The sequence below is a fragment of the Cyclopterus lumpus genome, chromosome 15 (assembly GCF_009769545.1).
Source record: "Cyclopterus lumpus isolate fCycLum1 chromosome 15, fCycLum1.pri, whole genome shotgun sequence".
In the NCBI taxonomy this organism is placed as follows: domain Eukaryota; kingdom Metazoa; phylum Chordata; class Actinopteri; order Perciformes; family Cyclopteridae; genus Cyclopterus; species Cyclopterus lumpus.
Genome location: NC_046980.1, coordinates 14,685,827 through 14,757,915, shown reverse-complemented (window position 1 = coordinate 14,757,915; position 72,089 = coordinate 14,685,827). Strand labels below are relative to the sequence as shown.

The 72,089-nt window shown below is 41.0% G+C and overlaps 3 protein-coding genes across 5 annotated transcripts; 1 reads left to right on the top strand and 2 right to left on the bottom strand.

Moving 5' to 3' along the window:
- Positions 1-23,394: 23,394 nt before the first annotated feature.
- erlec1 (endoplasmic reticulum lectin 1) lies at positions 23,395-28,161 on the top strand. The gene is made up of 14 exons (XM_034552376.1): positions 23,395-23,688; positions 23,836-23,940; positions 24,374-24,454; positions 24,638-24,715; positions 24,799-24,862; positions 24,975-25,021; positions 25,118-25,341; positions 25,471-25,612; positions 25,690-25,851; positions 25,933-25,992; positions 26,304-26,428; positions 26,524-26,601; positions 26,738-26,813; positions 27,414-28,161. The coding sequence occupies exons 1-14, from the start codon at positions 23,551-23,553 to the stop codon at positions 27,483-27,485; spliced, it is 1,452 nt and encodes a 483-aa protein (XP_034408267.1). The 5' UTR covers positions 23,395-23,550; the 3' UTR covers positions 27,486-28,161.
- Positions 28,162-29,694: 1,533 nt separating this feature from the next.
- On the bottom strand, positions 29,695-31,584 carry gpr75 (G protein-coupled receptor 75). Its single transcript, XM_034552375.1, has one exon. The coding sequence runs from the start codon at positions 31,340-31,342 to the stop codon at positions 29,699-29,701; it is 1,644 nt and encodes a 547-aa protein (XP_034408266.1). The 5' UTR covers positions 31,343-31,584; the 3' UTR covers positions 29,695-29,698.
- A 1,680-nt stretch (positions 31,585-33,264) lies between these two features.
- psme4a (proteasome activator subunit 4a) lies at positions 33,265-57,500 on the bottom strand. 3 transcript variants are annotated; one of them, XM_034551793.1, is made up of 48 exons: positions 56,791-57,500; positions 55,748-55,888; positions 55,388-55,504; positions 54,032-54,088; positions 52,503-52,547; positions 51,447-51,596; positions 50,706-50,769; positions 50,544-50,618; positions 50,066-50,188; positions 49,882-49,974; positions 48,324-48,589; positions 47,976-48,162; positions 47,771-47,860; positions 47,613-47,677; positions 47,071-47,221; positions 46,889-46,987; positions 46,722-46,791; positions 46,537-46,604; positions 46,215-46,430; positions 45,005-45,162; positions 44,824-44,919; positions 44,557-44,612; positions 44,387-44,443; positions 44,217-44,272; positions 43,736-43,834; positions 43,495-43,557; positions 43,320-43,415; positions 42,980-43,111; positions 42,652-42,861; positions 41,550-41,686; positions 41,179-41,232; positions 40,965-41,094; positions 40,762-40,843; positions 40,514-40,667; positions 39,573-39,642; positions 39,335-39,460; positions 39,102-39,254; positions 38,797-38,901; positions 38,608-38,699; positions 37,525-37,656; positions 37,198-37,406; positions 36,990-37,075; positions 36,761-36,889; positions 36,033-36,188; positions 34,612-34,774; positions 34,393-34,526; positions 34,115-34,255; positions 33,265-33,924 (listed from the first exon to the last, which is right to left on the bottom strand). In XM_034551793.1, the coding sequence occupies exons 1-47, from the start codon at positions 56,985-56,987 to the stop codon at positions 34,121-34,123; spliced, it is 5,544 nt and encodes a 1,847-aa protein (XP_034407684.1). In that variant the 5' UTR covers positions 56,988-57,500; the 3' UTR covers positions 33,265-33,924; positions 34,115-34,120. The 3 variants fall into 3 exon arrangements, with proteins under 3 accessions (XP_034407684.1, XP_034407685.1, XP_034407686.1); XM_034551794.1 differs by lacking the exon at positions 54,032-54,088; XM_034551795.1 differs by lacking the exons at positions 50,066-50,188; positions 50,544-50,618; positions 50,706-50,769; ... (4 more) ...; positions 55,748-55,888; positions 56,791-57,500 and having other exon boundaries at positions 48,324-48,688; positions 49,882-49,967.
- Between the last annotated feature and the right edge of the window lie 14,589 nt (positions 57,501-72,089).

Below are 72,089 nucleotides of genomic sequence, written 5' to 3'. Positions count from 1 at the left end.
TGTAACACTTTCTCCAATATTAATCCTCAACCTGCCCAAGAACATTGACTGATGAAGCCTGTCTTAGGAAAGTTAAATAGTCATTCTGTATATTTTGCATATCAGCAGCCCTGCGGCAACAACAAGTAAACATTTATTTCAGATTAAAATCCTTCCTTGCTGCTTGTTACATAGACATACATATTGTATCACTGATGTTCACCCATAAGAGGATATGAATTCAACTATTTATCAGTTCAATATTTCCAAACCCCTCTAAGCCAATTAATGAACTACTCTTTCTTTGTTTAGATAAACAATTATCTGTCTTTATTCATATATCCACGTATTTGTGATTTAGATGGATAAAATTGTTTTTTAATCATCACTCATTCTTTAAGACAGTTCACAGTTTGGGATATGGTTTGTTGGAGTTTGAGGAGAAGATTGATACCATTAAATATGAAGGTAAAGCCAGCAGCCTGTTAGCTTAGCATTAAGACTAGAAATAGGGAGAAGCAGTTCCCCGGACCTCATAAAATATAAGAAAATGTATATTGTGTTAATTGTTGAGCTTAAGAGGGACTGATGGGCATATTTTGTAAACTTTGGACTGAGCCAAGCTTGTTGTTTCCTTTTTTGTCAATCTGGAAATTATTTTACTATATCTAGCAAAATGGTTTATTTGACACAAGACAGCCATTTTTCTTCCTAAAAACTATGTCCTGTGCTTCTGCGAATGAATCAAACAGTGATCTCATGTGTTCCATCTAAACTTCACGAATTTGCAGCAAACAAATCACTGAAACTTTGAGTTGGGAGGTTTTCAAAGAAGTGACCTCAAAGCTCCTCTCAGTGATACATCTTTGTAGGGATTTGTTTTCATGTATTTTGTCAACTGTAATGTTAATCCTACAATCTGATTTATATCTTCCTCATTCTATGGCATTGTATTAGCATTGATAGACATATGCTGTAGCTAGTGATAAGACATGATTTTGGTCAGCGCTTTGTCTGTTGCATAAAGATGAAATGGGAGAAAGCTGCAGTGTGACAAGAAAAAGGGTGTCTCTCATCCTGTGTAGTTCACTCCACATCACATGGATATATATATTATGCAAAGAAGAAGGTCATGAGAATTTGGACAGGGATTTAAATTCCATGTCTTACGGACTAAGAGGGCTTGTTTTGCCCCTATGAACACATATTCATTCTTTCAGTCTAGCTCTATTTATATTAAAGGTCAAATTGGAAATAGATGGAGTTAACATGTATTGTATATGTTAACAGGGGGAAATTTCTTTGTAGTAGCAGCAAAAAAGGTTTGAATATATACAATACAGTAAAATAAAATAAAATAGCAGAGCAGGACATAAATTAAAGAAAATTAAATAATTAAATAATAAGGAAAATAAAAAAAATGCAAAGTATATACAGTATATATAAGTGAGTATAAAGTATATAAAGTGAAGCGGTGCATGGGTTATTGATGTTGATTCAATTTGAGGAGGGTCTGGCCAGAGGTGATTTATTATAAAGTCTAATAGCAGTGGGCAGGAATGTTCTCCTGTATCTGTCCTTGTGATCGCTGTCCCTGCAGTAGGTGGTGGAGAGGGTGGTCCGGGTTATCCAATATGGACAATGATCTCTTCAGTGTCTTCCTCTTTGGGGTCGGCTGTAGCTCATGGGGATGAGTGGTCGTCCTCAAGGTACTCGGTTCGATCCCCGCTCTCCCCATAGTTAGATGTCAAAGTGTCCTTGAGCAAGACACTGAACCCCCAGTTGCTCCCCGGGTGCTTTACTGCAGCCCACTGCTCCTTAATAACTGAGGATGGGTCAAATACAGAGAAGAATTTCCCCACAGGGATAAATAAAAGTGTACATGTCTTTCTTTCTCTCCACCACCTGTTGAGGATAGTCCTGTTTGCAGCCAATGATGGAGCCAGCCTTCCTCACCAGTTTAGTGACGTGCTTTTCTCAAAAGCCATAAACTGGACGTGCTAGTTGAGGAACCTTGGAACCGAGCCTTAGACAAGAATAGAGTACCATCCAATTAATATACCTCCAAATAATGATATTATTAATGTAATTGAAGTCATGAAACAAGCTTCATGGGGAATGAAAAGGAAGGTGGTGAAGGGGGTGCAACAGGTGGCAGTAAGATGATGTTGATATACTGTATCTGAAGTCTCAGCACTTATATAAATGAAGTTAGATTAAGAGTTCAGTTACAGCCTGTGGTGATATTACTATTATCTTAATTTAAAATGCACACACAAAACCAAAACTCCGTCGCCATGTTTGCTTTTGCAGTTAAACTGAGTACATTTAATATCATGTTTCTCTTATTAATTTCTAAGAATCAGTCTTCAGTGTATCTTTATTCGCTTTCTTTTGAAAACATCTTAATTGAAATATCTTTCTTCATATGTACTCCAAATGTTTGGCTGCTCAAATAGATAATGTTCTTCTCTCTGTTAGCTGTCAGTGACTATGAAGTGTTAGGGCTGTCAAAATTCCCCACGCATCAGATATGATAGAAGTGCAATTTGACAGTGAGTTCAAATGTCAAAAGGAATTATTACCCTTCGGATAATGCACCCTACTGATTTACAAGAGACTTGTAGCTTTTGGGGACATCTCAGGATGATACTGAATCACTACCAGGTCCCTTAACCTTCGCATTATTAGAAGGAAATTAGAACTCATTGTACTTTAAATTAACTGATTGCCTCATTCAATACAAAGGGGCACCACCCCGAAGGAACATATCAAAGTCTTGCGTTTTGTATGCTATTTAATTTCTTCATACTAATGGAGACATTTGTCGCAATGATTCCTCTCCTGATGATACAGATGTTGACTCCCTCCATAATAGTGAGACTGAAGTCACGACACATCTTTCATCTCATGTTGCAGAGTTACAATGTTAAAATGCAATGTTACAATTAAGAACAGGGAGAATTTCAAGGACGCTATAGTAGATGAGCCGCGATTAAAGCCTGTATCACAAAGCAAGTTAAGTGGGTAAGCAGGACATTATCATACTGCCAATAATAATGTGATCATTTTGGCAGATCATAAAACAGTCATATAAGGAAATTATGGAAAGCACTTTGTTGTTTTAGGTACAAAAACTTGTCACCTGGTATAAAATGTTGACGTCAGTAAATACTCCCTATATATTGTGACAGGGCTTTGTGCTTGTGTGTGTATTGTATTGATGTTTTTTATGATAATGTTGAAAACAGACTATAAAGAAGGTACAAGGAGAGAGAATTCCTTAGTGCTCAGCCACAAATAGAGGGATTTTCCAGTGAGAGGGGGTGTTAGGGGCATATTGTGTCATTCTGGTAGAATTTACACTACAGTTCAAATAAGATTTATTATGTATTCTCCTTTTAAAGTCAGAGCCCAATCCAATATAAAAAAGGGGCCCATTTTTGACCGGTGTGACTACACTGGCATATCTTATTCATTAAAGTTGTATTGTTTTGTTTTTTAGGCAGCTCTTCTTCATCGAGAACTGAGCTTTGTTTGTCCTGGTGGGTCGCCGGAGGTTTTCCTTCATAAAGCCTTTTGTAAAGCACAGGGCTTAAGGGAATTACAGTGTGTGTCTGAAAGCAGTGCACAGCGTGTGCTCATATATCAAGCAGTCTGGAACTGTCCACACACGGGCGTTAGGAGGCGGCTCGCTGATGTTATACAACAATGCATTCATTCAGTGTTTATAACACCTGAGTACCACAGTGAAAGTAAACCACATGCAGTTATTTTTAAAATATCCTTTATAAATCTACATGTATAGTATATGTCTTGTTTGCATTTAAATCACTATTAACACAATTGATGTACCTTTTATGCAGTATAAAGATAGATGTCCTACTGTAGAAAACCATGACGTGCAGCTCCCATACCTAGATCATCTTTGCTACATTTGCAATGTATGTGCTCACAGATGTTGTGCACATCCTCATGTCCTTAGAGAAGCAAATGAGCAATGTTCCAAGTTGCGAGCCACAGCATGTGTAGGATTTCCCCCGACAGTTGCTTTCATGTTGCTGACAGTTGTTTAGGCGCCATACAACTGTGATATAATTAGCAGTTTAGTTCTTGGAAAGCTCGATACACTGTTCCTGGGTGTATTTAACAATTCTGTGCTTGATTCTTTGACTTGCAGATCTTTCTAAAGAGATAACTACTCCTATCATATCAACCATCCTTTAGATCCTAATCTAAATAATTGTTGTGTGGTTTAACTGGGGTGCAGCTGTCATTTATTATCCACTGCTTCCTATATGCATATTCATACTAAACACCTGAAGATATGCATTAATGCCTGTCTTTATTGTACATCTGAGTAAATTATCTCTGTATTAAAATACCAGCAGGTATACAATCAACACTTTATTAGGTAGGCTTCCAGGAAGTCAAAGGAAAACACACAGTTGTTTTGGATTTAAGAATGGATATTTGTGAAACCTAAAATGATGATACACGATGACAGTACTGTACTGGTTATCTGTATACATATGGTTAATTGTAACATAAGGAATTTATAAATTATGTGCTAGATTTTGCAAGCAAAATAAATGCTGGAGTCTTTCTTATTTGACACAAATGGGAATTTATCCTGCTCACAATTATGAAATAGAATATTCTGAACTTCATAATCATTATTTATAATAATTGTATGCAGCGATTCATCTCAGACAAGCCTGCATTCATCCCAAGGTCAACTCTCTTAGCTTCTTATACATCTAATTGTCCTAAACTGTCTGTTGTGTGTCCTTTTATGTTTTATTTGGAGTGGAGGCTTTAGTATTATTACTTTGCTTCCTCGTAGTACAAGCAGCAGACTATTGTAAAGAGATTACATTCCTGGGTCCCTCCAGCCAGCTGCTGGACTGACAGCTCAAGCCAAAAATGGATCCTTTCATCACCTTTTTGGCTTCACATTAATGGCAGCCATTAAAGTAGACATGAAGGCATCTTCTTCCTCCAAAGCTGCCAACTGTGAACTAACGCTATTTAGCCAACCTCGAGACATGTGGCATTGTGCCTTACCCATCTTCTCAGCCAACGATTGTCCCGTCTACTTGGTAAGAAAGTTACAACTAGTGTGTCTTTGTTGTATTTCCGTGAACACCATATCAGTGGTTTCACTGTGGCCATGCTTGGCTGTAAAAACATAGCATGAATACCTGTCTGATATAAGCAGTCAAGTTGATTTCCCCTGCATGTTTGTGAAGCCTATAATGTTATTTTTTGTTGACACTTTGTCAGAGAAATCCACAATTTAATGTAATGCCACAAAAACTGTGCACCTGCAAGGGGGCAGGACACCGTTTTATATGCAAGACAACAAACCCATAAGTGTGTTCCGCTCACCACAGTATTAGCAGTTTTAAGACGCAATTTGCATCCCTTTCACCAACTGTGAAGGATCCTTGTGCATTGGCGGAGGAGACGAGAGAGGCACAGTGCCACATGGCTTGCAGTTGGCTAAGTGAAGAGTGTCAGGCCACTGTCGGCAGCCTTGGAGGAGGCAGCTGTCTTCCAGTTACTCCGGGAACAAAAGTTCCTTCCAGATGTTCGGATGTTCGGAGCTCATGATTTCTCAATGAATTGGAAAATGGACTGTAATTGTTGGAAAGCTGTTTAATTTCACTAATTGTCACATTCAATTTCAAGTATTTGCTTTCAATTTTAAATTGCTGTATTCAAGACATTTTAATTCAGCTGCTCAGTGTAGCTTGATGAATTTATATTTATGAAATTCAAATTCAATCTGCGCACACACTAATCTCTGTTCATATAAGACTGTGTATTATTTAAGGTTATGGCTGCTGAACTGAGCAGAGATGCATATACATACAGTACACAGGACCAGAGAGGATACCAGCAGTGCAACTGTGAGAAAACTATGTTTAATAGTACTCCTAGCGATTACGGGTGTGTATCATAATGAGTTTACATGTTGGAGGGTCAAGAAAAATAAATAACTCTGTATGGATTATGCAATATCAAATCAATGACACGGTATGTATTGTGAAAATGTATCAATTAGAATGATGGGATGTATTAGGTGATTGTGGAAGGAATCCAGAAAACATCAAGCCCCCATCAAATAGGTTAATGTATGTGGGTAATTCAAGGACACAGCCTGAAGAATGGAGCAGTTAAGAGGACGTGCTCAGGAATGTGTAGAGGGTAGCTTGGCCTGAGGCCTGAGGTCTGTTGTTTATGCAGACAGGAGTTGGTTTGACCAACACCTAACATGGAGAGAGTGATAAGGAAGAAGAGAACAAGGTCTTGTCCAATCGATGGACTGGAAGAGGATGAACTTTAAGTTTACAATGCTGAGACCAAATCACCAAATGTTGTGCCGGGCAGGTAATCGATCTACGCTGGTACTGGATCACTCTCCAAAGGGATATATGTCGTGTAGTTCTTAGTGTGATTCAGTTTGTAATTGTGTTTGCTTTACTTTTTATATAAATAATTGTATTGTAACTGGGACCATCGATTTCGGCTCTATTTTGTTGACGGACCTCATGGCTGAGGGAGCTTTCCTGAGGGATGCCGAACACGACACAACATACTCGAGAATTGTAATTAGTTAAGTGTTAAGTGGAAGATGTGTAAAGATGTGATGCAATTAAATTACAATGTTAGATTCACTCTGTTTTCATAGAGAGTTTGAATACTTTGAACAAAGGTGTTATTAGGAGAAATTATGAAAGTGTAAGGTCTATGAAGAATAGTTATGGGTTGTGGCAAAAAGTGAATGTCAATATGTAATCAGTCTGCAGTCTGCAGTGTGCACAACACATTTCAATACATTGTTCTTAACTCTGAAACACATCCTGACTTGTGGCTACATTATGAATTATGTTTGTGGCTAGTGTCTGAATTGTAAGTGGGCACTTTTGATTCTCTTTCGTTCAGGTTTTCAGACATGACATTCACCATTAATGTAAAAGAAATAAAAAATATATATTTGAAATGAGATTTAGTACATTGTACATTATACAGTATGTTTTTATAATGATGGATGAATCATGAGCTAAAAGTATCCGCTCAGCAGGTCTTCAGTCAGGGCTGCTGACAGTACCAGCTGGCCCATTCTGGTTGCCAGGGGTACAGGCAGGTGAGAGGATGGGCCTCCCACAATCATGGTTGTCCTTTATATACCAGGAGCTAGAAACACAGCCAAGCCTCAAATTGTGGTGTGCTGTCCTCCAGAAACAACAGCATAATTGATCCAAAGAAACAACACAACAGAAGGGAAGGGGGAGCAGATTGCCCACGCAGCCATTCATGTCCAGCATATTACTGCAGGTCCCAAGTTCAAAGTGGGTCAAGGATGAAATATCAGAATTACTGAGGCTACAAGATCAAAGGTGTGTGTGTGTGTGTGTGTGTGTGTGTGTGTGTGTGTGTGTGTGTGTGTGTGTGCGTGTGTGTGTGTGTGTGTATTAGCGAGTAAAGGTATTTTGTGGTCAGTGAAAATGATGAAAGTACAGAGATAATAAAAAATTGAAAGCCTCCTGGACATTACTTATTAAGACAGACCTTTAGCTGGTTGTTATCTGTAAATATGTCCTAAAATAGTCTCTGCTATCAGCATGTTTGACACCAACAGCAGTATGTAAAATAAAGGAGTGCATGACCGACACAGAGTTAACTGTTTAAGGAAGAAACAGGTCAAAGAGAAAAATAACTTTTACAAGATGAAGATATGGCACAAACCAAAGTAATGTTGCCAGCAGGTGACCTGCACAGTTGTAATGTGAAAAGAAAGATTTAACAGCGGACATTTTAATCTAACAAAAATGAAGCTTGGAGGCCGCTAGTTTAGCATAGCATAAAAAAAGCTAGTCAGCCTCTCTCCAAAGGAAATACATACAAATCAAAGCATCTATAAAGCTCCTAATTTACATGTTGCATCTTGTTTGTTCAAAACCGTATGTGAAAAAAATTAGAAGTAAATCTTATCATTTGAGGGTTTAGGACGTACTGCATGCTATAATATCTTGACAGAACACTCAGTGAGCACCAATCGGGATTTTAACGTTGATTTCTCGTTGAAAACTGGGTGATATTCGGTCTGAACATCTAAGACCTATTTTCGCCATCTTTTCACCGGCTTAAATGAGGTTACAGTCATGTAAAATAAAATTGTTCTTACTGCTGGAACACGCATCGGCAGGTACTTTGGCTCAGACTGCTTTTACTACTTTGAAGTTGCACTGGTCTGAAATATGGTCTAGATGTGAACATTAAATCAATGTCTTCAAATAGTCGGTGAAGAGAAATTCTCTTTTCACTGGTGACCATAGTCTTCTTTTGAATTGAAACAATCTGTGCAGTTTATCCTTCTGCGTCTCAGTCTACAACAAAGCTCATAAGTTAAAGCATACAACCTTACCTAAAACTCACAATTGTTGTTTTTACATTTCAGTTTCTATGGAGATTGTCTGCCTGTTTCCCCTTGTCTTCAGTCTTGCTAAGCGACTGCTCTTGGAAATATATTTTCCACCTTCACATCACATTTAACCAACTATGTTATCACAGTATGTTCATCTGTTTGACAGGCAAAAAATGAAGAAAAACAAATGTCTCAGTGATATGCAAAAAGATTCCTCACTTCAGAAATTAAGCCTCATTGAAATGAGCTGAGGACGTTAACCAACCTAAAACCCTTTCAAGTCAAAATGACATCTTAAAAGCAGAAGTCACTGCCAAAACCAACACCTTGAAGAAGGGCAAGATTAAGTGTATCTAAAAGAAATGCTCAAATCTTTCAAGATCTCACCCGGCGTGAGACAATTTCTGGAAGGTTTAAGGACTGACAATTTACTTTCTAATGTAATGACTCCCTTCATTTGCTTTAGTATCTGAAGATTCTCTCAATAGATACTTTTTACAAATAGAATAATCGTGTCAAGTACTTATAGTTAAAACCACCGGCAAGTATAATCGGTGAGATGATTGGGGAGGCTGGAGTTTATTTTGGCAGCGTACCTCTGCATCCCAGCAGCGCTGAGGGTGAGAAGTCAGCTGTGAGGGGAGCCCAGATAAAAGCTGCAGATGCATCATTAATTTATCTCAGTTTACATTGTGGCAGAGAGTTCAAAGCTTGCTTTTTTGTTTATCTGTGTGTGTCCTCAGTTTTCTCATTGGTCCTGATCAGCCTGGCCTTTTGGATACTGGAGGCAGGTAGAGTATCAGCATGGATCCTGCCAGTCACACGGGGCCCAGAAGACAGAGTGGCCAGGCCCTGCAGGACTAACTGGCAGATGGCTGCCTCAGGATAATGACCAGGTGCCATCTGCAGAGTGAACAAGCCATCAGGCTAACATACTCACCTTGACCCACCAGGGAAGCCAAGCTGCCCATTCTCAACTTCCTCCTCCCGCTATTCCCTCCGGTTACACCCACAAACCAAGAAGTGTAACAGAAGTTTATTGATTTACTAAGTTTCTCAACTTCCTGAAAAAAGAGGTGTGAGAAAGTCTTTAAAAAAACATTAACAGATTGTATGTGGGTGTTTGAATTGAGTTTTCTTTTATTCACTCGGGATTCAGTTGCTGCCTCTATCAATGCCAAAGATCTGGGAGTACGTTTTTCTCTGAACCATTCTTCTTCTTTTTTCTATTTAAACCAAAACTCATTAACTCCAAAATATTTTCAGAAAAACCAGACTCTGAATAACTTGCAGTATATGGTCAAAATAACCAAAATAAAATTGCTGTTTTTTTTATTTTTATTATGATTGTTTCGCTCACACTGTTGCTTCAGACAAGTGATTATGAAGAGGCGAGGTGTGTGCCGTTGTCTAGAGACTAACTCGTACACATTGACTACGTGATGCTGTGCACAAAGGTCATCTTTTGACAGCGCTGAGATCAGGGAAAGGTCAGACACATTGTGCCATTTGGAAAAGAGGCAGTGTGATACCAACCTGCCAATATAATTTCAGCATGTCTTTTTCATCTGAGTGTTAAGACCATACATTGTTTACAAAATAGTTTACTGTGAGTGAACAAAAGCTGGCAAACAGGGATGCAGTTAGGAACACTTTGGAAACTAAAGAGAAAAAGGTGCAATGTTGAATGAAACTGAATAGAAGATATCATTGCAGCTGCAACACTACATGAAAATGAAGTATACAAAGTATAACAGAAGGGAATGCCCTGCATACTAAGCACAATGATTACTGATTACCTACACAATTATGTGACATGCATACAAATACAGCAAACTCAAAAGCAAGGACACTCTGTCTGTTTGTCTGACGTGAGCTTTTCCAGCCAATCATGCTTGGTGTGGGCTATGATGTTGATGAATTTAATTTGCAAACATGGCGGCTTGACGCTCATTTGAAGAACGGACTCACAGACACATGTTCCCTTTAAAAAAAACACTTAAAGGTTATATTTGTAAATGTGTCAAACGTTGTTTACATACGGGTTCTGTTCAATATATTTACAACCTATTTGTTCTCGTGGTTATGACTCACGTACGATCATTTTAAACCTCTAGTACATGAGTTTAACATGTCCCCTTGTGTATGAATGAATACTAATGAATACTAATTTATAACTCTGATAACGTTGCCAGCAAAATACCTCTGCTAATTAAATCCATGCTCTACTTTATAACTGCAGAGGTGCGAGTAAACACAACGTGTGTATTTTGTTGTGTATTCTGGGGCGCTTTGGTGATTTAAGAGCCACAGGCAAACGCCGTCTTGCTTTCCTTTGCATGCTTTCTCTAACTAGGAATGTCAGTATGTGCAATGGTAGAAGTAATAATAATAATAATGCATCATATTTTATATGTTATATTTTGGGATTTTCTGAATCTGCAACCAGTAGCATTTCTCTGGCAGCTAAATGTAGTGCTACTATGTGTTCCTCTAAAGTAAAAGTACACAGTCGTAGAAGTACACAGTAAGTAAAAGACAATGCAGGTGAGTTTAATATGTTGTGCTTTGGGGCCTTTTGTACATTGTGTTATACAATGAGTTAGAATGGTAGCAATGCAATACTTTTCATATTTAAACACCATGATAAATGTACAGCTGTTTGTGGCCCTATTAGTTGGGCCTATAGGCCATGTTGCCTACCTTGCCTTACAGTAAAGTCGGCCCCTGGTGCTTTTTCCTGTGAACCAGAATGTTGGCTTGGGTGTGTGACGTGACACCAATAGGTCATGGCAGCTGCATTACTCAGGACCTGCAAGCTGCAAGTAGCAACACCACAGGCCAAACATTGGGCCGTTCTGAACTGGCATGTTTTCAACGGGCACTGCACTTTTACAGTTCATCAATTGTGAAACCATCCGAAAGAGCAAATACTATCCACAGGGTATTGTTACGCTGTATTAGCGTGAGGTTCGGCTGGTTTAATCATCTATGTTCAATCAAGTGTAATTTTTATATGAATATCTATTTTGTTGCTGCTTTTTTCATGATCGTTCAATATTTTAAAAGTGTCCATATCTTGAAGAACATACATTCAACTATTATCTTTACTTGTTTTCTCTCAGTTGTCATCCATAAGTCTTCTGTAGTTAACGCTTTACCAGTTAAGTGCTAGACAGTGTTCTCATACATAAAATGGAAGAAACCATCAACTCATACATATCTCAGCCAATTCGACCCGTCTATGGTCCAAATTGGTGCCAAAGAGATCTTGTGACGGCATTCAAATGATGATGGATTGTGTTGTGTTTCTTTGCATCAATAACACTAAAGCAGCCAGTCGAATATAAATGACTCAGCAAATGCAATACATACTGTACTTCTCATGAGCAGGATAAATAACTGTTACGCAAGGAATGTATCTGGTACCAGCCATGACAGCGAGTGGCTAGTATTGTTGTCATCATGGCAAAATGTGTTCCCGGAAACAACTTGAGTAGGAAGTTTCCTTTCTTCGTCCAGTCCATCAAGAGCTCTGTTTACCTTGCATTGTTTGTGCCATTTACTTTCAAACTGTGAAGAACTACAAAATGACTTTCAATCTCAAAGTGTCCCTAGCTCCGTAAGCTCTTCTAGCTTATACACTCTGCTTAGGATGCATTTTCAAGTAGTTAACCCACTTGCTGTTCTTGTTTATAGACAAAACATACTTCTGGGGATAAAATGTTGTATCCAAGCGTATAGCGCCTTACAGACTCTGTGAAATTGCTCAAAGTCTCAGACAATGCAAAAAGCATTTACATAAACATCCATGGTCACCTTTGAGAACGGTCATGCTCGGATGGGATACTTTCGTTATGATGAAACTGTAACTGGAGCTTTCTGGAAGAAAAAACTGACAATAAACACAACTGGTCAGATCCATATAATCAAGCGTGTATTCTTGTAAACGTTTGCCTTTGCTTAATACTGTATAAATGTAATTGTGGGCTCTGTACCATTATGATGCATTCAGGGACTCCGGCACATTGTGTCTCCACTGACCCCTCTTTGATACTCTTATATAGGAATATGGGGAGCTAAGCCTCAATCAAAAGAAAATATAGTGGGACTAGCGCTGTGAATATCTGGAGTCCATCCAGATCCATGGAAATAAAAATACTCTCTCATTAACATCTCTGCAAGGATGCAGAGAGCAGCACTCTGATCCACCATTGCATAGTTTAACTCCATTTCGCTCATGTTTCACCGACTTGTTGTTTCGCTTCCTGGCATCATTTGTTAATCTAGAAGCTTCTTACAGGATTTGTTTTATTTTGACTAAAAGACAACAGGCGCATGAGTGACAACTGTGTACATGCAGAGCAGACAGGAGTAAAAGAGTTCTGTCAAATGGGCTTTAAAATGAATGTGGGGAAGCAAACCACATGTTCTGACAGTCCTGAAGCTGGTAAACACACTCGCCAGTTTGTTGAAGATTATTCAAAACGGCAGTCAGTTTGGGCCTTTTGGGGTTTCCATCACGTTAACAAAATGTAGTTAGAAAAAGGGGCATAATGTAATGTTAATAGTTTTAACAAGTGTGCAGCGTTAATGCGAACAGTACAATGAACCATAACTGATTAATTAGACATGCTGTATGGACTTCAAGTAAAAACGGATATGTTACGGAAGAAAGTATGGGAAACCTAGGATGACAAAAGAAATACAGCATGTACAAATGTTTCACTTAAATCAATATTGATTGTCATTAAGGAAATCCAGCACAAGTGGCATTATTGATCTGACGTCTGACACACTTCCGATGTACTTACTCAGAAATACATATGTGCATTTTTGGGTGACAGTTTAGGAGATATCTTAATTTCCCTCCAGTCATTCAAATGCCAACATTAATTTCTCTCAGCTCCCTTTGGAATTATGTTATCATGGTTGGGGAGATGACAGTTGTATCAATTATGCATAAGGTGAGGGCGTGTGGAAGGCATCTATGCAAATCATGTTCACCCCATCGATGGCAGTGAAATAAATGAAAATGCTCAAGTGGTGAGTTCAGGTTAAGCGCCAGTGGCTCCAGAGAAGTCTGTGAACAACCACAGAGGAAGAAACACTAGTGTTGACCAATTTCAGCTGGTTCTGTCTCAACTAGCAAGTATTTTAAAATCTCAGGACACTCTAATTTAATTCATAAAAACAGACCAAAAACTTTACTGTGCTCTGATGTGCTTCGGAAAATAGATACTTATTTTATTATCTATATATTCTTATGAGATGTAGCTATATGTCATTGTGTAGAGCGTCTTGGATGGCCAGGTAAGTGACACAGGCAACAGAGCCTGTTCCCCAGACAGTGAGTGAGGGCAGAGTGAGAGCCTTCTTTACATAGTGTTCCATATTATGGAACACGGTGTCTCGTTAAATCCCTCAACTTTTTGAAGCCTGTTGTTGGAACGTGTTTTTTTGTTGTCTTGAGCATAACTCTGCTCTTCAAGACAACTTGCAGCAACATCAAAAGCTCGGTTCAGTCTAAGCCAATACCCATATGGATCCTCCTGTTCTCTTGGCATGGTGGAATAAAAGGCAGCCAGAGGCACAGAGAAGCAATGGCTCGTACGGAAATGTCTGCGCAGAAGTCCATAGATGGCCTGTGGGTTATAAAATTTCGTCAGCCCCAGTTGAACGCCACTCTTTCTGATGTAATGTTTTGCCCTATCTACTGCACAATAGTGCTCATTTGGTCTCACCTCATCAAGAGGAGGGTCTGAACTGATGTACTAGTGCACTGTGGTGGATGTAACTAAACTAGAGGCTGACTCTGAGGCGTCACTACATTCCTACATCTGAAAAGGACTGTGCACTGAATCCTCACCAAAGGCAGTTTTATCACCCACCGGTGTGACGTGCAGGCCCCTACCCCGGCATAAAACCAAATTTGTTGAGACTCATACTCACTCAGTCTTAGTCTCATACAGTCTCAAGGGAACATAGCTGTTGTTAGCTAAATAAACCTGACAGTCAGATACACCAGAGACAGAATTGCAGCAACAAAACGATGCAATGGTGAGAAGACATCTACCCGGTCCAGCGTAGTCATAGACGAGTCACGGCACCAATGTAACCTCTGTGAGATGTCTCCTGGCTAAATGAATCTCATGGAGCTGGTCCGGCTTGTGGTAACAGCGTCTGTATTTATGACAACATCGTATAATTGTCTCTTGTGGACAACAGTGCATGCTCTGTCTCGTAGCGAATCCTCCGCTACTTTGAGGATTACCTTTTTGAAAATCTATACCCTTTTGAAAATACACTGGTAGAGTGGCCAATCCCCTCACTAACAGAGACACTAAGATGCCGTGTACGCCTCTCATTTTGTAAACAATGTGCTATAACATTGACAACTGTAAGACACCTCAGTTAGGTGTAAAACAACTCTAACAGGTCTACCTGCCCTAGTGCAAAGTGTAGACGGCTGTGCGCAAACTACATGGCCCTGTGTGAGTGCACCTTTAAAACCTCACACACAGCATGTGGGACCACAGTCACTCCGGTCTCTGAGGGTGGGGCGCTCACAGCCAAAACAGCAGAACAATCGTCTGGCTGTAGCGTCCCCATCTTTTGCATCATCCATTTGTCAGTCAATTGTCTTTGTCACACTGTCCTGTACGGCAACAGGAACCACTGGGTCACATTGGCGGCGTCACCTTCCATAGGGAGAAAACTCACAGGGAGTATAGAGGTTTCTATGAACAACTGTTTCCCTTAATGTCGCAGGATCTCTGATGCTGTACACATTGATTCTAGGCCTCACAGATACCACTTCATAAACTGTGGACTTCCATTTGTCTGCAATTTTCCCCTTGCCTCTCTCTCGCGATTTGCTAGCAACAGCGAGGGGTGACCCTTTTGCTTTGTGGTTGTAGTTCTTCGCCTGACGAGCCTGTTCTGTCCGACTGTTTATCCCGCCAATGCGTGCAGCTTCGAACAGGTCATGTTTCAAGCGAAAGACTAACTCATGGTGGTCAACGACAGCACCATGAGGTGGGGCATGCTGGAACACAACGTCAACAGGCAGACGCAGAATCCTCCCAAACATGAGAAAGAAACGCGCAAAACCTGTTGTCTCGTGTTCAGTGTGTAGTTGTATCAGAACGTCAGCATCTGAAGCATTTGTAGCCACCAGGCTTTTGACTGGGGCAGTAGGGCCCTTATTATGTTCCCAAGAGTCCTGTTCTCTCGCTCGACAACTCCATTCCTCATTTGGTACCAGGTGGTATATGACTTTTGAATACCAGCCATCTCCAGGAGCTCTTTAATGAGAGGACTCTCAAAATGAGTTCCCTGATCCGAATGGATGCGTTTAGGGAAACCATATATGCAGAAAAAGTAATTCCAGAGATGGCGGGCAACCTGCTTCGCTGACAGATTTTTGCATTGGGAATGAGTGCAACAGTTTGAAAAAGTGATCCGTGACAACTGAAACATCCACACTCTTCTTGTCAGTCTGCTCAGCTGTCCAAAAGTCAATACACACTTGTTCCATTGGTTCAGAGGCGCAAATGCTTTCAAGAGGAGCACGGTCGTTAGGCTCTGGGGTCTTTCTAACCACACAGTGAAAGCAGTGATTGATGATGTCACATTGCATCCCTATTCAAAAGAACCTCTTCCTGGCGAGAGAAAGTGTGCGTGCTTGCCCCTGATGTCCAGATGGGTCGTGGAGGCCATAGAGGACATGGGCCTTCAGGGAGTCTGGAACAACAACCTGGTGAATTGTCATGTTCATTTGTCTGTCTTTTTTCACCTTGTACAACATGCCATTCTTTATGGAGAGCTTAGGCCTTATTCTCACAGTTTCATCACCGCATTTAAACAATACATCACAATTCAATGACAAAATAACAGTTACCATAGAAATTAAATAAATCCATCTTGCTATCATTCTATCTATCATCACATATATACAGTACATATATGTCCACATATCGAGCACACTTAAATTCACATCCATGTGTTGTGTGTATAAGGTAGAAGCTTGGTATAAGCAGACAGGAGGGGTTGTAGAGGATGGATCTAGTGGGATGTTCTCTCGCTTGTATCCTTCCCTGTTCCTCCATATCTCTTTCCCTTCCTAATCCTCTCACTCTTTGTCTCAAAATCTCTGGAAAAATCTCTCTCCTGTCTCTCGCTGCCTGTGCTGCACATTCTCACATCAACAGCTCCACCAACAGGTGGAAAAAGGCCCATCTCAGGTTTCGGCTCCATTGGTCCAAGGCGCTCTCCACATTTCCCCCTGACAGTGAAATGCAACACATATTTTCAAGGTCCATGCTTTAAATTCCCTGTTAACTGAGAGTTGTTTCCATGTGAACCGTTGAAAATTATTTATTGTCATTCAACACACAGCACTGCTGAATCAACAGCGTCATGGGATAAAAGAGTAAGGACTTTGCACATTTTCACAAAGCTGCTCTCGTCATTGCCTGCATATAATTCAACCATCATAATATCCAGGTAATGTTCCTTAAATCAGCTCTTCAACCAGATCTATTATACATTGTATGTTCATACTGCTTTTCATTTTCAGTTCTGCATGAAATCCTTTCAATAATAACTGTGAGACACACTAAAACATCAGCTCTGTGTTTTCAGCACACACACTGACACAATAAAACTTCCAAATCCATCCACTGAGAGGTAGAGATGAGGCAACATGCCCTTGTTTTGTGCCCACATGATCTGGAAACCTCTCCTAAGCATTTCAACTCAAAAGGAGCCAACTGCTTCCGGCGAGATGTGGCCCGTGTTCGATAACGGTACTATTCTCAGTAAGAGGTTGGGTTTAGCAAGACATGGGTAAAATTGTGTTTCACTCTATACTCTTCTCAATCGTACTCTAAGATAGTAAATGTGCCATTCAATGATGTCTCAAACCATGATGTTTCAAACCAAAATCTAAAGAAAAAAATGGGAATGACCGCATTGTATTTATTCTTTAAAATGTATTTATTTGAGAAAACATATGTACATCCTACAGTACACAAAACATATTGCAACAGATGTATGCAGTTGCCAACAAAGCACACACACAATTAAAGTTTGAAAAAGACAGTATACATAATCAAAAAATTACAGATTGCATCTTTTTATAATTAAGAGAAAATGAAAGAACAGCTTGTTCAATATCAATTCTAAATCTCTCTAATGGCTTTTTGCTGGATATATTAATGTAACTTACTCATGTTTACTTTCAAAATACAATACTTGCTCACACTGAGCCAAAGGAAGAGGATAATACAAGCAAGTTTCCACCCACAACACAGTACTGGAGGAATGCGTGAGAGTTCAAGTGGCTACTTATGCAAAAATACATTTACATACACTGGATTATTTTCCTCGACTGGGTTCAAAGAAATCTGTTTCATAAATTTCTGTTTTCGGCGGTGGCTGTGATGTAGTGAGGGAATATATAACGAATCTGGACATTGACAACAATGTTTGAAAGGACTGCAAGATTTACCACAGATTGTGTTTATAACAACACTTAGTGTTACTTCATAGAGTTTAGGTAGATTAAAAGACAGATGACAGACATTATATTAATTTTAATGAACCATCCATCCATTTTCAATACCGCTTATCCTCATTAGGGTCGCGGGGCACTGGAGCCTATCCCAGCTGACATAGGGCGAAGGCAGGGGACACCCTGGACAGGCCGCCAGTCCATCGAGGGCACATGTAGGGACATACAACCATTCACTCTCACATTCACACCTATGGGCAATTTAGAGATCAATTAACCTGCAGCATGTCTTTGGACTGTGGGAGGAAGCTGGAGAGCCCGGAGAGAACCCACGCTGCCACGGGGAGAACATGCAAACTCCACACAGAAGGACCGCTCCGACCGGGAATCGAACTCACGGCCCTCTTACTGTGAGGCGACAGTGCTAGCCACTACACCACCGTGTAGCCCATTTTAATGAACCAACTTTGTATTTGTTCTCAGTATCCAAGAAAGACACCGGTAAAGTGTGTGTAAGGGCGTCAAGCTAGATGTCCATGACGAGGTAATGATAACCTGAGGAGGAAGGACTATAATTTGACTTTTTAATAAAGGTTGTGGCCGCTAGGGGGCGTCGGTTAGACAGGCTGTTCTTTCGAGATTTGTATTGGAAAGGATTATGTGTGGTTCTGTGACAGAAATGAATGATAATAATTAGTATGACATGTATGTAACATTACATATTTCAACAGGTATTTCAGAGTGCAACAAATACTTCTGTTTGACATTTTAAACAGTATTCATAAACTACAGAATCTCTATTTTCTTCATTAAAGGAACACTGTGCAACATTAAGGGGGGGTTCATTGGTGGAATACAATGACATTTTTATGGCATACTATACTGAGACATTTTATGGCATGCTGACATTTTTACAACATACTATACAATGACATTGTCATGCTATTTATGATATACTATACTGTATTATTGTATTATATTTTAATTGTACAACATACTGTGTCTGTTTTCATGAAATTAGGGCATAATATATTTTGAATGCCATCTTTATGACATCACATAGTTGTCATTTATTTAACGTTGATCCTCTCTTGCTCTCCTGGAGGTTTCGTCCCTTTTTTTTCTCCCTGTGAAGGTTTTTTTCCTGTTTTTTGGGAGTTTGTGTACAAATTGTAAAGCCCTCTGAGGCAAATTTGAAATCTGAGATTTTTTTACAACTTACTTTAGTATACAGAGTGTGACGACCTTCCTCCTCCCATAGGTGTCCCTGTGGTTTTTGGTTGTCTGTTGCAGGTGCTGATTGGAGTGTCGTCAGCTGGATGAGCCGGTGTGAGCTGGAACCTCAGTAAGACACTGATGAGTGTATTGGTGAGGTCAGGTCCCTGCAATAATTGTCCATTCAACAGCACATCCTGAAAAGACGCAGTGCAGTCAAAGAGGACACACATTTTATTTTTCTTCGGGTGGTACGCCCCATGATGAGGAACGTACCAGACCCCGTAGTCATCACGTTCAAGCTGCTCCTCAGGAACTTCAACAGCGTAGCTTTTATCCAGTATGCTTTTCATGAAGTCTTTGTAGTCTCTCCACCAACACATTTGTTGCAAAGCTGTTTCCTTTTGAAAAGTTCTGCCTAAGAGCAGGCCGGAGCAGGGAGGGTTGTCAAACCTATAGCTAAATCTATTATATCAGGATTTCTCACTTCTGGCCTGGCTAAATGTCTCTTCTTGCTTTATTGTCACCAGCGACAGCCAAAATGTTTCGCAACTGCTAAAACTAGTCTCCATCCTACTATCTCAGATGAGAAAATTATTTTCTTGTCAACTTGACGGGACCGCATAGGTTATCAATTGAAGACTCCGGTTCTGCCATGCAAACATGTAGACTACTGAAGCATATCATTCACAGATTATAAGGCTATATTTTCATTTGCACATTATTTAATTTTATTTACGGTTTATTTCATTTGAAACGTTTTATTAACATTGTATTACCACATATAATTTATTAATCAAATTTCTCAAATAAAAAAATGAAAAAATGTTTCTCTAGCAAAATCTATTTATTATTTATTTTTGTGTTAATAAGCCTGACTTGAGCCTTTACATTTGTTCTTGTATTAGCTTGATTTGTTCCATGAATTGTTCTCCTGTTGGGCATCTTGTTGCATGTGTAGGTTTACATACACATAATGAACAAATGTCTTTGTGATAATCACATTGCGTCATGTTTTTGCTTGTTCAACTGTAAGTGGATTTGATTTAGTTATTGAACACAAATCAAACCAAGAGGGAGATCGATTAGTTAAACCAATACAGTGTTACTGAGGTAAAAAAGGCTAAGAACCCCTAATGTAGAGGAAGAGGTTTCAGAATTTTATCACATTTTCACAATTCAGACTTTGAAGAAAAGGATGAGATTGAGCACCAAGCTAGTTCCTGAACCAGAATGAGCCCCAGGACCAGCCCGTCAGCAGCAACCCCAGGACCAGAACAAGCTCTTCAGCAGCCAGAAAGTGAAGAATTTAAATGGTCTTGCCCAAGAAATGAGCCCCCTGCATGGCTGCCAATGTTGTAGGATGCAACCAGGGCCAACACGGATGGCAGTTACTCATGTGCAGGACATCAAGTCTTCTTTTGAGCTTTCCATCCCAGATTCCATCTGGAAACGTATTCTGGATTGCATTTATTTAGAAGGAAGCCCGTCATGTGTTGTATATGAAAAGACAATGTATTCAATGGGGCTGATGTGTACTCTAGGTATAACCTGAATGACCTGAATGGGGCGGGGCGCATCAGCAGGGCCAACACGGGAGGCCGGCTCACCAGGCATCAGACACCGCCAGGTCCAATGGACCCTATGAGACGTGAAGTCACAAAGACTCCGGGGAGGAAGCAGAGTTAATAAGGTGCAATGGGTTACACGGCATACAGCCGTTTCCAAGGCCACTCCTCTTGATGACAGATCGGCACTGGTTGAGGGCAAGAGATCATCAATCTTGCCTCTTTTCATTGAAGAAGTTCATGAAGTCATTACTACTGAGGTCTATAGGAATACACGGCTCCACAGAGCTGTGACTCTCTGTCAGCCTGGCTACACGTGATAAAAACTCTGAAAATTCAGATATAAATTCTGAATATGGACCTGGTGGCCGGTACAGTATAACAAATAGAATTGGCTGTAATGTTTTCCAGGTTGGATGTGAAAGACTAAGATCAAGGCTTTCAAATGAGTTGTAGTTTAGTTTAGGTTTAGGATTCATTAATAGGCTTGAGTCAAAGATGGCTGCTACTCCACCACCTCGGCCGGTGCCTCGAGGAATGTTGAGTATTAATATAACTTGGAGGAGTTGATTCATTTAGGCTGACATATTCTTCATGGCTCAGCCAGGTTTCAGTAAGACACAATAAATCAATGTGATTGTCTGATATTAAATCATTTACTAATACAGCTTTAGATGACAGAGATCTAATATTTAGGAGTCCACATTTAATTATCCTGTTTTGTTGCACTGTTGCAGTAGTGATGTTAACCTGTATGAGGTTATTCTGTATGACTCCTCTTCTGGTTACTTTTGATTTAATTAATTTAAGTGGCCGTGGGACAGACACAGTCTCTATAGAGTTAAGGTTAAGGGTGGGTAACTGCTCAAATGGAAGTGCAGAGAAGGGTGGAAGACTACAACTCTGCTTCTGCTTCCTGATCTGAACTCTGGGTCATGGATTAAGTCCGCTAATCAACTTGGCCATGTTTGCAGAAATGAAACGCGCTCCATCCCAAGTGGGATGAATGCCGTCTCGACTCATCAGATCAGGCTTTCCCCAGAAAGTCTGCCAGTTATCTATGTAGCCCACATTGTTTGCTGGGCACCACCTGGACAACCAGCGGTTGAATGACGACATGCGGCTATACATGTCATCATTGATCAAATTGTGGAGAGGGCCAGAGAAAACTACGGTGTCCGACATTGTCTTCGCATAAGTACACACCGATTCCACATTAATTTTAGTGACCTCCGACCTCCGACCGCCGCAGTCGGGAGTCATTACCGCCGGCGTGTATTATAATCTTACTGTAACTACGCTCATCTTTAGCCAGCAGTTTTAAACAAGATTCAATGTCGCCCGCTCTGGCCCCTGGGATGCATATGACTTTGGTCCGTGGCTTCGCTATCTTCACGTTTCTGACTATGGAGCTACCTATAACCAGAGTGGGTTTCTCAGCGGGTGCGTCGCTGAGTGGGGAAAACCGGTTCGAAACGCGAAGAGGTTGGTGGTGCTCAGTGTACTTCTGTTTGGACTTAAAACTCCTTTGAACAGTCACCCAGCCATCCGGCTGCTCGGGGGCTGCCGGGGTACAGCTAACAGAGGCTAACCATCAGTCATCTTATTGGAATTATTGAGGAAAGTATGTCTATAGCACCTAAAATATGCAGAAAAGGTATATGCTGTACATGCTGAAATAAGCTTTTTGAACATAAAAAAGTAGGACTTTTATTTTGAAAGATCTCTTGGTACAGTAGCAATGTGAGTCAGAGACGTCCTGAACACATGTGTATTAGTCATTGCTTGGAATTATTGAGAAAATTATCTTTATACCACCTAAAAAGAAATTATCTATTTGAAAGGTAAAAAATCTGTTCAGTTTTTACTTTGTAAAATACCTGAATTGGTAAAGTTAAGAAATTTTTGTTTGGATGTGGTCAGAAATGTCCTGAACAAATCAGTCAGTCAGATATAATTAAATTCATTATCATTCAATTAAACCCTTAAATCAAACAATAAATACACTTCACGCACAATTGAGTTGTATTTTCTCTTTGGTCACATGTTATACCTAATGTGAATATAATTAATGTAATCGTTTGAATGTGTTTACCATGAATGTCACTATATAGGTGCACAACAATTTGAGTGTCCTTTTTTTGGCCATGTATTTCTGTGCATGTACATTTAGAGCTAAGTCATATTCATTGTATATGTACACACTTAACGCTTATTCTGTTTATATAATTAACACTATTTTAATTAGAGTAGTTGCTGTTCCTGTACACCTGAGCAACAGGGCCATTGGGTTTGCCAGGTTACATGTTGGTCACTAACTCATTTACATCCGAAGCACATGGCCTTCCTTAGCTCACATATGATCCCATAACATCTGCAAACATGTCTAGAAAACTGGATAAATGCCCAATATGTATCAACTACTGGTGCTAACGTACTCCCATCGACCCAGGTTTATTTATTCATTCATATTTATTTCTTCTTCAAGTATATTACTTCTAATATTACCCGGATAGGCTATAAGAATGTCATTATATTGCCTTGACTTTTGTTTTGAAATACTCTTACTTCCGGGTTATCTTTCGTGCACTTCGTCCTTCTTCAAGCGGGATTTATAAACGTCGCCGCCAGAGAGCGCTGTTGGTATTTCAGCCCAGCGCACAAGCGGAACACGACGTGGCAAGTAAACAGTTCACTTCCGGTGTTGTGTTCCGTATTGACGACTGTCAAACGCCAGACTTCCTCGGACTTTGTAGTATGGTTTAATTCCTCTCTCGGGCCGCCGTCGGTGTGAGGTGAGCGGGCTGTAGGAGTTCCGCAGCCGGACAGGAGGGATCATGGTGGGGCTGCTGGTGGTGTTTCTCGGGGGGTTGCTGGAGGTCTGCTGCGGAGTCTCGGCAAACAGAGGGGGTTATCCCTCTTTTACGGACGAAATCCCTTTCAAAATCACCTGGCCGGGCGCTGAATTCACGCTGGTAAGTCTCCTCCTTTATTATCAGCGCTGTGGGAGACGATGCTGTCAACCGTGTAACGTGAGCGTGCACAATGTCCAGTTACGTTCCCTCAGTCTTTCATACTGCACGTTACGTTTTATACAACGCATGTCTGTCTGTGGATTTCAGCCAGCTACAGGGGGACTGTACAGGGAGGATGACTTTGTCATCATGACAACAACAGAGAAGGAGAAGTATAAATGTCTCCTGCCCTCCCTGACATCTGGAGATGAGGTAAGCATTTAAAAGAAGTTAAGAGGTGAACTTTAATTACTTGATGTGCACTATCTTTAATTGTAAAGACTAGACCATATCTTCCATTTTATTAGCTGCCGTTTGTCTCATATTTCATCTTTGACAATCATTCATATCCGTGATCTCTTTAAATTTTTTATTAAAAAATTAAAAAAACACGGGGACGAGCAACAATAACTCATCAGATCTGACAGGTTTTAAACACTCTGTTAGACTTTATTATCTCAGCTATTTATTTTGAGGGTGGCAATGAGTGCGAAAAAGACGTGACTGTCATAAAAGGGTCCGCGTGACATGCAGCAAGATTCCACATCAAACCGATCTCGTTTTGTTCATTAGTCCTCTTGTGTTCCCTCACTCCCTTATCTCCCTAACCCGGAACGCCTTTGTTGGTTGTCTTTTGTTGACTCAGGATGACGATAAGGAGTACACTGGGCTCAGTCCGGGGGAACTGCTGGAGCCGCTATTCAAACGAAGCAGCTGCTCCTACAGAGTGAGACTTCTCAAGTGTAGCTTCTATTTCAATCTCACTCCCTTACTGCTGTCAACGAGAGACTGAAACGGTGCTCAGATGGAGTTCACGCTTCATGAGCAGAGCATCCTTCTTCTGCTTCATGAGGGCATTTGGTGAATAGAAACAACTCTAAACTTTCTCTCTGTTTGGCAACATTTTCAGATTGAGTCATACTGGACATATGAAGTATGCCATGGAAAGCATATAAGACAGTACCATGAAGAGAAGGAGACGGGCCAGGTCAGTGTTTGTGAGGGTTTAAATAATTTTCAGATGAATGAGAAGCACGTAGTGCAATGTGTACATCGTGTGTGTTTCCACAGAAAATTAGTGTTCAAGAATACTTCCTGGGGAATAGGGCACAGAGGAGCGAGTCAACCGAGACAGGTGAGTTAATTTGTGAATGTAACTAAATTATATTTTTATATTTGTAATGTTATTTAGTGTATTAGTCCTTGCCTTATTGTGCTCAAGCTAAATTCTGATTTTTTTTTTCCAGATAAAGTTGAAGAGGCAGAACATGTCAAATCCGCAGCTGAAATTGAAGTGGGTATATTAATGAAACAACCATATTTGGCTGGCTCTCAATACTCACATTTTGTATAATTTTATGTTTCCTACACTCTGTCCACTGGTGTCCAGGTGCCCTCTAAGAACATAGAAGGTCAGCTGACTCCCTTCTTCTCGCTGGAGATGGGAAACGGGACCCCTTGTGTGCTGAAACAGAACGAGGCTCGCTCAACGTCTGTGCTGTACGTCTGTCATCCAGAGGCCAAGCATGAAATCTTGTCCATCGCTGAGGTCACCACCTGTGAATATGAGGTGGTGGTGTTGACGCCGCTGCTTTGCGCACACCCAAAATACAGGTAGATCTGTCAAAACAATATACATATTGTCCTCAAAGGAATACGCCTTGGTAGTAGACGTATCTGTTTAACCTGTGTGTCAGGGTTCTACTGAAATGCATTTTCCTTATTATAAACTTGACATTGCAGGTTCAAGTCCTCCCCGGTGAACGCCATCTTCTGCCAGGCTGTGGCAGGCTCCCCTTTGCGGCCTCGGCGGCTCACCCAGCTGGATAAGGAGCAAGAGGAGCAGCTTAAACCGCCTTTCAGCACCACCTCTGGGACCAGAGAGGTGAGACTTGAAATAACAATGAGGGGTGTGCGTGTGCCGACGCCACCTGGCTCATGTATGTTTTTGACGTGTCACAGGAGCAGACGCCACCGGTGAGAGAGGAGGCCTTCACCTCCACTCACAAACCCATGACGGTTGGAGGCCAATCTCAGGTCACTGTCGGCACCACTCACATCTCTCGTTTGACGGATGATCAGCTGATCAAGGAGTTCCTTAGTGGCTCGTACTGTCTGCATGGGGTGAGGCATGTTCCATCCGTATCAGCAGTGTTTTAATTAACAACTCTGTGACATATAATTCTCTCAATATGTGTGTTCCAGGGCGTAGGGTGGTGGAAATATGAATTCTGTTACGGCAAGCATGTCCATCAGTACCATGAGGTAAAGGTTTCTACTTGCTAGTGTGTCTGTGTGGAAGCAAATCTACTTCTTGTATCAATTTAAGCTGTTGCATTTTTGTATTACTGTCGGGCTGCAACTAAAACATATTTTCATTAATTATCAGTTTGCAGTTCTCTAACAGGAAGAAGAAAAAAAAACTTTTGCCATATCTTAAGTTCTCGAACTAGGTGGCAATTAATTTCCTGTTAATTGATCTATCGAGTAATGTTTCAACTTTTAGGTTTTATTTTAAACCAGTATGTGAGATGGTTTGGTACAGTGATTTTTAAAATGATCCTTGGTGCCCCCAGGATAAAGAGCAGGGAAAGAACACCGTGGTGGTCGGGAACTGGAACGCCATGGAGCACGGCGAGTGGGCCAAGAACAACGTTGCCCGATCCTACCAGCTCAAAGATGATGGAGTGCAGAAAGTCAAGTAGGCCATTCATATTTTGAAGCCTAACCTGGATGCAAAGTAAACTGAGATTGTAGTTGATTTCACATCGTATAAATTCCTCTGCTTCGTGACAGGTTGGTTTCCCACTTTTATGGCCACGGGGATGTGTGTGATCTGACAGGGAAGCCCAGACAGGTCATTGTCAAGCTCAAGTGAGTAAATGGGCGTGGGCGGGGGAGGAACCGAAGCGACTGCTATGTGTCACTGCCGTGGGTCAACACGTGAGTAAGACAATCCCCCGATGTTTTCCAGTTGAGTCACTCATCTTGTTTCTCTTCTCTCTGTCAGATGTAAGGAGTCTGAGTCTCCCCATGCTGTCACTGTCTATATGCTGGAGCCTCAGACTTGTCAGTACATCCTTGGGGTAAGTTCTCTCGTAACCAGTCTCAGCCACTACAGAAGAAACGTACACTAAGTAACTATCAGGTTAATGCTGGACCCTAGGTAGGGTGCTTCCCCTACTTAGAGACTTGAATAAAAGGAAAAATCGTTCTAATCTATCACGTAACACAGGGGGGTGTCTGGCATAAATGTACAACAAACTTTAACTTGCGTATTAGATTTTTATTATTTAGATCGTTTAAGTCATTCTGCTTCTCTCCATTTAAAAAAACAAACATTTAAAGCATTATTCTGGTGATACGTTTGGAAAATGTAGGCTAAAACTTTGCTTTCCCAGGAACAGCTGATTTTACAGCAAGCTTACATGTTGTATTGATGTCACATTGAACCTATTTTCATTATGTTTCTCCCCACAAAAGATATCTCTCGAATATATGACGCAACACTATCAGCTCTTGATAAGTTATCGGCCTATTAATTAGCTTTTAGTCTTTTTTTATGCTCCAAACTATCATTCTTATTTCAGCCATTGAAACGCTCTAGTACTAATATCAAACCACACTGGGTGTGTGCAAATACGAGGTCAGCCTAGATAATTTGAGATGATTTTTTTTTCCCCTAGGTTGAGTCCCCGGTCATATGCCGGATTCTTGACACTGCTGATGAACACGGACTTCTGTCAATCTCCAGCTAAATGAACAAAGATCATATGACGGCAACAGGACATGAAGGACAAGGAGAGAGAGAGAGAGATGCACTTGAAGAGAGGACATTTTCATAAAGCAGAAGCCTGTTTGGTGGAGGAAGAGAGAGATCCCATGACACTGCGTGACAACAACAGCCCAAACCAAGGTTAAAGGCTGGACTTCACTTGGCCAGTAGGAGCGCAGCATCAGACCACGTGCTGATATTTGCAACGGGCAATGCTACATCCAGCAGGCTGGCTAAGCCTTTGTGATGACAGTCAATTGGTGCAGATGCCTCACTCCACAAGGCCTGTACTCTATATGGATGCTTGACTTTGTGTTGATTAGTTGAAGCAAAGGAGTTATCAATTTTGTGTGTGTGTGTGTGAATAAGTAGGTGCTTGACTGTCACTTTGTACTTGTAGATCGGGGGAAGCAAAGTGTGTTTGGCAGCAGTGAGAATGTGTATGTTGTTCATTTACAGGATGAGTGAGTGTAACTTATGCATTAGTGGGTGCAGTGGAATAGCAACAAAGGTGAATGGTTGATTAAAATTTCCTTTAAGTTTGTTGGATGTACAGAATGTCTGTGGCTTTGTCGATGCACACTGGAATTCTGATTAATACTGTATCACAGGGATACAAGCCTTGCAGCAAAGAATAAAACTAAAACATGGAATCTCAATTATAGTGTGGAGGTGAAAAAAAGCATTGGACTTGACTGAGAGATAAAGGGACATTGTAGCAATAAATGTCTTCTTAATGTGTGTGTATGGATATACACACATTAAGAAGACATTTATTGCTACAATGTCTAGTTAGTTGTCATTGCCTCTACAAACTAGTATTTTAATTTAGTATTATTCTTATGTGGCATTTGAATGAACCCTAAGAAGCGTGTGTAAAATAATAACTAACTTCCCTCCTGGAAAGAACAAAGTATTTGGATTCTCCCTTGGAGGCCAGCTATTGTAAGTTGCCATGGTACAGTAATGGCCACCAGAGGGTGCTGAGCATGACATTTCATTCCACTGGACGTAAAATAAGTCACAATTTTAGGTACATTTTACACTGAAGCATAGAACAGTAGACACGGCAGCAATTTGTATTCCTAATCTGTTTTTAGTTTTAAAAAAACAAGAATACAGCGTTAGTTGTGAGACAGTATGCCAACTCAAATTGTTTTGTTGCGCTGAGTTATCATCTATATAGTTGTAAGTATGTTGCTTTACATTAATAACATGAGCACAATGACAGGTGTTCAACCCCAGCAGACATTAGGCCTAATATTTTGCCAATCAACCAGCATTACGATCATTTAGTTAGCCAGTCATGGCTGACAAACAATACAACCACGGCTGCAATTAACAATTATTTGCATTATTTTCTGCATTTATTTTTTTCTCTCAAATATCAGGAAAGAGACAAACGTCACGTCTTGAAAAAAATGTCCAATCGACAGCTAAATCAAAGATACAGTAAGTGTACAAATATGTGACAGAGCAAACATTTGAAAACCTAGAACCAACAAAAACAAAACTTAATTATTAAAATGTGTAGAGTAAATGTATGTCAATCGACTAATTGATTATTTAGGGTCTAGATTAAAAAAAATTAAAAACTGAGATCCACTGTTCTTGCCAAACATTTATTGTGTTGAAAAGTGTATGAGGTTCACAAATACATTTCTCTTAAGAAGCAACGGTTCATCAAAGTAGCAACCACATGCCATCCACAGCCACGTGTGGGCCTGTGCAGGGATTCACAGCAGCCCGTCACTTCAGCATCTTAGAGTTCAGCAACTTGAGCCAGACAGGAAACAGCAGTGATCTTGCAACTGCAGTCTTTGGCTGCAATGAATACCTACAGAGTATCGGGTTATAATGGCACATGCGTGCGCAACACAGGGGCAGATTAATGTGAAAATGCAGTATCTGGAAAGGAAAAATAAGTCAATAACAGCAAAGGACTTTTGGATAAGACACTTTCATAACAAATCTATTGCTTGTTTTTTTTACTTTCATTGCCAGGCTTATAACACTGGTTCTTACTTTTTTTTTTTCCCAATCAAGAATACTGAACTTGTATTTCCAATGTAGAAGAGAACAAAAGGTTAATACAGATTCCAAATACATAAAATGGGGCTCTTTTTGTGTTGCTCTTTTGATTCACATTTGATTTAAAGCCATGGAGAGATTGTACACACCTTTTCTAATCTTCTATCAGACTGAGGGAATGGGAATCTGGTGCACTGAGGTGCTTTCAAAGTCTTGCAGTGCGTCTTGGTGGGTGTGGTAGTGCATGGCTACATACGACTTGGCAAAGGCAAATGTCTGAGAGCTGACAGGCTGCAGGCTGGTCGGGGAGCTGGGTCCTGCAGAGGGACTGCTGTTGTATATACTATAGTAGGGCTCAATGCGGGTGTTGATAGGTGTAGAGGTACTCCGGGGGCGAGGCTTGTGCGCACCTGTGGCCCTTGGACTACCAGCACAATCCCTGGAGTGACTGGGACCGCACGCCTGGTCAACCAGCCTCCTCTGTGGTTTGGGTGACAGTACATAGGCTGAGTTGGTCTCATGATGGGAGGATTTATTGCGATTGACTTCCAGGCTGCCCTTCCCCATCGCATGCAACCGAGTCTTTTGCTTGCAACAGAGAAAGCCCAGTGCCGCCCACTGACAACACCAGAGTACGCGGCGGCGGAGGCCTGCACTGTTGCGCGAGTACACAAAGGGATTGATGCCCGACTTGAGAAAAATGAGCACAAAGCCGCACAGTTCAAACTGGTAATGTGCAAAGCTGCTCTCTGGTGACAAAACATCCTGTGCCAATGAAACTCCCATTGGCAAGCAGCAAAGCAGCACAGAGAACACTATGACTACACAGGTGACAACTGCCTTTGAGTCTTTGGCTGTAGCCAAGTTGACTGTAGACACCAGCTGACAGCAGGTGGCCCCTTGGGCAGCCCCTGGAACCAGAGCCTGGCTGTTCTTGTTGACATAAGAGTGTGTCTGAACTTTCTGCAGTTTGTTGTAAGTCTGGTTACAGTACAGGGACGGGTCTTGGACAGCACACTGCATGCTCTCAAAGCCGGCTGCAATGAGAGGGGGTGGGGGAGGAGGGCAAGTGGCATCTACGGTGATGACCGGACATTTCCTCACTTGTGCGTTCTTCCTCAGTGTCTGAGCAATCATCAGATAGGACACGGACACCACAGCCACACAAAAGGCAAAGTCCGCCAGGTAGACATACAACACTACCCTGGCCTGTCTACCTCCGAGGCCAAAGTGGGGCAAGCAGGGCCCATCTCTACGTGGGTACGCTCGCATGGTAAGGAGGGCAGCCATGGTGAAGCTGGACGTCCACAGCAGGGCAGTGAGGGCCAGCGTGCAAGGGAAGGAGGCGGTACGGTTGGGCTGCTGCCCCAAAACCATGCGCAGCCTATACAAAGCAATGACAGCAACCGTCTCCAGGGACATGATGATGAAGCCCGAGCTGGTCAAGTGGAAGGCGAAGCAGAAGCTCTTTGACACGCCATCCCCTCCATCGGCGTCCAGGAAGAGCACCAGTGCAAACATGGGAGCAGTCACGCAACAAATGAACAAGTCGCAGAAGGACAAGTTGAGGATCATGAAGTCAAAGTTGGTGCGGAACTTGCGAAACACTGGGTCAAAAAAGGACAGGAACACCACAAGGTTGCCGTAAGAGCCCATGCAGAAGATGAAGATGAGGAGGAGAGAGCAAAAGGTCAAGGTAGCAGTGTGGATCACAGCCCAACTGGATGGTGTGTGTGTGCCCAGGGTGCCATTGAAGTTCTGCTGTCTTGGCACATCCACCAGGTCTGATGGTGTAACAGAGGTGTTCATTGTATTAGTAACACTTTATAAGGATCCCACAGTCATCAATGTCAGCATTATTCCTCTTTGTGGAAGAAGTACATGATGATCACAGTAGCAGCTGCTGCTCCTGGCGCCATTGCTGCCACCTTGGGGGAGTGCTACAAAAGGATACAAGTCATATATTAGCTATATTGTGCAGTAGATCACATTTGATTTATTCATGATCAACACATTTAACACACTCATGATTGATGAAAGGGGGCAATTCAGTCAATTTACCATTGACCGCAAATGGAACATTTCATAAGGAGCTGTGATACACTAGGGTGCATGTTAGACACACACTACAGTGGGCTATTAACTATGCACCTCTGCATTTGGCCAATTATACCCCCCCACCCCCACCACACACACTTCCTCCCACCCCCCACTCCTCCTCCCAACACACACGCAGCATCTGCTGAAAACCAGTGGAAATAATATGTGCATCAATGTATTCCGAATGCATCTAGATTTTAAGTTACATGTCTTGGATAATCAATACGAGAAAATAGAACCTACCATCTGTAATCGATCGTGCGTCCAACATCATCATCATCATTTGACACAGCCCATCTTGGTTTTAAAGCAATACGATAGTAAGTGAACGCACCGCGGCTTCGGGGGGAAGAAGAAAAACACGTATTTCAACGGCAGATCATCAAAAAGCGGCCAATTGGCAAACAATTAAAACAAAAAATACGTTTCCTTACGTGTCTGTGTTAATTTTGTTAACGCGCCCAAAAGCAGACAGATGATCGCGTATTCGTTTTCTCGGAGATGTATCCATCCTTACACCGGAACGACCGCCACTGGACGTGCGCTGAAACACGAGTATGAAGTCACTGCCTACGTATCTGGGCACAAGCACTGCATCCAGGTATTCATCCGGAGGAACTCTCCCCTCTTCCCCCATCGGCGACAATACAACGGCGTCTCGCCGTTTGCAGTTTTACTGGGTCACACGATTTGAAAGAAGGCTGTTACGCCATATTCTGACTTCAGATCAGCCTGTAGCCCCCCCCTCCCTTCTTCCTCCCCTCCTTCCTCCCCATGGCAACGTACAGTATGGCGTTTACGAAACATGATGGCCCGATAGTATTTACTATGGTCAAATTACGGGGTACGGTTACACCTATTTTCACATATTATAAGAGAGGGTTAGCATGATGCATTTTTAAACAAACATATATATTATACTTAATTTCCCGATTTTCACTGCCGTCCTTGGGAACAGCGGCTTAACAACGTCGTTGCTAAGCAACACGCACCGTGCGTGCAGTGATCGCGCAGCATGGAGGTCCAATATGGCGGTCAACCCTCCATTCATGGGGTCCGACTTACTGAAGAAATATACTCACCACTTTGCAGTCGCATTATTTCCTGTAGATACATTATCTACAGGAACATAATTAACATAATTTTAATTTGAAAATGAGCTGGGTTTTTCTGAACACTTTAAAAACCTTTGGAATGGTGAATTTTGAGTTGCTTTATTTAACTACATAATATTATTCAGACAACTTCAGTTAAAAGAATTTACAAACAATTTATTGACATCTTATTCAATAAGCAAACAATACATCTAAAAAAAAAAAAGAAAAAAAAAAGAACATAATTACTGCAGTTTGGCACTACACTATACATAAGTGAGGTACTAAATGTGTGGGCTGATTTCAAATCATCAGGGGAAAGCAAACCAACTCAGTGGGTTTTAGAAAAAGGTAAATGATTTCAGGGATAAGAGGCATGAGGTCACAATTATGGACAGGCGGTTTGGTATTTCTTTTTGAGACATGAAATGGTAATGAAACTGTTCCTCACAGCAAACGTATCACACAACACACAAGCATTGGGGAGCTGGCCCTCTCCCTTTCTTTGCAAGAGTAAATGACAACAGGCTCCATTGCTAAAAGCTCAGCCATCTACTTTATTTCAGTAATACCTTCTATGAAAAAATTAAAATGTAGCACTTCAAAAAAGTCAAATAAATAAATAAATATGTTTGTGCATATTTGCTCTACCATGATATATACATGCATGATGCATATCATCATATACAGATCAAACAGCCATACAAACATTGCGTGTTGCAGGTTTGGGTCTAATCAGAAGAGACCATTGTTAAATAGTCAGTTCTCTGGGGTTGGAACAAACACTTCCCTACTGGGAGACAACAAAGAGCGTGTATTACACTGGACAAGTTGGCTCAGAGTTGATACCTCGGATAGAATCCTGAGAACTGAACACTGGCAGATGTCTTCAAGCATCCCATAAACACACACACATACACCAGTGCATATGAAATGAAATAGAAAATAAAATCTGTACAGTAATGTTACAAACTGCAGGTCATTCATCCCTGCAATGATTGATCCTTAAATATTAAGTATAGTAGAAATGTAAATGAGCTAAATACATGAATACACAACTTTTCAATCCTTCCTCGAGCCACAACTCTGTTGCTTCGTGTGTCACTCTTCTTCCAGGGTGACGCTGTGTCTTTCATCAAGAACAGGATCCTCCTCCCAAATGTAGGGTGGTATCTGTGCAGCTGGGGTTATCCCAAACTGATAAAGGGAATCAAAAACAAGCATTACTTGAAAAAGGTGGCTCAAGTCTCTTATCCCAATAAATTATCCCTCCGGCAGTTTTGTTTGACCGTATTCAGTAATGAACAATAATCAAAGTTACATGTCTTGTGGATGTGCATGTGAACACATTCAGTTTCAAGAACAGTATGAAGTTGACATGCTGTACCTGGTTTTAGGCATAGTAGCAGGGGGAGACCAGAAGGTCTGTCAGGACCAGCAGTTGGTCATCTGTAAAATGTTGCTTATGTTGCTGCCAGTTGTCATGGTGAGTCCGTCGAAAGTTTGACAGAGTTTTCTTCACAGTCATCTAGTGGGCCACAAACACAAGTTATGGGATTTCTTTCAGGAAATAATTGAGATAGCAGAGGTTTTGTTGACACCAAAAGGCTGAAAAATAATCCCACGGCACCCGTATTAAAGTGGAAAGTAGGCGATTACACATACTTCAATGGGTTGTGTGTCATTCAGGTGAGCGCTCAGGTCCATCAACAGCTGAGGCATCCAAGTGGGAACATCATACGGACTGGAGAGAATACACGCACTCAACCCGAGAACACCTGCATGACGCCGCACCAGGTCTACAAAAAAGCAACAGGAGAATTTCCATTAAAATGAGAACCTCATATTGAGTGTATAATCACATATTCGAGACAAGTTACTGACCAGCAGATGGTATAGTGTCCACTGTTGAGCCAAGCTCCCTCGTCCTCTTCTTAGGCAAGCAGGTCTTGCAGAGAGCCTCAAAATGTGTCTGCATGGGGGTGTCCATGGACAGGAAATTGCACTGAAGGAAGCCACTGAGAGTAGTTGCAGCCATTTCTCTTACCTAGAAAACAAAAAGGCAGAAAGAGTAGATGGGTTGAAGTTCAAAAAGTATTGCGTCACTACAGTGCAGTACAATCACAACACACATAATGTACATGGATAACACAGCTGATTATTCTGGAACTTGTTGGCGGTAATTAACATAATGTCCTAAAAGGCAAAAAAAAAAAGAAAAGCTAAACCAGACATTGCTTAAATTGTCGGTTAATTGGATACTTATAAAATATATTTTATACTACATTGTATTCCATAAACTTGAGAATGTAAATTGCCCCTCATTGACAAATTAACTAAAAGAGAGCCGGGTTGTCCCTGATTCATCCAAAGATGGGGCTTGGATCCTCCAAGGGGACTGGGGGGGGGTGGATGTGGGTGTGTGTGTGTGTGTGTGTGTGTGTGTGTGTGTGTGTGTGTGTGTGTGTGTGTGTGTGTGTGCGTGTGTGCGTGTGTGCTTCTCTATTACGTACGTTTAAATAGTTCTTTACACATTTGAGGTCTCTTTTCTCAGTGGAATTTTCATCAGAAAAGGTCAACATTATGATGCAATTTTTGAGCGGCGTAGTTCTGAGGAACGGCCTTTTTATATTACGTAGGACCAGGAGGGCAAACGGGTCATAGCCGTCTTCTTAGAAAACAGTGTACCCGTTTTGTATAAACAATAAAGAAAATATTGTCTCTTAAAAGGAAGGTCGATTCCTTTAACCTGGTGTTTTATGTAAAGCGTTTTTGAGTGTCTAGAAAAGCACTATATCAAATTATAATATAGTATTATTATTAACAATATAAAAGTAAAGGGTCACTTCTTGCATTAAATGCGTCTTCCTGAAGAAAGGAGAGCAATGAAACTGTCCTATATCTAAGGCCTATAAAAAAACAAGCTTAGTTTTTAAGAGGCCAAATAAAAATGGCTACTTCCATCCATCCCCCACTTCTCCTTTGTCTCCACACCATCCCTCTCATCCTCCTTCAATCTGAACGTTATCTCCATAGCAACAGATTACTGCAGCCTGTGGTTTCCATAGCAACAGCTAGAGGACTAGAGGGGGGGAGGAGTGCTGAATCACTACAGTCAAGCTGAAAGACCCGCTAGCATATACAAGCATGTATTGTCCAATATCTTGGCGAACATTATAATATAATCAGTTTGCTCTTCTTCCAATCATCTTGCAGTGACTGTTAAGCCAGACTGACTATACGTTGAAGCTTTACATTTTAATAATTTTAAGGTCAAACAGTTGTAAATGTAAGGTTGTTTATACCTCCAGCTGTTCATCCTCAAGCAGTCGCACCACCAGAGCACGGACGCCATTCACTGCTTTCTGGTCACTCATGTAGGTGAACAGGTTATAAAAAACCATTATCTGGAGGTATGTGAGCACCGTGTAGCGAGCGTGCCAGGAGCTGCTGCCAGAAATCTGCAACACACGACAATAAACCCTTTCCACATCAATAACATACCATGAGAATTTATTTCACAAGAGGAACTTGCCATGCCCTGAATAAGCCCTCCATTTAGTATTTCTTCTATAATGGAGCTCCTTTATAGACATATACAATATCAAATAAGTTCTACAGTTAAATCAGAATCGGTGCACATGAACTAGTCAAAATGTGCATGCGTGTCCACAGCTTGGAACTGTTCAGTTTCTAATAGTTAGTTAATTGCCTTTCCATATGTTGTTAACAATTGCCCATAAGAAAATTGTCAGTTACCTTTTTCAGGTTCTTTTATTTATTACAGCAGGTACACTATTTATTGTCAGTACACTATTGTACTGACACAATATAATATGCAACAACAATAACAGCTATATTTAAAAGTAAATGTTAAACAGGGCTGAATCAAAAATCTCATTCCTTTTGAGCCTTTCATCTGTTTGCTTATTAACCTTATAGGTTATAAGATGTGAGGGTCTGTAAAAAGCCCAGTCATGTGTGATGCAGGTGAAAAGTGGAAAAAAACAGCCACAGCTGCCTGATGACTCACCTCCTGCAGAGCACTGAGGACCATGGGGATCTGTTCTGTGTAAAGGAGTCCCTGAGACATCAGAGACAGACAGGTCTTTGCATCCCTCTTAAGTTCATCGTAACTGTCATCATTCTCAACTGGAGCAATCTGGAACAGAGGACAGAGATAGGCAGGTGTCATTTTAAGTCCCGATATGGTGTATACATGAAGAGTCAAAATATAAAGTTGGTAGTAACGAGTGTTTCACCTTGAAGAGCAGGGGAAGCAACCGCAGTTGTTCTGGGACAGCAGTGGAGAAAGAGCGACCAGCACTTGCAATAAGCCACTTAAGCACTGCAGACATTTGAAGACATTTCAAAATAGATTAATTATCTGCTTAAAAGTAACTCCCGATCGTTTCAAACATTACTACAATAACCAGCATTCATAGTAACAATGAAAGACCCATGACCAACCTGTTTTGAGAAGCTTGATAGCTTGCGTTCTTTCATCCTGCTCTCCCACTTCATTCTCCTCAACCACGTGGTTCTGGATCTCCTCATCACCCTCGGTAAGAGGCTTCAGCTGCAACAGAATTCGCTCTGTGAAGTCCGAGATGCGGGGGGAGGTAGTTGGCTGAGTGTATGGCAAGTTGACATCAATCATGAAGATGTACGTGAGCACACTGGAAGGATATCAAATCAGAGAGGATAAGATGAGACACAAACAAAATGAAGAAAGAGTTTATTAAAAAAAGGGCATCATCACAAATAGTACATTCGCCAATGTAAAAAGGACCTCACCTGCCAATGCGTTCCCGTACATTCTTGTAGACCTGTGTGAGTTTGGGCTCCAGGTATTGCAGCAACCTGTGGAGGAGCTCTGGAACACGCCACTCCTGCTGAGCCAGGCCTCCCTGCAGCACATAGAGACGACTGAAAAGGAAAAAGAAGCACAATAATCATCAAAACTGCCTTCTTCCACCTCAGGAACATTGCACGCCTCCGGCCCTCCCTGTCCTCTGCCACCACTGAAATAATCATCCATGCCCTCATAACCTCCAAACTTGATTACTGCAAGAGCGTCCTTTATGGCTCTCCCAACAACATTCTCAATAAACTTCAATATGTTCAGAACTCGGGCTGCACGGTGGTGTAGTGGCTAGCACTGTCGCCTCACAGCAAGAGGGCCGTGGGTTCAATTCCCAGTCGGAGCGGTCCTTCTGTGTGGAGTTTGCATGTTCTCCCCGTGGCAGCGTGGGTTCTCTCCGGGCTCTCCAGCTTCCTCCCACAGTCCAAAGACATGCTGCAGGTTAATTGATCTCTAAATTGCCCATAGGTGTGAATGTGAGAGTGAATGGTTGTATGTCCCTACATGTGCCCTCGATGGACTGGCGGCCTGTCCAGGGTGTCCCCTGCCTTCGCCCTATGTCAGCTGGGATAGGCTCCAGCGCCCCGCGACCCTAATGAGGATAAGCGGTATTGAAAATGGATGGATGTTCAGAACTCTGCCGCTCGACTGCTCACCTCCACCCGCCAGTATGAACACATCACCCGATCCACATCCGTCATGCTTCCACCCTTTCATCATTCAAGCAAGCCCTCAAAACCCACCTCTTCAAACGCGCCTTCACCTGCTGACCACTGCACCCCACCCTCCTCTACATGACTCACTCCGCACAGCTTCACCAGTTTTTTCCTTTTTACCCACAATGTTCTGCTTGTTTTGTTTCCTCCTTGTCTTTCTATTTAGTTTTGTTCTGTTTGTCTATGTAAAGCGTCTTTCAGTGTCTCGAAAAGCGATATATAAATACGAAGTATTATTATTATTATTATTAGTTTGTCAATCACAAACATATGCTTCAGGCAGCAACTTTTTCTACTCACCAGGCATCGACAAAGGAGCCCCCTTCTCCGTTGACAGGAGACTCCATTAGCATCTCAAACAGCCAGTAGAGCTTGCGTGGATCTCTACTCTCCTATACGAGACAGAAGCAACAGAGTTGAGGATGAGTGACACAAGTTTAATGAAAGGAAGGTGAAAGACATGATGGAAATAAACCACCAAAAGCTTACGCAGGCTGTGGCGATGCAGGTGCCCCAGTCTGCATACGTTTCTATTGTGATGTTGGACAGGGCAGTACGGAGCAGTGGACACAATAACTCCCACAGGCTCTCAACCTGTAAAAAGGAGCACAAGTTTAAGTACTAGTTTGTTCTCATTTGAAGATACGTGTTGTGGAAGGAAACTCACAAAATCAGAAGCCAGCACACGGTCAAATTATAAGTAGTATGTTCTCTGGAATTTTTTACAAATCCCAATGCCTTTTCCAATGTGTACCATCTAGCCACCTTACTAACGAAGAGTTTCAATTATATACCTTTAAGTAGCTCCAGTGCTTGCAGCCTCGGATCAGTCCAGACATGATCTCTGCAACGCAACGCTGCTTGCTCTCATGGGAGTCGGCCACTAGGCGCTCCATGTGTGGCCGGAGCACGGGAAGGAAGACATCGCCGAAATTGCGGAACAATCCCTGGAGAGAGCAGTGGAAGGGTTTAAATTTATTTCTTTATTGGTTAACTTTAGTTTGCTTTCTGCATGAAACCTTCTCACCTTGAACAAGCAGAATCTGCGAGGGCTAAACTTGTCCTTGCCCTTACGGTCCTCAAGAGACAGGAACTCAATGAACTGGTTAATAAATACCGGGTCTGAGAAGTGGTCATAGATGATCTGTTCCCGCTGTTAAGAAAGATCATGAACATTTATTGTACTAGATGCAGTTCAAATGAGTTTACATTATTGAATGGTTATATATTTTTTACTAGGGGGGTGTGCATGACTGTACACAAACCTCTGTCATTTCCTCTCTGGTCAGGTTCTGTTTGGGTTGCTCCTCCATGGGTGCATACATCATCAGTTTTCTTGAAAAAAATAATGAGGTGATGGTAATTAAAAGCAAGGTTCAAGATGTTTGAGAGATTTTATATTTATATATATATATATATATATATATATATATATATATATATATATATATCTACATACACACTACCGTTCAAAAGTTTGGAGTCACTTAGAAATGTCCTTATTTTTCAAAGAAAAGCACTGTTTTTTTTTTTAATGAAGATGACATTAAATTAATCAGAAATACACTCTATACATTGTTAATGTGGTAAATGACTAATCTAGGTGGAAACGTCTGGTTTTTAATGAAATATCTACATAGGTGTATAGAGGCCCATTTCCAGCAACTATCACTCCAGTGTTCTAATGGTACATTGTGTTCTTAGAAGACTAATGGATGATTAGAAAACCCTTGAAAACCATTGTGCAATTATGTTAGCACAGCTGAAAACAGTTATACTAGTGAGAGAAGCTATACTGCTGCAAATGGAGCATTCTTTGATGAAAGCAAAGTTTGAAGAACAAAATTAATATTTCAAATATAAATCATTATTGCTAACCTTGTCAATGTCTTGACTATATTTTCTATTCATTTTGCAACTCATTTGATAAATAAAAGTGTGAGTTTTCATGGAAAACCCAAAATTGTCTGGGTGACCCCAAACTTCTGAACGATGGTGTATGTATGTATATGTGTGTGTGTATATATATATATATATATATATATATATATATATATATATATATATATATATATATATATATATATATATATATATATATATATATATATATATATATATATATATATATATATATATATATATATATGTAAATAAATAAATAAAAAGCAAAAAGCCAGTCAAGTAAATACAAAAAAATGTGAACCTTGGCCAACAGTAGTATCCCCAGTGGGTCTTTTCCACAAACACACAGCCATCCCATTCCTGCTGTGTGCGTGGCAGGCTGCTGCCGTTATACTGGAGCCACTTGTTGTCCAGACGGTCCCCTGCAACAATAGCACTTAGCTCCTTCCCACCACCTACCAAAGAGTTATAGAAACTGTAATTAGAAACATAAGAACTATAATGTTCATACACAAGACACCTAGACAAAGAAAAACTTATGATGCTTACAAAGCTCAGAGGGGCTGACAGGGACTTTCTTATGTGGTCTCTTTATTTGTTTCATTATCCCTGCCACAGCCGATATCGCCACCTAATGGAGAAAGCAAGACATTTCAAACAAAATGCCATCAGGGAAGACTGTAGGGCATCCATCTGCTGTAGTAACACAGCACGGCTACTATAATGTTGTATAATTTGTGTTTATGGCACACCTTGCGGACATAGAGAGAGTCATGGTTGAGGCTTTTGACAAAGAACATCACAGAAGATGGTGGCAGTTGGTGGTCATCTCTCAGCAGCAATGACAGGAAGCCAATTGCAATGTGTTCGAACTTCCAAGGCCTGGAATGTTAAACAAAGCAGTGGTTACTAACAAATAAATAAATAGATACGGGATATGATGAAGTAAATATTAAATCAACTTACATGTTCCTGTTATTGAGGAAGTCCAGCAGATCACCAATGAGCCGTTTGTATTTCCTACAAAAAAGTAGAGCAGTATAAATATTTATTTTAGTTGGGTTACAATACCGATCTTATTAAAATTCAGGTTGTATGCAGAGTTTGCATCTTAAATTACTTGCAAAGCAATCATCTTCACAGACGCATCAGTACTTTAAAGTTTTTAAGCGTTTTATCATTCTGTTTGGCCAAAAGACCATGATGTGAACTGGAGACTCAAAGTTAAGTCATTTTATATCAAAGTAGTTGCTCAAATATTAGGAACCAAAGTCAAGTCAAGGTCCTTGGAGTGGTGATGTCTGGTCTCGTTTGTCTGGTTCCTGATGTGAACTTACTCAACAGACTCAAGGTTCTTGAGCTCCTGCCTCTTCAAACCCTCTGCTGCTTCTTCCTCTGGAGGAACGGGCTCCTTGGGAACAGGATTTCCAGTAATCATAAGTTGTTTGGCCACCGCACAGCACTCACCAGGGATCTAAAAGATACAAAATATATAATATCAGACAGACTTTTTCCAACACGTGGGAGGGAATTAATCTTAAAGCAAGCTCCAAAAGGAGAGACTGATCTGTTAAACTCAGGAGAGCAGACACGGTTTGGTAGAAAACTAAAGAAACGTAATGTAAAATTGTTGAATCACTGTCAAATAACCTTTGACGTCAGAAAGAGGTTAGACTATCCAGTTGTAAAGATTAGAAGGCAGTGGGATGTACTTGAGATATACTTTGTATGAAACTGGTTTCGACTGGATTTGTTTAGAGAAGAATAAAAAATTGCTGAGGAGCCATAAACACCTCTCTTGATGACCTTGTTTTCTTTGCAGCTTTGCTAGAACTAGGCTGGGGGGAATTAACAAACAGACTCCACATGTCAGAGGCTGTAGAGTGTACAGCTTCTTGGTGCCAGAACTTAAATAAAAACATTCATTTAGGACATCAGAGATCGACCAGTGAGTGTGTCTTCATTTATCAAGTTTGTAAGGACCCATTTTTATGAGCAACAGAGCAAGTGTGAGGTTTGAAAGGCCATGTCTGTTAAAATCTTGTCACAGTACTTCAAATACAATTCGATAAGCTTCTGCTGGGTGAATTCAAGGGCAAATGCAACAGTAGAGAGAGTGATAGTGTTATTGTGATGCTAAAATATCAATATATATGTGACCTTTTATACTGATAATACAAATGATTATTTCAATTGAGCAAATACATTCTGAAGCTCCAAATAATTTCCAAATGTTACTGTTTACGTGACTTAATATTCTACAATTTCACCACATATATACTTGTCAACTAGAAAATAGACTTTCGATATAGATTATTTCACTCAAAGCTAACCTACAAGGTATCTGTAGTTATTAGGTTTCAACTATCATAGGGGCAGATATTAAAATAGCCTTTGATTCTATGAAGAAAGTGAAAGTGTTCTTAGTGTTTTTCTTACAGAGAAGTCGACACCGATGGTCTCATACTGGCGATGAATTTTGTCTGCAAGGTCATCGAAGAGCCGCACAATGGAGGGCTTCTCTAGAGACATGGCTGAGCTGAGGCCAGAACGTACAATGGCGGGCCATGTGACAGCAATGCAGTCCCAGTCGTGTAAATTGGCCAGGCACACTCCACTGTGATTCCCCAGGAGACAGTACAAGGCACCCTGGAGACATGCAGAGAATGTTGATGACAAAAATATGAAATTGAAGTGCTTGAAAAAGTAAAACTTTGTTTCTATGTTGTAGAGCACGACACAGAGATGCCGGAGAGGACTGTCATACTTTGAACTGCTGCTGTGTGACAGTGCTGTTTTCCGGGTTGAGAAACTCTAGGACATGGGGGATCAGATCTCTGCAGCAGAAATTGTAGGTTCCCAGTGCAGTGTACAACACATTTTGAGCTCTGCTGCGTACCTGGAAGGTAATAACAAGTCTCAGTTAAGGTATTATATTATTATAGATTATTCTTATTTTATATAATAATATTTTCTACAGGTGCATTAAGGTGTGTCAAATGTATTTTTGATTCATGCTGTGTAATGGCTCTTCTGTGATAAAATAAAACAACAACATTGGAAGCTAATAAATGCCTCAATATGATGGAGTGTCCCGTGGAACTCACTTGACTGTAGGTGCTTGTGGAAAGCCTCAGAAGATCTTTCATGAGCTCCTGGTGAATGCTCCTGTACTGGCATCCTTCCACTGTCAGCCTTCGCAGCTGATAAAACAAGTTTCAAAGTTAAAAAGCTGAAACTAAAATGATACCCAACAAGGTAATTTCTCTAATAAGGATTTACCTCATGCTGGAGCATGACTCTGTCTATTAGCAGAGCTCTGATGTGCTGCTTTCTGCCATGAAGCTGCAAATACAACAGCATCACACAATTTGAATTGCCATTCAGTCTTAAAAATAGGGTGTAATATCATTAGCACTCATGTAAGCTTTGGGGGACCTTAAAGCATGGCTTTAAACCCCTCTGTAGGATACCAGTGGTACAAAAGATAACAAAAGCACAATAACATGTTTAGATTTCTCACTCTGTTTTCCATTGATTTCTTCACAAGGTTGAAGCTTTTCCAGCGGGAGTCAAACTCATGTTTGTGAGAACCTTTGAAGTGCATCAGGTCGCTGATAATCTGACGGGTATCACAGACAAAAATATTGATTATTATTGGGCGATAGGATCAATACATTAGCTACTCAAGTCTGTTGGAGACCTTGTGCGATTCAAGAAGAAAAAAAAGAAAAAGAATTCAGATAAAGTCAAGGATGACCTATGCCTACACAATGTCTCACACAGCATGTGAAAAACTACACGCACTGCTCCACTGCGGCTTTACAAAAGATCTCATGATATATATATATATATATATATATATATATATATATATATATATATATATATATATATATATATATATATATATATATATATATATATATATATCTCAGCAAATGCTGGCTGGGGGTGGCAAAGTGCAACCAAGCTAATTTGCTTTCATGTTACTGCCAGCCTACCTTAATGATGGAGAAAAGAGACTTGGTGTCATCTTCAGAATGCTCAAGGATGTAATCTGTGAGAAGAGGTAGTGGAGCTTAGATGGCAGGACAGAGCCCTTCAGTATATTGTGAGCTTGTATGTTAGGATGAATGTGAAAAAAAAAAAACAAGACAGAGGGAATACTTACGCAGCAGCTGTCTCATCACTCTACAGACAGCATCTCTGTAGTTCTCTCTGGACTCATCTGCAGTTAGAGAAAATATTACGGTGTCCAATTATTTGCCAACAAATCCTATGTTTACATGTATTGTGAGCAACATTTTTGTCATAACAGTTCTTAAAAAGTGACTTGCATACCATACTTTGCGCCGGTGTAAAGAGTGGTCTCATCTAGATTCACCATACTATGGACCCTGGGTGAAAAAGCCGGTTTGAGGCAGTTAACTACTTAAAATTAAAAATAGTCTGAAAACAAACTTTGAGGAATTAAAATCATCTGTCCAATCAAAACATCTGTCCAATATTAAGTCCATCATACAATCCTAAGCAACAATAAAACAATTTAAAAATGATGAAATTGGGAGCCAGAAAACCAGAGTTTAGTATGTAAATATAAACGCTTACAGTTCAGGAATGGGCTCTCCTTTCAGTGGAGGCATCAGACTCCCAGCTCCTAGGAGGCAGTGTTGAATAATGGTCAGGCTCTGTAGGACATCGTCCCTGGAAAAAAAAAAAAAAACATTTAGTGACTTCAGTAGAAATAAGAATGTAATGTCTGTAGGGAGCACAGGTAAACACTCCATACCTGCCCATGTCCTGTTCTCCCTGTGCAAATCTCTGAAGGCGCTGAAGTTCAGGCTGGAGTATCAGATCCAGTAGATAAAAAACAAAGGAGGTCTCCTCAACACTGGGCACATGCCATCGGATATCCAAATTCCAGAGGTCCCCAGGACGACCCCAGTCCTGCATGGGATAAAGACAATGAGCAAAGCGTATACGGTTTATACGTGGATTAGGTCAAATGTCAAGCTACATGATTACCACCTGATAAAAGTGAATTAGGTTTTTCTGATATCCAAAATTAATATTAAATGAGAAAATAAGCAAACAGAATATGGTGGTTTCAGATATGGTTCATATCTGGTAATGTACCAAATAGGACCTGAATATCTGACAATGAAACTTAATCTTCTTAATTCCAAATTCTAGACAACATTGCTAAACCTCCTCTTTACGTAGCGCTGCATATTTTTTAGCAGGTGGATTTTTTCCTAGAGATGGACAATGCTAGATCGTCCTTCCATAGCAGTGAACCTCAAGTGTTTCCATTTTGTAGCAGCCAACTTTGATACTTTGTACCTGTACTCTGTTATTTGTTGGTGAAAGTGATGCCCTCAGACTCAGTGATACTGATGTGCAAAGGAATTAGATGCAGTATCAGTAGTATGTGGTTATGATATCAAGGCTATGACCCAATGAGATTGCTTGATTTGATTTTATAAATAGATACTGTATATGACATTAATTAAAAAACACTTAAAAACGGGCACAACGCATCACACATTCCTCCAGGCATGCATTACTGCTTTTAAGGGTGTGAAACCAAAAGTGACAGATCTTATCTCTTGTTGTGCAGAAGACGGTAAAGCAGCAAAGTGATCTACTATGCATGCCACCACCAAGGAACTGACTTACGGGATCAAAGAACAGGTGGTCTGACTGCCTGTCTAAAGAGGGGATTGGACAATTAATCAAACCAGGTCACAATGAGTGCAACAGAAGGGTATAAGGCAAATAGACAAATGTCTGTAACTGTGTAAGCGTTTCAAAAAATCTCACTCACTACAACACCTCTCACTGGTTTGGGGGGATAATAAGTTAAGTTAAATCATAACATTTTTAATTACACATTTACCTGGCAGATATATGGGACAAAGTGGGACTATTGTTTACGTGTTAAAGCACATTTTATACTGATTTGATTAAGCTTCTGAACAACAAAACGATATTAGTACCTTGATGGGTAAGTAGTCACTGATTGGTTGGTGGAAGCCTCCTGGCATGCTGCAGTACTCTGTGGGGTAGATGAGGGCCGAGGAGCGAAGAATGTGATGCAGCAGGTTGCAAGCTAGAATGTAGCCCTGCTTACACTTGAGGTGAAGCGTCAACTGCAAAATCTGAACCAGGTCAGAACGATAAGGTAGGACCTTGTCCCCATCCACCCGGGTTACCTGAGGTGCAAACCGCAAAGAGGAAAAGGGGAATTCTAAATAGAAGGCATTGGTAAATACAGGAACTTAGGGGGCAAGTTAGTAAATCATAAGTGGTCTAAATCACCTCAGACAGTAGCTGGAGATTCCACAACAACTCCTTGTCAAGCTCCTCCTCATTCAACACTTCTTCGTCTGTTGAAAAAAAGTGTGTGTCAGGCAAAAGACAAAGATTCATGGAAGAAAACTCAAGGCGTGGCTTTGAAAACCTCCTCCGTTAGAAATGCTTATTCCTGTGTGGTGAGCACTTACTGACAGCGATTTGGTTTATGATATTGCAGCAGTGTGGCACAAACGCTTTGAGCGACTCTGTAGGGTGACACTGAAAACAGACCCACAGCGAGGATTAAGATTATAAAGTAAAAAGCTACAAGAAATTGATGATTTGGGCCCACAAGAAGAAGTCCGAGTGAACTCACCTTGGAAGCAGCTCTGCACATGTCAGCCACCATTCTCCCAGCGACACGTGTCTCAAAGATGTTGGTGGTTGCAAAGTTGAACACCTTTTCCAGAGCCACCTGTGAAAGCAATGCGATAAATGTGTTGAACATTTTATATAAATGAGATAGTGAAACAGGTGGAATGAGACAAAAGCCTATACCTTAAAGATGTCCAAGGAGCACTGTGTGAGGATGGTGCTAAAGGTGGAAGACAGGCCGAGCTCGACCAGACTCTCCAAATGAGTCATTTTTTCAGTTTCTGTTTCCTCCCGAGTTTGTTCCAGAGTGCTGCTGTCTATCAGGGCAAAGCATCTGTGCAGATAACAAAACAAAGTTTAAATACTCAAATACTAAATAGATTAAATACTGTTTGTTTTGCTTCATCTACTTAAACAGGTCTCAACAAAGCTGTGAAATTAATGTATGTAATAAATATAATAAATGTCTTCAAGTCAGGAACAATTAATATCAAAGAGTGTAAAAAAGAAAAAGAAGGTTTTACAGAGCATAACTTTTGTTGCATGAGATTTACTCCAGTTTGTCACATAGTTAACAGGACATCTTGTTTTAGCCAATACATTTGTTACCCCATATTTTAATATAGATAGGTGTTAATAAGTTGACCCAAAAAAATGATATCCCATCACAGCTGCTGCTGAAGAATGACTTGTCTTTTAAAACTCTTCATCAAAATTCCACATACCTGTCCATGAACTGAAGCACAAAGTCTTCAAACTCAGCTGAAGCTGAGCACATCTCCCTTTCCACCTGAAAGTCAGACAAAATATATCAAAAAGCTATACGCATTTAACACCTTGCATGTATTAATTGACATGGCGAGGACTAATAATTATGATTCACCTCTGTCAAGTCAGTTCTTTCATGTAAAGCAGACGAACAATCCACCAAAGGCACAAGAGTCACAAACGTAGCAATAAATTGGAATGTGATCTGTGGGGACAGGAATGTTTGCTTTTCAATTTTAGAAGTTTAACAAAAACAAAACCACCACAATTACAATAAGGCGTGGCATAAGAAGATGGACATTAACAACACTGGAGCGCACCATGCACTTGCTGAAGTCATTTGGGTCAACTCCCGGCAAAGCCCTCATGAGTAGGGGCAGCATGTGAGTGGGCCCCTCAGGAAAGCGCTGCCCACCTGACACGAGGCTCCGTGCCACACCAATCATGCAGCTCAGAGTGGCTGTCAGCTGGTGGGGCTCTGTTAAAGTCTCCAGAGCAGGGTATGTTCTATTGTAGAGAAGGAGAACAATTAGCCCGTTGTGTAAATTTCATAAAGTGGCCTTGTCTCTTGCCTAAAGAGTAAAGTTAGCAACATAGCTCAAGAGTCTTAAAAAGCCGAACTTGGATCAAAGATGTATCCCTGAGTCTCTAGTTCAACACAGACTTACTTCTCGAGCACGGGGGGAATGACCAACTCAGGCCTCATTAAAGCGAGGTTTTGCAGGGCCTGGGCTGCATCGAGACTGCCCGTCTTGCTGAACATGGCCAGCAGCACCGGCTGCATCATGCTTTTCACAAAGCATGTGATATCCTCCTCTGTGAGCTTGTGACTTTCTGGTATTGGCGTCAGCCATGTGGGCTTTCTGTAGCGCTCTCGGTGCAACCGTCGTACCACGCTGGCTGGGAGACGTTGGAGCAGCTTCATGAGCTTCATCTGGATACGATGACAGAGGGACAGAAAGACAGATGCTTGGCAAAGGGGTGACACAGGTGATCAGTGTCTATCCACGTAGGCATCAGGTGTACGAAGCATCTGGAGATACAGATAACGTAACAGACATACAAACACAAACCAAGACACTGAACACAGCTTTATCAACTCGTCTTGTAAGTACGTGCAAATTATGGGCTCACTTCAGCAGTCAAATCACTTGGTTTGATTTTTGTAATTTCATCAGGCAAAGAAGAAATCGTATTTCGTTACAAAGTGACTTGAGAGTTGTGATTTCCACTTTTCGTGTAGTAACTAGGAAAGTTGAAGCTCTGAACGGACATGAACAATATATTATGAACGGACTTTAGTGGTAGTTTTTAACTCTTAGTTGGTTGCAAAACACTGTTTACATGTAATGAAACCAGAGCTAAGTGGATGACCCTCTAACATGTTGCCAAGCAACATCCTAGAATACACACAAACTCAGCCCCCAGCCAAAGATAAAGGTTTGTGTATGAGGACACATTGCTGCCTCAGATCTAGTGCAGCAGGATCCTCAAACAGAAAGGCATTTGGCCCTGATCCCAGTGACCTTTAATAGCATTGCAGCCATCTCACTCACATGTCCACTTGTTATTTCTGAAGTTGATACAGAGATTCAGGAAGCTTCCCAGAAAAGCTATGACGATTATCTACACACACCGTCATTGTCCTGCTGCAGAGTTCCATGCGGTCTCAACAGGGAATTAACGTTGGAAAAAGCTGAATGAGTGATGGATCTAAAGTCACCGCTTGCTGTCAAAGTATCATAACTCATGATAACCAACTAAAACCTAGAGGAACCATAATTCTCTTTATATATTTTGGGTTTTTCGTGTGCACACTTATCACTTTGAAGTTGGTGAACATCAGTTGGAAAAACATGATGTCATGTAATTCTGTGAACCAATCAGTTTCGCTACATTATAATAAAAATGTGATGACAGATTTTGCCATTCTAATCTGATCAAACCACACCGACCTGTTTTAGTGAAGTAGAGTAGTAGTTCAAACTTTTACTTTTTTTGCCATGTATAAATAAGTCTCTTATCCTCTACTTATGAACTATTTTGTAAATGCCGGATCTGTTGACGGTATTGCATAACTAAAGACAGTTGCCAATGCTATGCTGTCACTTATATTAAATGGCTGCTCCAGAACACATTCCTAATGGACTGTCTAATGAAGCAGTTCCCATCCTTTACCATTTCTTCTCTTCCACAGTAATCCAAAAAAAGAAACAAGAGACTCACCAACCAGCGCCCATGGTTTGATGGGTGGAAGAAGGATGTTATACTGTTGAAAAGGCCACTGAGCTGTGCTTGAGCTTGTTTGCTGGGTCCGCCCTGAAATTAACACATTAAGGGTCAACGTGACAATAATCTTTCCACTAACTGTGATTTACCAAACACATGATTTGAATAACAATGAACTAACCAGAAGGGATGAAACCCAAAGCACCACATGACTAATGTCATAGGCATTAGTGACATATCGTGGTACCATCATCTGACTGGTCCCCACAGGGAGATTCAAACTCCTCAAAATTCTGGTGAAAATCTGAAAAAACAAAACAATTGTCAAATATTCCATGTCTAATTATTTTGATGTGGACTTTATTTGTTGTAAGAGTCTAAAATTGAATTGGACAGGTGTCTATATTCATCAGTAACTGAAGCGAGTGTTGGATCAACACAGTCACTGAAATGAAGGCATGATGCAAGTCACTTCCCATCTGTGACAAGAGCAACAAGGAAACTTGATAGTTTGCTTCTCTGACAAGCAGCAATGCCATGAAATACACACCATGAGTCAAATCATAAATGTCAGGCCACACATGAGCATGGGCCACAAAACTAAAAAACAAACGTTTTAAACTGCGTAGTGGGTGTTGGAAATAAAACAAAAAACAAACCTTAGAGATGTGAGGGTCCCAATCAATGTAGCCAATGTTGTCATTGGCCAAGCGAGCAAAGAGGTTAACCAGATGCTGCAGAGATGGAGGAAAACATGTCACACTGGGTCGAACAAAGTACATACTTTTTTGTACATGGTATCTTTTAAAGAAATTACTCACCAATTCCCAGCTTGGAAGATTTTGCACAGACAGCCATAAGGTGATCAACTCATCAAACCACAATCTGTCAGACAAACAAATGGTTAAACAGAATGAAACCCCACTAAGTACATACATGAAGAGGTGTTTGATAATGATAATAATGCAGTTTTGTCTCATTTACACTCCTCACTAGCTAGTTTAATAGGTAAACCTGTGTAAAACAACATGTAACTCCTGGGTCAATTTATGCAGATGTGGAGAGTGATGCATATGGATTTTGAAAAGTGACTGATGAACACAAATTAGTACTCTTTGCCACCAGAAACACTACGGCATGGTCAAATGGCAAAGTGCAGACGTTCCTCTGTTGTGGATGCTTATAAGAGGATCCAGGGCGAGCTGTGTTGTGTAGAGATGAAGTCACGTCAGTTTCACACACTGCCATTATGAGTAAAGTCAAGTCGGACTGTACCATGCAGTGAAAATGAGGCATTAGTGAGATCACTTGCTTTGTTTTACTGGTGTAAGAAAAAAAAAAAAGAAGAAAAAAATCACTCACTACATCTCTACACCCCTCACATTCACAGAGGCACTTTTTCATAATGCTAGCTGGCAGTCATCACACCTGAGTCAGGATCCTCTGCATATACTGTATATATGGCTAATTACTCGTCATTCATTCATTTGTTCTCGCTTCAGAAGCCGAGCTATTCTCAAGGCTAACTAGCTACCATACGTAGGAGACAATGAGTTTCTTACTTGAACCCTTTGTCATGCAGCTCAGGAGGCAGAGTCGTGGGCAGAAAGAGCTCAAAGTAGCTGATTGCTCTTTGCATGGTGACATCAAAGGGACAGAGGAGTGGTCTCCATTCATCCAGCATCTCCTGAGTAGCAGACTCTGCAAAGTATCTGTATGAACAGAGAAAGCATATGAAATTAGAATGTTTTATTTTGTAAAATCAAGCAAATGACAGGTGATGTCAAAAAAGTAAGTAATATCATAATTACTAGGACACTCGAAGCCTCCCAACCAGTAAAGCATCTTAGAGAGGGCTACAAAGATTATCTTAGGTCGCTTAAAAATCATATAATAAAGTTAAAAGATAATACGACCTCTTGCGATTGCTTCAAAGCAAAAGCATACAACTTTCTTCACTCTGGGTTTTTAATCATCGAGACCATCTGTATGAACCAGTCATACACCTAGTACATTTTTATCTGTTCGGATAGATTCTGTGATTCCACTGGGGAAAGTAGTCCCACGTGGGGATATTCATTGTTCATAATGCGCATGTGAAAACTCTGTAGGTTATTTTAGTTACATTGTCTCCTCAGCAATCCCCCCCAAAAAAATTGTCACTTCCAACCAAGGCTACTTCCCTCTGACTCACAGCTGATCCACAGAGTCCCAGCAGCTGACCACAAATCACTTTCCCTTCTCACAGACAGGAAACTCTCACACAAGACCGAATTAGATGAGATAATAGGCTTATCTGCCTAAGTGTAAACTAAGGGACGAGTCCAAGGGCTCAGAAACCTGCATGCGCACAACTAGGGTGAAAACGATCAGGGACTCTTCATCCACTACTGCATCACAAATATAACCAACATTAAGTTGATTTCCAATCAACTTAGCGTGACATTTTTAAGATATCGCTCTTAAAAATGTCTTGTCAACTTACTAAAATCAATGTTGTTATTTTTTTTGTTTTTTTAAACTCAAGACTGATAAACCTCTATGAATACCCTCCAGGAGCCTAAAATGAAAAAGAGACAGACATATACATGAATGATTGAGATACTTTGAGTACTTACGGTCTGCAGCTTTTTACAAGTGTTTTCAGCACACTTTCCACAGAGCTGCAAAAAACAAAACAAAGAGAAATTTCATGACTTTTCAAAATAACCACTGTAACTTTAATGTTAAACAATCCTCACACCAATGTAACTTGACTTTGACTGCATGCAGACAGAAACTTTGTAAGACGCCCGAGTGAAGGAGAGAAGAAGAGAGTGAAGGAGAAAATCTTCGGATCGGGTGTGTACTGAGGAAATTGTAATGAAATGTCATTAACAGATTGTAATCAATTCACTAAAAATTAAACATACTAATTTGCGCCAATAGTGGTTGACCTTCCTTGCTGGCCTAATGCCAATATACAGATTTAAACATAGGTTCACTAACTGTTCATTCATAACACGACACTTTGAATTAAATCGCTGTCGTAACACTTTGGTGGTGGTGGTGGTTTGGGATTTATGACAAAAATATATATATATATATATATATATATATATATATATATATATATATATATATATATATACACATATATATATATATACACATATATATATATATATATACACACACACATTAAAAACTCCTGACATTATTATCTTCACATATAGGCTGTGGTCACATAACAGTGTTGAAAGCTCAAGACAGATATAACCACAGCTTTTGAGCTGCCCTCCGACAATGCCACCGATTTGCTCACATGCAAGCTCAAGCCATGCTATGTTGGAAATGCCCTGCCACTAAAAAACTGGTCACTTACTTCGAAATCATTCAACATTTAATACTCTTCACAACAGCTAATTTATGGGTGACACTCCAATGCTATCTAAATGCATTGGTCTAGCCCAATGTCTAGCCCACAACACACCGACCAGGGTCAAACTAAAGCACTGCAAATCCAACAACAAGAACTAGTTAAACTGAGTGTCTTATTACAAAGCGCTCAGACACTCGGGCAGAAGGAACCCCAGACTACACTTTACGACCTTCGTAGCAGAGTTGAAGTGAACCTTCACATTACTCCAGTGCATTCTAGGAGGGGCGGAAACGTGACAAGAGCCCACGCTCCTCTATGACTCCTGAAAATGCTGTGTAGTCATGCAGGTATGTCTCAACAGGGATACGCAACACAAGCCAAATTATAGAATATTGTTTTAAATTCATTAACGCCAAACCTAATGCCATTGCGTAGCCTATGGAATTATTAATATATTATTATTTCCTAATACGGTCATCATCTTCTTGTTACTATATTGCTGCCACAGTCAACAATAGAAAGAAAGAAACTAGTCTAATATCATTCTCTCATGGTTTATATGGGGGGATATCAGAAGAGTACAAGAAAAATGTGTTAGCTGCAGTGCGACAGTCTCCAATATGAGTGAAATGTTAACATTGCTTAAGTCTTGATTTGTCACCATCACAATGTGGGGTGTCCAGTTTGTGTTTTCACATGCAATGTGTAAAAATAAAAAATAAATAAAAAACAAGTGCCTCAAATGATCATTTCAAGGTAAAAACACAAGAGAAGTATTGTCCTTACCACCTCTGAACCAATTTTATCATTATGAGTTTAGAGGATGAACGAGGCCGCGGAGAACTGAATATGAAAGGAGACAAAGGCATAAAGAATACATTCAGCACGTGAGAAGTGCCAATCACTCAAAAAATATTAACATACTATGCTTCACCTTATACAATTAATTATGTAATCAGAGTGTTATGTTTTGTATGCATTAGTATAGTTTTGAAATAGGTGAGCCGGCAATCAGCCAAGTAGCTTGCTTTCATCAGCTGTAACATATATGTGATGTGCTTGCATGCCATTTATGTAATAAATATACAATGTTCCCATAGCACCATAAAAGAGCACCTCGCACTGCTTGCTGTTTCATAGGGAATTTCTAAGGATGTTGCGCAGGGAAAAGCGACATTTAAGCTTCTTGCCAAAACTGCGCATAGTGTAGAGGTTCCTTATAAAAGTACTGTTATTAAAAAGGGATGGGGCGCACAATATGTTACTCTTGTTTTCCAACAACAACTAGTCCAATTACGCAAACACAATTAGACACATAACCCAAGAGTAGTCAAAGTTAAAACAAGATTGGCGTATTGGACTATTTCACTTGATATACCAATATATCTATGATGACTAAAATACTGTGTGTACATGTTGTCAAAGCCCAAAGTGACCAAGTTAACAATGTATAACCTTTTTTTTTTTTATTGATTAGAAATATTAGCGTAGCTTTTTAATTAAATATTTCAAGTAATTGGTAGTGGATTAGTTACATTAAAACATTTGGTTAACTTGGAACAGGACTTTTTCATTTGAATGACACAGCAACAAAACCAAAGTTAAATTGAACGAGTATTTGTGTTATACTCTAAAAGCAATTAGGAGATTGTCAGCAATGTTTTGGTTAATAGTGTAGACAAGGTATCAATCCCTCTTCAGTTCCAATAGTAAATAAATTGTACCCAGTACAACATTTCATTTTTAGTGATTTCAGTCTTACTCGTATCAAAATAAACTTTTTAAGTAACAGGAATTCAGTCACTTGATGTGTTCCATTTTCTGTGTAGACATGCCAAAATTAGTGTTCTGTTTTTCTGCAGTATTTTTCGACAATAATTACTTAACTATCATAAAATCTGAGAAATTTAATTTTCAGTGGGACAAAAAAAAAAAAAAAAAAAAAAATGGGAGTTTTTGCTGGAGCTTGATGACAACTTAGGGTGTAATGGAAGAAAATAAAAAAACAAATATGTACCCTTTATATGTAGTGAATGTGCCCTCCTCATTGGATACAGCCATAGAACTTCCTAAATTGTATGATTAAGCATGCTTTTAAAAAAAAACTCATGATAACAGCAACAGTAAAGAACAGAGGCATACTTGGGAAACCAGTTGAGGCCCAGATGCTCTGTCTTGGAGAAAAGAATCCTGTCATGGAGCTCATACAGTGGTCTCCACCTCAATTCAAGGTCCTCCCTCGACAGTAGTTCCCTCTTCCTGTTAGATGAATCAGACATGCAGATAGATAAGAAAAACACACAGATCCTAGCTCATCATGCAGCCTTTCCCTGTGGGAAAAAAAATCTATTATATTATGAAGTTGCAGCATTTTCTAGCATCTAACTTATCTCTTTGGGAAAACAAAAACATGTTTACCTTTTACTGTGACATTATAAATTATTGTGTCTTTAACATGAGTACAGGTTTCTGAAAAAAAAAAAAAATTGGGGTCATTCTTACTTGAGGAGGTTGATGAGAAGCCGTGCAAGGCCCTGCATCATGCTGATCTCCAGTTTGGGGATCGTCACTAGCTCATAGAGCAATTTGATGAACAGCACATGGTCTTCTTTGCTGAACTTTCGCCCATACAGTCTCATGTATCTAAATAAGAAGTACAGATTTAGGGATAATTGCTTGAGTTTGAAGTTTAAAAAAAAAAAAAGGTGCATATGTTTATTCAAGCATATAGGAAATAAAATGATAACAAAAAGCAAACACAGGTCATTTTTAATTGACACAACCAAAGTTGAAGGGGAACAAAAAAAACAACTTGTTGACCTTTTTTCCCCCTTTCTTTTAAATACCATTGAACAGAATCTGGGTCAACCACACAGTAAACTTTCCATCTCTCTGAGCCGGAAGTGACTCACTAAAGAACAGAGCAATGAGCCAGCATTGGGCACTGAAACGGATTAAGGACAACACAGCAACCAAGTACAACGAAACTAAACAACACATTAAGTGAGCTACAGTTATATTCGCAATAATTGTGCTGAGGCAATCTGTCATATTATGAAAATAGTGTCACTGAAAGATGAATGCCAAAGGGGGTAACAGATATAATATTATGATGTATTGTCTTTTTCGTAAAGTTGGAATGAACAGGTACGACTTGACTGATGAAGATGATCTCTGCAAATGTTACACTGCAAATCAAAAGCTGGTTGTAAACAAGAATTTATTAAAGCAACCAGACACACTGGGACTACAGTTTATAGTGAGGCATAACACTTAACGTGAACCCATAAAACCATAGCACGCTATAAAACAATACAGGCTTTTACATGCGGTTCTCTGAGTTTGACATTGACCAGAGTACAAAATGTGAGCAAACAGTAAGTTGCATATTCGTTGTTGCCCTCCAGTGACATAGCGTTACATAAAGTACAGTTTGCACAACAGGTTATGTGAGAAGTTCATAAACGTTGTGTAGTGAGCAACGGCTGTCACAGTTGATGTTATGTAAGGATATCAAAGATTATCTGACGTTAAACGTTACTTACGTGGAAAGTTTCCTCGTCCAGAAAAGCACACCGGGCCATATCTCCCGGAGCTGAACAGCTCGGCACAGGTTGCTCTTTATTTTACTCAGGATATCATTAGATTCTTCATCCAGCCTGTCCGCGTAAGGCAGGAGTTTGTTGTATACGATGTCTTTTTGAGGAACAAACCCCAGCGTGTCAGACTGCGCCTGGTCCATGACACAAACTCCGAGCGGCTAGCTTCACCGAGCTAGCACACGGTACTCCGGTAAACTTCGTTCAGGTACTCGGAACACGTTGATATGCTACTGGGCTAAGATGTCGCCGAGCAAACAGTTCGCCACCTCCTCCGGAGGACTCGTGGAAGGCAGTTACGGCCCACTAAGTTAGGAGATGCACAAGTTGGTAGGTGACAGGCTAGCTAGCCATCTAGCTTAAGTTAAGTTAGCTTACTTCACCATATGACATTAACGCTACAATGTCATCTTTAACACATATTGGGGCGAACGAAAAACACAAGTTTGTCAAGACAGCGCGTTGGCACTCAAATGCCTCCTTCTCGGCTGAAGTAAGTTAATCCTAAAAACCCGACAACAAGCTAACGTCTGGCTAAAGTTAGCTCTCTACTACAAAAGCACAGTCATATCTCGAGGAGTGTCAACGTCGACTGATTCATCCAACTACAGCAGAGCAGAAGACACCCAGCTCCTATACAACGCTCCCGTCATATCCGCTAGCCACTTGGACAACTACATTTCCCAGCATTCACCTCTTCATTCATGCTTTTTATAACTACTTATCCTTTAGCCACTCAAACAGGATAACGTAAGAGCCACTAACTAAAGACCTCGTGTCCTCTGATGTGTTTTCTACTGCAGTAAAATGTCCGTTGCTGGACATTTTAGTGGAGGTGAATTATTCATGACTTCTAGTATAACGTTTATAATTGTCAAATCAATCCGTAGGATATATATATATATATATAATATATATATACACACACACCCTAGTGGGAAAGATGTTGTCGCCACTAAAGCCACTAGAGGGCACTGTACTTCAGTGTTGTGATAGTGCTGTGTCTGGTGTCTTATCAAGTTTCACCTGCCTACATATATACATATATACACGCACACACACACATATACAGATACATATATATAAATACATATATTTTAATATACACATACATATATACACACACACACATATATATATATATATATATATATATATATATATATATATAAATATACATACATATATACACACACATATATAAATATATACATATATATATACACACAAACACATATATGTATACATATATATGTATATATATACATATACACACATATATACACACATATAACCTATATAGTGCACTTCCCAATCTGACGAAATTACTTGAAGCCTTAACTAACTCAAAGTGCCTTGAAACTGTCACTCAGTACAAATAATCAGTGTATAACTCAAGTGCATACATTCAGTGCATAAATAACTGTAGCGGTAGCTCTTCTGTTAACACAGAAATAAAAGACAACAAACAATACGATACAGTTAGCTCTAAACTTAACATGAAACATTTGGTCAATTAATAAAGAGAAATTATGCAGTATATCACAATATATTCATTACGTTGTATCTTGGTGCTAGCTCAAATGCACATGTGGCGGCTACAGACACTCATCCCATACAGCACTACATAATGAAAATAAACATTAAATAAACATTAACTTCCTGCTTCGCTCTTTGCGTCTTCTTGCTGGCTTTCTCTGAAGTACAGTGCCCTCTAGTGGCGACAACATCTTTCCCACTAAGTTACATACTCCCCTGCTAAAAAGTCCACGTCCTCGGGGACTTAACTCATAGTTCTAACTTCTTTCACTGCTTCCCTGAAGAATGCCGCAGCCATGCTGGTCAGCAACTGGGACAACACATCAGGACTGAGTGAAATGGCATTACATGCTGATTTTGAGACATGGTGAGGGTTTGAGTGTACTCCTGCATTTGCTCTCAGAGTCTTTCGAGGTGCTGGAACAGGAGCCGGTGTCTCTGCATCCCTGCTAGAACAGCTTCTGGTAGTAGGAACAGGTGTTTGTACCTCAGTTTCACTCTCAGAAGATTTCACGTTCACTGGTGCAATGCCACCTCCAGACTTTGTGTCCCCTTGATCATAATCACCAGGGGCATGAACTTTCGCTACCCCCAAGCACAGGTTTGGACAAGGAACTTCCTCCAGCACTACATACTCAGGATCTAAATAGGCTGGGACAGACTCAGAAGGGGCATAAACAGGTGTCAAGGTAGGGGCACTTGCGCTCTTTCTCCTGGGAGCAGGGACAGGACCTACACAAGGTCTAAGATTTGTTCTATGGACCCTTTTTACCGGACCACCCTCCACAGGCTCTACAGTATAAGTAGTACCTTGTACCTCTACTACCCTATGAACAGTAGGCCCCCACACGTCTTGGATCTTATTCCTGCCATGAGGCCGGTGGCGAAGGTACACCACATCCACTGGTGGACAGTAAACTTTGCGTTTGTCCAACTCAACTCTTTCCGCTGCTTTCTGCTCAGCATATTCTTTAGCTCTAGCATGGGCTTCATTAAGACGCTCCTGATGCACTATTAGCCAATCATGTTTCTTGTCTTGCACTTGCTCCTGCCCTAGCAGAGCATCCACAGGGAGGTGTGGATGTACCCCGAAAAGTAGGTAGTACGGTGTGTAACCAGTAAGTAGTATAAGGCGTCACGTTGTAGGCATGGACTAACTCTGCTAAGTGCTCAGGCCAACGCCGCTTCTTCTCAGGTGGAAGGGTATGCAAGAGATCATAGTGTCCTATTGTATCTCTCACATACACACATATATATACATACACATATATATATATATACACATTTTATATATATATATATATATATATATATACACACACATATATATATATACACACATATATATATATATATATATATACACACATATATATATACACACATATATATATACACACATATATATATATATATATACACACACATATATATATATACACATGTATACACACACACATATATATATACACATGTATACACACACACATATATATATATACACACACATATATATATATATACACACTCACACATACATACAGACATATATATCTATATATATACATACATATATCTATATATATACACACACATATATATATTGTGACGACCCTCTCTGCCACTGGCTCGTGTCCCTGCAGGTGGGCGTGGCCAAGGCTCATCGGAAGAGTGGGAACACCTGAGCTAATCAGCAGCACTGGCAACACCTGGGCCTTGTGTGCAAGTGCTGCACTTAAAAGGCCCTCTGGTCTCAGGAGCTCTCTCTCCCTCGCTGTCCTGAGAGGCTGCCTATAGGAGAGTATGATTTGACCTAACAACATCACGCACGCACGCACGCACGCACGCACGCACGCACGCACGCACGCACGCACGCACGCACGCACGCACGCACACACTCACTCACTCACTCACTCACTCACTCACTCACTCACTCACTCACTCACTCACTCACTCACTCACTCACACTCAAACTACTGACTCCACTGACTCCACACACCACTGTTTTTGCTACCTAAGTAAATAAAAAACCCTTGCTGATAACAATTACCTATGTGTGTGTCCCCTTTGTTGTCGCGGCCCGGTTCGTGACTATATATATATACACATACACATATATATGTGTATATGTATATATGTGTATATGTATACATATATATATATATATACACACATATATATACATATACATATATGTATATATATATACACATATACATATATATATACATATATACATATACATATATATACACATATATATACATATATATATATATATACATATACACATACACACACACACATACACAAGGCAAATACAAAGCCGGCAATAAACCCAAAACAATAAACCTTCCATGGGGTTATTCACAGCGCTTTAAAGAGGACTGCAGTGGACAATAAGGATGACTTCAAAGTGGAAGTGACCGACACCTTTTACGTGCAACAACTTTTACATGGATGACTGTCTAAAATCTTTGCCCACAAAGAAAGAAGCAATGCAGTTGGTAATGGACCTTACTGACATACGCTCAATGTGTAGAAAAAAACGTGTCCTGGGATGACCCTATTCCCCAGACATTCTCACAACAATGGATAGGATGGCTGCTGGATCTGGAGAAGGTGATGGAACTTAAAGTGGACCGCTGCATCAAACCAAAGGACTTCAGAGGACCCATAATCACTTTGCAGATGCCAGTGACCATGGCTATGGCACAGTGTCCTATTTAAGGTTGGAGAACCCGTATAAGAACTTACATCTTGCTTTCATGTTAGACAAAGCCAGAGTCGCGCCATTAAAACAGACAAAAAGTCCTCGCCTTGAACTTACCGCTGCTGTTCTGGCCGTAAAAGTTGACAAAATGCTGAGGAAGGGAATTACTACTTGAGTGGAGAAGTCTTGCTTCTTGACCGACAGTCAGACCATGCTGAAGTATATAAGTAACGAGACCAATGATTTAAAACCTTCGTGGCAAGTGTTCAGTGGAATTACATCAGCTCAAAAGAACAATCCTGCTGATGAAGCCTCCAGAGGTCTGACAGCAGATAACTTCCTAGCATGTCGGAGGTGGATATCGGGCCCAGATTTGGATTGGCCCTTAAATCCACATCCCATTTCCTCAGAAGATTCAGAGGTCAAAAGGGACTTAATGGCAAACATCATCATCATCACAGATTCTGAGGGTGCAGCCACTAAACTACTTTTCCGGGTTGACTAAACTAAAGACCTCAGTTGCTTGGTTCCTTAGGCTCAAACTATTCTTCTAGATCAAGGGTGGGCAAACTACGGCCCGTGGCCGGATCCGGCCCATTGGGCGTTTTGATCCGGCCCGCCGAGTATTATGAATTATAAATTATAGTAAAGACCGCTGTAACGCTTTGTACCCTCTGGGCTGCGTGTGCGCACTCCTGCAGCAGAACACGGCAGGTTAAAGAGCGCCGTCACGCTTTCTGCTGCAGGAGAGCGCGTGCACACAAACAGCCTGAAAGAGCGCTGAGCAATAAATGAGCATTAAGAAACATCGATGCTGGTCTGTTGCCGTCATTGTGCTTCTGGAAAGTCGGGAACGGAGAAGCGTCACAGCGCTGCGTACCGTGCTTTCTGCTGGCGTGTCAGGCTGCGAGTCCAGCCTGCTGCTCACGTCCACCCCTCACAGGCAAGCTCACCGCAATGTACCGCGCCACTTCTTAGTGTTTACAATCCTTTGGAATTACGTTGTAAAGCGTTAACTTTCGAAGAGTTCCGGTAATTTGAATTTGGCATGTCACTTTCTGTCTCCGGAGACGGGGTTCGTACTACAAGAGTTTTAGAGTTGTAAAATTAACAGCTGCATCCAGAGTATTTTTCCTTGGCATAATGAACGCGCATCAAACTCATGGGACTGCACTGTCCCGGACCAACAACACCGTTCCACTGAAACGGTTTATTTACTTTTTAGTTATTGGCTTTTACTTGTAATTCATATTGGTTCACACAAACACTCTCCATCGGGGGCGTCGTTAGGCCTATTTTAGGGGGGCTACAGAATGTGGCTGTCGGTAGTTTTAACGATTTTTACCCGCTTACATTCAGGTTTACCGAAATACAAGAAATAACTATCGACATCTCTCTATTCTTTGCATTAATATAGATTATTATTCTCTCTTGTGTTATCATATACTGAATGCAAGCAAAACTACAGAGCAAAATCACACTCTTTCTGATTGAACCAATCTATGAACTGTCAGAAACAATGGATATCAGGGGCCCCACGAAAAATGTGCGCAGACATTCACCAGGGTGACACTTCCCTTGGGGCTTAGCCTCCCCTTTCTTGTAATCCTACAAACGCCCCTGCTCTCCATCCATCTGATATTGGCCCGGCCCGTCTGTCAAATTTTAAAAGTCAATGTGGCCCCATAGCCAAAAAGTTTGCCCACCCCTGTTCTAGATCTAAGGAGAAAGATTAATGAAGTCCTTGCTTATTTAGCTGTTGCCAGCACAAGTGAAAAGGAAATGAGAAATCGACACAAGTAGAAAAGGAAATGCGAAAGGTCAGAGAAGCAGTCATTAGTCAGTCACTCTCCATAAGTGACCTCTCCAGTGCAGAATCTGCCATTATTCACTTCAGTCAGCAAGCATCATTCAAGGAAGAAATCTCTTCATTAGAAAGTGGATGTGGTCTAAGAAAAAACAGTGATATCTACAGATTGGATCCCGTGTTGAAAGATGATTTGTTAAGAGTGGGTGGAAGACTCAGTTGTGCAGCTTTACCTGAGGAGCTGAAGCATCCTGTAATACTCTCCAAAAGGTCAACACATATCCAATCTCATTTTGCAAAACATTAATCAGCAGCTTGGACATGCTGGAAGAAACCATATGCTCTCAGCTTTGCAACGGAAATATTGGATCACAAGGGGCAACCCTGCCTGCCGAAAGATAATAAGATCTGAGTGTGTGGTCTGTCGACGGCATCAAGGACAACCAAGGGAACAGAAAATGGCTGACATGCCGAAAGAAAGAACTAGTCCAGACTAGCTTCCTTTCACCAATATAGGCATGGACTATTTCGGGCCCATAGAGGTGAAAAGGTATGGAGTAATTTTTACCTGCATGGCTAGCAGAGCCGTACATTTGGAGATTGCCTACTCTCTAAATACTATGGGATCAGATCAGTTTCAATAATTGCAAATGCACACAGAGAGGCTCACAAATGCAAATACAAAGATTCACAAATGCACATAGAACAATTCACAAAATGTTTGATTTGGAAATTCACACAGGATTTAAAAATAAATTGGACTCACAAATTACGATTTATGTAAAAGAAAAATCACAAATATATTTCTGCCTTTCTATGTAGATTCTTCTGTTTGTTTGTCGATCGCACTACATTTGTTTGTGGATTGCTCCACATGTGTGTGGGATTTATGAGACTCCCTTGCCATGGCTGGATTCGCAAATGCGTTTTTTTCAACATGGACCTATCTGTAGCCAATCAGATGTCACCCTCATTTTCAACCAATCACATGAGTGCATCGCCCCCCTCACCTCCCCACGAGGCTGCCAGCTTTACAGTTGCTCAAATTGCGGAGGCGACGAATCAGAAGTCAGCAAACAATGATGTCTGGTAGTGGCAGCGCTCCTGCTTGAAGTGTAAATGAAACAAGTTTAAAGTTTCATGGCGTCCATGATTAATTATGTTCGAGTTGTGAATTATTGCTACGTCAAATGTGTGTCATGGTTGTATTTTGCGGGATCAAGTTATCATTAACGTTGGAATGAATAAATTAGCTTTTTTAAATATTTTGAAGTTGTCATTTTGGGAGCAGTTAAGACATTTTTCTGATCCATTTTCGTCATGTTTTATTTATTTATCTATCACTAAGGCATGACATCCTTCAGAGATTGCATGATAGACTGGTACACATCTTGGAGAGGCAACCTCTTGACATTGAAGGGCTACAGTTTGCATGCCGTCAGGATTTATGCTGCGTCGCGTGAGTTTACTCGCCCGACAAGTTGTGGTTTATATATATACACATGTATATATATATATACCCTGGAGTTGCAAAGATGTTCTGGACTTGGGTGTCCACGATTGACTGTCATTAGAGACTCTCACACATCTTGTTGAACTTGGGCTGCCATCAAATTATATTTCCAAACTCCTTGGTGTGTCAAGAGCAACTCTATTTAGACGGATGGCCAAAAATAATATATACATGTCTGATCAATTAAGCGGCGGCAGTGACGATGAACTAGATTCATTAGTCACAGAAATGAAAGGCACAATGCCAGATGCTGGCTACCGTCTAGTCCAGGGGTGGGCAAACTACGGCCCGTTGGGCTTTTTAATCCGGCCCGCCAGATAATAATTTATAATTGACCACATTGAACCATTGCAAGAGTCTGACTGTTTCAAGGTTGACATATATTCTCAATATTGTCCAATATGTTTGAGAACTTAATTGAGGCAAGGTAATTGAAGTATACTCTTTACTTCGAAAATGGAAAACTCAGGCTGGAAAGTGAAGTCACACGGAAGACTATTAACAACAACTATTAATGTCATTATCGGAGATGTTGGCCCAACACAGTCCGTGAATTCGGTGCGTGAAAATGACCCTGAACTCAGAAAAGCTGTCCAGAATCTAACTACTACTGTAAAATATTTAAGTAATAATCTGGGTGCTCTGAAACTGAAGCTGGATGAACAAAGTAGTGGGCATCACCGGGAAAGGAACATGCTGGTGCGTCCTGGTCGATCTCCCTCACCTTATGGGAGGAGCCCAGAGAGACCCACAAAGGCATGGAGCTCAGGTTATGGGCATTCCCCATCCAGATATTCACGTTCCCATAATTTTTCTCCAGAACGCTACCCTCATGTAAACCGCCACCATCAGGATTTCACCCACAGAGAACCTGACAGGTACCGACAGCCTTACAGAGATACTCACTACTCAGCCCATGCCTGTGACCCCCACGGAGAAAGAAGATGGAGACAAACTTCTCCCAGTAGACATCACTATGATTGGCAGTCGTGTTTTAACAAAAACAGAGAAACATTGGTCTACATATGACAGGGAACTGTGGGCTATCATATGGTCAATCCGGCACTTTCGCCAGTATCTGACAGGCCAGCCTTTTCGCATCATCACAGACCACAAACCTCTTCAGAAGACATTGCAAGGGGCACACGCCAGATGCTATTGGCCTCACATAACACGTGACATAACTCGATGGTGTCTTGAATGTACAGCTTGTGAAGCACGGCGACCACAAACACCACACCAACGGGCCCCTATGCAAAACTTAATCATATCCAGGCCTTTTGAGAAGATTGCAGCAGACTTGACAGAGTTGCCACTTACTCGCTGTGGTCATCGCTATGTACTTGTTGTAATGGACTATTTTACTAAGTACCTCAACTTGTATGCACTTTCTGATCAACGAGCAACCACTGTGGCTAAATGTTTATTTGAAGACTACATTAGCCACCACGGTGTCCCTCAAAGTTTGCATACTGACCAAGGCCGTCAGTTTGACTCAGATCTTGTCAAAGACCTGTGTTCCCGCTTGGGAATACACTAAACACGGACATCCCCCTATCATGCTATGTCAGATGGCATGGTGGAATGGGCAAACCGGACCATCAAGGACCAGTTGGCAAAATACCTATACACCAGAGGAGGTGAATGGGACGACCACCTGAGACAGGTTGAATTTGCATATAACACAAGTGTTCACTCGTCCACCAAACACACACCGTTCTCCCTGGCACATGGTAGAGAAGCCCGTCTGCCTGCTGATGTCCTGCTTGGAGACTCCCCAGCAGTTTCAATGCCACTCGAGGTACACCGAGTGAATATGCCAATTCTGTATTGAGGAGACTGTGTGCTGCGTTTCACTCTGTTGCACAAAACATTGAGGCAGCAGGTGCTCAACAAAAGCACTACTATGATCGTCGGATAAAACACACAGCCTATGAGCCAGGTGACTTGGTGTGGGTTGACCTTCCAGCCCTTGCTAGACAAAAGCTGTCACCAAAGTGGTCGGGCCGGTTCAAAATACTGCAACGGCTAGGCTCAGACGGGGATGGCATCGGAGTGGACTATGAACTGTTGGACCAGCGGGATCCGAGAGCGAAGCCTAAGGTCATTCACTACAATCGCCTGAAACCTTATCGCTCTGCCTGGTCAACTGGAAAAGATCCACCTTTACCTGGAGGAGGAGCTGCAGCAACAAACAGCCCAGGTTAATATGAATGGGGAAAGTATGCTGTTCTACTACTTGTTATAGCCCTCACTGTCACTACTGTTTATTGCCATCACCTGTTTATATTGTATTTAGTATAGGTTGGTATGTGTGCCAAAAGTATACATTCAGCTATTGAAGCGAGGACGCTTCTTTTGTAAGGGGGGGAGATGTGTAAGAGTGAAACTGTATGATGTAAATATAATTACATGTATTAGTTATGACCACTAGTCGACGCTGTTCAGGGCGTCTGGGGGGTGTGAGGAAAGAAAGGGGAGAAGAAGGGAACTTGGCGGTTCAGTTGGATTGTGGAGTTGGACTGAAGTTATGAGTAAAACCCAGAACGTCTTGGACTGATTTATTCCTGCTCATACACCCACGACGCTTACACTAATAACACTGACAACAGAAAGTGTGACTGTGGCGCAGTAGCGGCTTGAATCAGGGAAGAAAAGTTTAGGAGAGGCGTCCAAGGGGTCTTTTTAACACTCGCTCAGTCTGTGTGTGTATATATATATATATATATATATATATATATATATATATATATATATATATATATATATGTAGTAATGGAAGGTAATAAACAAATAGTAATAAAAATCTAAGTATATTCAGTAAACAAAGTCAAATACTCTTATGTCAAAACAAATCATCAGAAAGCTAAAGTATAGTCGCTCTAAATTAGGTTATGAAAAACATTGTATAGTATGGTATTTAAAGTAACAAAAGCTTTTATGTCAACACATCTTAAAGATCTCCTGGGCCCTGTCTCCTGGGCCCTGTCTCCTGCCCCCTGCCTCCTGCCATGGCCCTGCTGATGCCCCTCCTCTCTACCTGCTTGCTTCTGTTTATCTGGATCGTGGTCCAGATAAACTTTTTTTCTTGGAAGTTGTTCCTGATCCGATGTGAGGTCCTGGGACAAGGATGTCGTATATGTACAGATTGTGAAGCCCTTGGAGGCAAATTTGTGATTTGTGATTTTGGGGTTTACAAAATAAACTGAATTGAATTGAAAGTTAAGTATGTAAAAGTCATGAAAAGACATTATTGTATGTCATAAGTCATAGCATAGTATTCTCTCGCTCTCTCTCTGAGGTGAGACGTCATTTTCCATCGAGAATCTTTTTTTTAAACGCTAAATAAAATAAACACGTACTCAAAAGGCTCGTTAGATAATTAACAATATATGGAAATAAGAAATAACACTAGTATGGGTTTGTGGGAGTCTGTAGGTAGATACATTACACGGGCTGCAGAATGACGGAGGTATTTATGGGCGGAGCATACACAACCTCAGGTGTGGCTCCTGAAGCTGAGGACCCTAAATTCAGCACCTTCAACAGACAACCAAGAGCACAGCTGCCGGGGAGACCAAGTGCATGGGAACTACGTTCTACCAACTATATGCAACAACACTGGTCGGGTAGTATACAACCCCAGTCTGTAACTGTAACTGTAGAGTGGCAGAGGAGCAGGAGATAAGAGATCAGGACCTGCACAGAAAATAACTAACATTTCCAGAGTAAGTCGCTCTTGTCAAAGCATCAGCCACAACATGTTTTCCGTTGATTGTCTAAAATGTGTTTCTGTGATTTCTTTAGTGGACAATAGAGTAAATGTGACATTGATTTAACAACACACATTGTGGAATTATCACCACATAATAACACTAAACCACTAATTCAAATGGCAGACCTTTGCGGGCCTGCTATTGGTTATAATGTACTGTAATGAAGCAGCCCAACACATTGTATAGTTATTGTCAATCAATTTTATTGAAAATAGTAACAAATCAAACATATATTTTATTTTCAAAGACCTAAAAACAAGTAAGTGCATATAATTCATTTAGACTTCCACATTGTGACGCCAGCAGCAACAGAGGGTAGCCATGATTTTACTAAAGAATGTCCTTATTGTCATTCTCTTAGGGCAACCAGTTGAGGCTGAGGCTGCAGCAGTATAGTCTGTTGGTTTTGCTCCATCAGAAGACCAGGATACCGGATCTTTATCACAGGAGTTGGGAGGTAGTCCTTCACCAGAAGACCAGGTAGCTGGATCTGCATCATGGGAGTAGAGAGATAGTCCTCCATCAGAAGACACGACAGATGAAACTTCATAATAGGTGTAGACAGATGGATCTTCATAATAGGTGTAGGGAGATAGTCCTTCATCAGAAGACAAGACAGATGAAACTTCATAATAGGTGTAGACAGATGGATCTTCATAATAGGTGTAGGGAGATAGTCCTCCATCAGAAGACACGATAGATGGATCTTCATAATAGGTGTAGGGCGGAAGTTCTCCATCAGATAGTCCTCCATCAGAAGACAAGACCAGATGGATCTTCATAATAGGTGTAGGGCGGAAGTTCTCCATCAGATAGTCCTCCATCAGAAGACAAGACAGATGGATCTTCATAATAGGTGTAGGGCTGAAGTTCTCCATCAGATAGTCCTCCATCAGAAGACAAGACAGATGGATCTTCATAATAGGTGTAGGGCGGAAGTTCTCCATCAGATAGTTCTCCATCAGAAGACAAGACAGATGGATCTTCATAATAGGTGTAGGGAGGTAGTCCTTTACCAGGAAAACCAGTCACCCCAATCTGCTGCAGAGGTGTTCACCCTGTCCGCTGAGGCCTCCATTGGGCAGATGTCAGTGTGCTCAGTCATGTGGGACTTTGTGATGAACAAGTTCTGCAGAGCAGTGTTGGCTTGTGTTTCTGAGACCATGTGAAGGAGAAGAATGTGTCAAATACTGTTTAATATCATGTGTATCATGTTAATCTATTTATTTCAGAAAACAGATATAAATGTCTGCATTTATGTAGCGCTTTTCTAGTCTTAGCGGCCGCTAAGTCACTTTGTTCCTCATGACTTTCTTAGTTTTCTGGTTTAATAAGTGATTTTTAAATAATAATTTCAAATGTGCTGGGGTCCTGGGGTTTAGACCTCAGTCAAAAGCAACAAATCAGTGTCCACAGTTTGATTTCAAAGCAGATACATTCAGCATCATGCCGAATGTATTTTGAGCGTGTTGAGTCGGTCTTACCTGACACACCAGAGGCATCTAAGCTCCACGATGACATTTTCTAAAAGTCAAATCTTCTCAGTTTAGTATTTCCAAGGTTGGGAATGAACCTTCAAGCTTGAATCTTTCTCCAAATGATGCTTGTCTCAAAAGTGTGTGTCTCTCTTTCAGTGCTGAAGAAGAAATGACCATATTCCACCTCTGCTTCAAGAACTTCATTCTAACAACATCATTTAGAACTCACTGCATTCCGTTTTAGAACTCTCTGACAAACAACTTTTAATACAGCAGCTACATGCTAAAAAACATGTTTTTATTCATCCAATCTCCTAAATATATCAGTTCAGGTCCTGATATGGGGAATAAAAATGTTTTCCTGCACTTTGTTAGATTTTACAGATTATTTAGAGAATATTCATACATTCAAAAGAGCACCTGGCAAACGAGTATGTGAAAAATGGGAAATAATGAAATGTTATCAGCACGCATTTGCTATTGCCACATTTCATTTAAAGGTCACTATTCCCTATTATTTGATCATGTCCAGCCCATATCATATCCCATTAACATTCCATGGGGCAACCGGTGTGTTACAGGAGCACAGGAACTCTTTCCTGGGGGATGCGTTCATGGTTTTGGTCTGTCTCTCGTTTTCATCCATATCATTTTTTTTAATGCATAGGCTACTCACTTTATGCATTTCACATCGTCAGTGTAAGACAATGGTCTGGGGAGACCACCAGTGGAACACCAGATGTAACACAAACCTCCAAATATTGCAACGGCCACACAATGGAGAGAGTCTCCTTCTTTCTGGCAGAATGATTTCACTGGTTAAACGTGAGCTCCTTCTGGCTTGTGGGCACGGGATAATGCTCCATCGCAGTCCCCTTCGCCCGTACCAGCTGCACCTGCCCCTCTACCTTTCCGAGGTAGCTGACGGTAGCCTTTGCTTACTTGCACTTCGCCAGCAGTGCGTCGCACGGCCGATCCGACAGCGACCTGATGCGGTAGACGATGCGTTCTGCAACCCAGAAACTCATCACTGCAAAAAGTGAGCTGAGCCCATCTGATCCACACAGTGTGGCAGTAATTAAGCATCTGGAGTAGATAAGGCATTTGTGTACGAGTTACAACGTCATTAAACAAACACAGATAGTTGGTAATATGAGACGATTCAGAGAAAACAATCTTTTGTCAGGTGCCCAAACAAAGACCCCAAAGTTACACAGCGTTTCAGTTTAACTGGAACCCACAACACTCATTAGGCGGAAGCCACCACATCATGCTTCTGATCAGACGAATGAAGAGGCGTCTGTGTTCCCACAGTATCTGCCATCGCCACAGGTTCACCAGTCTGCTGTTGTGAAGGCTGTGATCTGAGAATATAATAGGCTGGTAACAGATTGATGTGTTACTTAGTATAACCAAATAGTTCTGCTCAGGAACTTGACACAAAAGTCTGAAGAACTATGATATTTGGCCAGCGCAAGACGATCGCTGGAATGGGAGCCAGGGGAGTCTGCTGACAGGAGGAAAACCACGGTGAGAACTGACACAAGGAAGGACATTTGGGAGAGGTACGCCAAGTGCGACGGACTTGACGTGCACCGCTGATCCCACTGTCGGCACTTGACTTGACGGGGCATTCAGCTTTCCAATGTCCTGTCTGCTCTCAGAGTGATTTCATAGTTCACTCGCCTCAATCTGCAGCTAACGTGCGGGCCCTTTCCGGTTTAACATGGCGAGGACCAGCTCGTAAACCTGCCGGGCGAAAATGACCAGGTTTCGTTCCCAAAACCAAGGAACCGACTGCAGATCACCAGCAACATCAGAAGCATGCGAGGCTCCAGGAGAACCAAAGAGAGACCTGCCCCACACCACCAACATTACCCATTTCAACAGCATGCTGGAGTGTGTAAAGGACAGGAGAGGACCCACTGGCACCAGATGTTGTTGTATGTTTTTTCATGTTCTCTTTCAACCGCTTATCCCAGACAGCCGTCTTCAAACGATAACTATTTTTCACCAAACTGCTCCCGTGAACAATGCTCCAAGAACTCCTTTGATGCAGCTCTCCAAAAGCAATCAAGGCCTTCAAGTCGCTTGGGCTCAAAAATTATAATCTACATTTGAATACATATTTTTGCAAGCCAAAATGGAGTGTTTTTAGAGTGCTAAACTGTGATTTAAAAAATGTAGATGATAATCTCAAATAATTGTTACCCTAAATGAAGTGGACACAAAATAAGCATCCAAAGTGTCGGTCAAAGTGTTTCAGTGAACGTCCTCAAGAGATTCACGCAGTCTGGTTTCTCTGTCAGTGTGGCCACACATGTGCAGCCCTTTGACTTTATACAAGAGCTTCCCACCTCCTCCTCCTCCTCCTCCTCCTCCTCCTCACTCTCCTCCTCCTCGACCTGGGACGCACAGT

Excerpts from the sequence above, each read along its gene's own strand:
- erlec1 (XM_034552376.1), top strand. The coding sequence starts at position 23,551 with ATGGTGGGGCTGCTGGTGGTGTTTCTCGGGGGGTTGCTGGAGGTCTGC. Across the intron at positions 25,613-25,689 it reads CCACCTCTGGGACCAGAGAG|GAGCAGACGCCACCGGTGAG; the intron begins GTGAGACTTGAA and ends GACGTGTCACAG. Across the intron at positions 26,602-26,737 it reads CAGGTCATTGTCAAGCTCAA|ATGTAAGGAGTCTGAGTCTC; the intron begins GTGAGTAAATGG and ends TCTCTCTGTCAG.
- gpr75 (XM_034552375.1), bottom strand. The coding sequence starts at position 31,342 with ATGAACACCTCTGTTACACCATCAGACCTGGTGGATGTGCCAAGACAG.
- psme4a (XM_034551793.1), bottom strand. The coding sequence starts at position 56,987 with ATGGACCAGGCGCAGTCTGACACGCTGGGGTTTGTTCCTCAAAAAGAC. Across the intron at positions 49,975-50,065 it reads TTTGGGTTTCATCCCTTCTG|GGCGGACCCAGCAAACAAGC; the intron begins GTTAGTTCATTG and ends TGTTAATTTCAG. Across the intron at positions 47,222-47,612 it reads GTGCTTCAGTTCATGGACAG|ATGCTTTGCCCTGATAGACA; the intron begins GTATGTGGAATT and ends TTATCTGCACAG.